The sequence below is a fragment of the Chiroxiphia lanceolata genome, chromosome 4 (genome assembly GCF_009829145.1).
Source record: "Chiroxiphia lanceolata isolate bChiLan1 chromosome 4, bChiLan1.pri, whole genome shotgun sequence".
NCBI lineage: Eukaryota > Metazoa > Chordata > Aves > Passeriformes > Pipridae > Chiroxiphia > Chiroxiphia lanceolata.
The window spans coordinates 26,211,670-26,283,758 of NC_045640.1; the positions used below are offsets into that span (position 1 = coordinate 26,211,670).

The 72,089-nt window shown below is 38.6% G+C and overlaps 2 protein-coding genes across 4 annotated transcripts; one reads left to right on the forward strand and one right to left on the reverse strand.

Moving 5' to 3' along the window:
• Nucleotides 1-6,483: 6,483 nt before the first annotated feature.
• GUF1 (GUF1 homolog, GTPase) lies at nt 6,484-26,909 on the forward strand. Of its 3 annotated transcripts, none has more exons than XM_032685141.1 (17): nt 6,484-6,519; nt 8,746-8,857; nt 10,447-10,595; nt 10,819-10,899; nt 12,451-12,528; nt 13,338-13,421; nt 13,904-13,968; nt 15,106-15,309; nt 16,662-16,801; nt 17,906-18,029; nt 18,403-18,535; nt 19,273-19,416; nt 20,431-20,564; nt 22,429-22,530; nt 24,571-24,690; nt 25,572-25,608; nt 26,564-26,909. In XM_032685141.1, exons 1-17 carry the CDS (start codon nt 6,499-6,501, stop codon nt 26,699-26,701), a joined length of 1,866 nt encoding a protein of 621 aa, XP_032541032.1. In that variant the 5' UTR covers nt 6,484-6,498; the 3' UTR covers nt 26,702-26,909. The 3 variants fall into 3 exon arrangements, with proteins under 3 accessions (XP_032541032.1, XP_032541031.1, XP_032541033.1); XM_032685140.1 differs by lacking the exon at nt 6,484-6,519 and adding an exon at nt 7,933-8,090; XM_032685142.1 differs by lacking the exons at nt 6,484-6,519; nt 8,746-8,857; nt 10,447-10,595; ... (3 more) ...; nt 13,904-13,968; nt 15,106-15,309 and adding an exon at nt 15,686-15,806.
• Nucleotides 26,910-27,962: 1,053 nt separating this feature from the next.
• On the reverse strand, nt 27,963-35,605 carry GNPDA2 (glucosamine-6-phosphate deaminase 2). The gene is made up of 7 exons (XM_032685143.1): nt 35,453-35,605; nt 33,904-34,067; nt 33,494-33,595; nt 32,854-33,036; nt 32,343-32,527; nt 32,080-32,254; nt 27,963-28,990 (listed from the first exon to the last, which is right to left on the reverse strand). The coding sequence occupies exons 2-7, from the start codon at nt 34,025-34,027 to the stop codon at nt 28,932-28,934; spliced, it is 828 nt and encodes a 275-aa protein (XP_032541034.1). The 5' UTR covers nt 34,028-34,067; nt 35,453-35,605; the 3' UTR covers nt 27,963-28,931.
• Nucleotides 35,606-72,089: the final 36,484 nt, after the last annotated feature.

Genomic DNA, 72,089 nt, shown 5'->3' on the forward strand with positions numbered 1-72,089 from the left:
TGCTGCCTTCGTCTGTTTACAGGAACAGAAGACAGAACTACAAAGTTAATCAAACTGTATCTTCTTCAGCATGACCCAATTACTAGTGGTCTACACGGTGAACTTGGGTTCATCCATTCTATCAATATCACTTACTTTTCCCTGGAGAAAAAAGAAAATTTTTTTTGGAAAACAAATAGTCTTTTATACCTTTATTAGAAAGGATGGGGAAGTGAATAAATACAGGGTAGCATCCTACAGCTGGGATTCTTCGGAAAGTGGCTAAAGCTGGGCTGCCTTGATACGGCAATTTCATAAACTTAATTTGGTTTTGAGAGAATAAGACTACTCTTTTATTTTTAAGAGGAGTTAGAGGCATAGTCCTTTACAAGTTGCTTTGTTTTAAAATTTAAAGGACAGAAGTACGGGCCTAGGATACAGAGCTCCAACTGCAATCTAGAACACTGGCAATAGTGCCCAAAGAGCCACCAGGGCAGTCAACAAAGAGAGAGGCCACACTAGTTCAACAAACCATTAGTCTTAGAAATGAAGAAAAAGGTATAAGAAAAAAAATCCGGAAATGAAAGAAGGAGTAAGGTAATAATAATTACTCTAAATAAGGAGATGGGAACTACAGATGCTGGGTGAGTTCTTCAGCAAATTTAAAGATGGGTCAGTGCTGACTCTTTAATGTTTTCAAGGAATGAAATCTGTTCCTCGGGAGAAAAAAACTCCAATCATATTTATTCATTTGGTGATTCACTTTTTAGATGAAACATAGTATTTATTATAAAGAGCAGTTAACTTCTGTCAAAATCCAATCCAGCAATCTTTATATATGTATGTCACAAAATAACGAGGGTTAAATTCTTTACATTATAAAAGCAAAACCTGAAAATGTTCCAAAGTTCACTTTTAAAATAACTGTATCCAGATAATTTGCATACAAAACTTTTTATAGTGCTGCCTGACAAGCTCTGTGCACCATTAACATGGTTTTCCAGCAACTCTTAAAACACTGTCAGTTCCAGAACAGTGACAGAGAGGAAACGTGTTTCAGCTTTTAAAGACGGCAATTATAGACCTGTCATCTGGATGTCAATCATACTCAAAATAGTGGAATGGATGCTACAGGACTATAATTAAGAATTAAAGGAGGATAACATAATTAATGCCAGTCAACCTAGATTTGTGAAAAATGCATCAAAGTAATTTGATTTCTTATTTAGAATAAGGTAACAAGGTAAGATGACAAAGGTGGTAGATAACACTCTCAAAATAAAATATGTAGATTTCTATATGGCATATGACTTAAATAACATGCTGGTTTTTATTATAAAATTGCAGCAAAACAACTTTTACATTGCACATCAAATGCACTGGTGTACTTGTTATGTCTCTAAGGTATAGTGAGAGGAAATGATCATCAAGAACTTATGTTTCTAGAGGAAGTCTAGCAGAATGCTTGTACACATTTTAAAAATTCTGTTTATCATCTCTGGGAAAGTAATTTCTAACAGAATTCAAAATAACACAAAGATTGAGGATTATTTAGATAATAAGAAGGACAAGTTACTGATGGGAAGCAATCTGAATTGTACTGTAAGCTGGGCATAATCAAACCTGGTATTTGTGATGGGGCCAAATGTAGTCACCCATCTAGGAATCAAGAAAGTGGTTTCTGCTTATATGGCAGCAGCATGAGCTTCAGAAATTTTGTGGCAACATAATTACCCTTGAACACATAAGCAGGTCAGTAATGAAAAAGGGAAGGCCATGCTACTGGCCTTTTCTCATGAAAAACTTATTAGCAGAGAGCGATGCAAATATGATAGGAAAATCAACTAACTGGGAAATAAAGGAAAACAATAAAAAACGTAATTCCTTCAATCAAAACCTTAGGGAACTTAATCTGACTTACAAAGAAGAGTTTAACAGGGAATTACTGATCAGGTAAGAACTTATGGAGGAGAGAAACTTTCCTGATGGTCTTTTCAGTCCTGGCAACAGGCAATTGATAATAGAGTAATGCAGAATAGATATAATTACACTTTTAAAAATATTTAAAACTAGGCAGCTGTTAGACTAAGCATCCCATGTGACAGAGGATTCTGCATCACTAACAGCCTTCTAAATCAAGACTCCTTGGTTTTCATTAATAACTGTTTTCTAGTGCAAAGAAGAATTAAATCCAGAAAATGTTAGAAATTTTAATATGTACAGGTGAAACATAAAGGATGGTTTTTTGTCTTCTATCCAGACGCATATGATACTTTTTGAGTATTTTGAAATGCCTAGACTGAACTTTAGATTAGTTCAATTTACGCCATTAAATTTATACTTTATCTATTCACAATGCTATAGTATATTTCTTTACAAAGTATCCTCTGAGATTAAGAAGATTCCCTATGTCATAGGGAACAAACAAACAAACAAACAAACAAACAAAACCAGCTGGGAATTTTTTCCCTGTACCAATGTGAAAGAAAGGTGTTGACCGAGGGAGGGGAAGGGAGTGGCTGGAGTGATTCACACACACAAAAGCGGTAGCCGACAGCCCCACATCCCAAGCTAATTGGCTCAGAAGACTTCGGGGGGAGGTGAGTTTTTCTCCTGGGGAAACCGCAACTTTTTAACTTCACTTTTACCGGGACTCAGGGAGCGTGCAGGGTGGAGAAGCAAGCTCCGGGTTCAGGGTCTTTTTCTCCTCGGCGGGGCCGCCACTTCTTCGGGCCCTGAGGGAGGTCCCAGTTTCGCCTCCGACCCCTCGCGTCCCGCTTTGCCCGAGGCCTGTGTGCCCCCCTCGGAGCTGCCAAGGACCGGGGAGCTCCGGTTCGCTCTCCAGTAAGAGAGTCCCTGCGGAGCCGCCCCCCACCTCTGCTGTCACGGAAAATACCCCCCACCTCTGCTGTCACGGAAAATGCCAGCATCTTGTGAGCTTTTTCCCTTTCTTCCTGGGTTGCCCCGCTCTTGGCTGGACAGACCGGCATCCCGGCCCCGCGGGTCTCGAACCCGCGGCACAGCCGAGATCCGCCGTCGGCCATGTGCGGCTCGTCTGCAGCGCCCCCTGCCGGCCACCGCAAGGCAACTGCAGACCCAGCAGCGCCCCCTGCCGGTTAGAAATGCACCAAAAGGCGAAAAGAACTGGTTTTGTGGGGGAATTAGGGTGCAAGATTGTTGTTTGGTTTTTGTTCTTTTGTTGTGCTATCTATACACATATATCCTTTATAAAGGGCTGGTTTGTTTTTTTCCTTCTTTCTCCACATTTCCTCGACTGGAGGCTCTTAATTTCGGATTCACAATTCCTTAGAGGGGGAAGCTTGGTCTTCCTCATAACTCGCCCTCCTTAGCAAACACTTCTGTCTCATTAAACTGAGACACCCTATAAAGCTAACTGGATAATACAAGGGTGAAGATACATTTTTAAATGCTGAATTTCTATGAAGAAGCAATTTCTTTGGATATAAAAAGCATCTTTCTCAAGACCCAGTTTATCAACATAATGGAATCGTAGAATAGTTTGAGTTGCAAGGGAACTTTTAAAAGTCATCTACTTCAAACCTCCTGCAATAAGCAGGGGCATGTTCAACTAGTTCGAGTTGCTCAGAGTCCTGTCCAAATTGACCTTGAACGTTCCTAAGGATGGGGCATCTACCACCTCTCTGGGCAACCTGTTCCAGTGTTTCACCATCCTCATTGTAAAAAAACTTCTTCTTTATGTCTAATCTAAATTGACCCTCCTTCATTTTAATACCATTACCCTGCTAAAAGTCCCTATCTTTGTTATAGATCACCTTCAAATACTGAAAGGCTGCAATGAGGTCTCCCTGGAGCCTTCTCTTCTCCAGGCTGAACAGTCCCAGCTTTCCCAGCCTTTCCTCATCAGACAAGCACTCCAACCCTGTGATCATCTTTGTGGTCTTTCTCTGGACCTGCTCCAACAGGTCCATGTCCTTCCTGTGCTGGGGACCCCAGAGCTGAATGCAGCACTGCAGGTGGACTCTCACCAGAGTGGAGTAGAGGGGCAGAATCACCTCCTTTGCCCTGCTGGCCACGCTGCTTTTGATGTAGCCCAGGACATGACTGGCTTCCTGGGCTGCAAGTGCACGTTGGCAGATCATGTCCAGCCTCTCATCTACCAGCACCCCCAAGTCCTTCTTGGCAGGGCTGATCTCAAACTGTTCATCTCCTATCTTGTAGAGACAACAGGGATGAACTTATTAAATATGTTCAAACTATTTTATAAACACAAATCAAGCTAATAGGAACCCATCTAATATTCATTAAGCCTTCTCAAGAAAATCTTAAAATAGGCAATTTTCCATTAGACTGGTAAATTCATGCAAAGCACCTCACTCTGTATATTAAGAACATAATATAGGGGATAGGAAGGGGAAGAAACATTTTTAATCACTGCTTATTAAAATATGTTGGAATTATGAGCACAAGGAAGTAAACAGAATATAGTTCTACAATATTGTCTTTCTGGTAAGTAAAATATAAAAGATGAATGTCTTAACTGAAAAAGGTTACGTATACTTTGTTTCCTCTATAGGCTATAGGCTATGGCCTGGAAACATGCAGTTTGGCATTATTTATAGAAAAAAGGAAAAATTCATTCTTTCTTTTTATTAAAAAGACTTCAGTAATATCAGATGTTTCCTTTCAGGGACACTGGATTATTATACTAATTCTTGGCTTGGACCAACTCAAATGTATGTGTGGGGGAAGGGACAGGTGAAATTTCACAACTCCATACTCCAGCCCCTTAGAGCCTCCTTGGGCCACTCTGGAGCAGTTGTCAGTGACTGGACACCGGGAGCACTACCCCACACCACAACAGAGTCCCTAACCCAGCCCCAGACAAGCCTGGGAGCAGGGAGATGTGGCCACAGATGGGGTTAAAGCAAATAAAAGCAGCAACATGTGGTCTCCATGTGTTTGGACTCTGCCAACTGGACATTTGGAAACTGGATTTTCACAGGACTCTGGGTGGTAGCTAGAATTCTCACTTTTTATCTTCCTTCTTTACTTTTTCTTCTTCTAATCTAATTTCTTAAAATTTTGGGTAACTTGCAGCCAGATAGTTTGGATTTTGCTAAGTTGTATGGGTTAGCATGTGCCAAGCTCCCTTATTTTCTAAAGTTTGCCAGTAAAACGGTGTTATATTTGAACTTCTGGGAAACGTGTGCAGTGTCTTCTCCCTTCTGCTCTCTCAAGGTATTAAAAGAACTGAAGGCCCTTTTAATAAATTTGGTGGGGGAATTTTTGGAGCCTTGTATATTTTTAAAGTAAAACACCTTCAAGGAGTTTGTAGCTCGAGGCCTGTGGTCTTACATCAGTGTCAAGGAAAGATTCCAAAATGGAAATTTGCCTCAAGAGGTAAAATATTAACTTCAGTCACTGCTGTCCCTTTGTCCATCATAACTTTTGTTAACAAAGGTCTAGAGCAGATACAATGACAAGTGTGGACATTGCACATGACATTTTTTGATGACGAAAGGAAGAGAGGAAGGAAAAGGATTTGCTAGTTTTTGTCCTCCCAAAACAACAAGGGCCTGTCAAACTGAAATAAATACCCTAAGGAAAACTAGGTGACTAACCTGGTTAAAAACTGGCTTACCAGATTAGTTAATTCAAGTGTCTGTCCAGGCACCTCACTCTGACACACAGACATGTATTTAGAAGACAAGTGTTAGTGACCTGTCTGGTAATTGTTTAGTTTAGTTCTTCCAAGGCTGAAATTCATTAGCCTTGGGCTTTTGTTTTTGTTTGTTTGTTGGTTTTGGTTTTGTTTGCTTGTTTGTTTTGTTTTGTTCAGTTCTTTTGTGTTGGTCTAGTGGTTCTTTTCAGGTAAACTTTGGCCTTTCAATTCAGTTAATTAGTGTGCAATATAAAGTCTCTGAATTTGGCTTAGGAGAACATATTTTACAGTCAACGTAAAGAAGAAATTTCTGCCAACGTTATCTTTAAAGAAGTAATTCCCTTTTAGCACCTGCTGGCAAGAAAGTGACAAGAAAGGCTTTTGTCACGGCTATTTCATTTGCACAGTAACTACTTGTGGAGAATAGAAATGTGTGATTTCATTTATCCAGCTTCTGCTACAGAAATCCTCACCATTGAAATAAAGTACTCTTTCTCTTATTGTTGTTACTGTTATTGTTGTTGTTGTTGTTTTACCCCCTTCACTACTGCCAGGGAATATTGTTCTATTTTTATTTCTACATTTCCATAGTCTCATGGTACTACCAAAGATTGCTTCCAAAGGAGGTGGACTGCTGAGTGAGTAGTAAGTGGTGCATTCTCTGCTGTGTTTCATAGATACCACTGATTACAGATCTGCTTGGCCTTCAGCATGCACATATATATATACATGTATATATATGGCACTAAGAAATCTTAGTTGCATTTTATCAGCTCATATTTTACTATCAAAGAATGCTTCTTTACCTTTTATATTATTCACTGCATTACAGCATTTCATCCTGTGTGATTGTCACACTTATGAAAGTTTAGTAGATGACTCCGATACCTGACCGGGTAAATGCTTAATTTTGCAATTTTGTCGCTTTAGGGGAAAACATACAACTGTTAAAACTCAGGCTATGATACTATGTCAGTTAGGGAATATATTTGTTTCTATTGAACACAATCCAGGAAATAACATGTAACGCTAGTTGATTTGCAATTATGACAATCACATTTTTTCTTCAACTTAAATAATTATTGGTAGGACATGTAACACTGCATTTGTGTGTAGCTGTAATAAGACACTTGGGAATCAGACAAGAAATTCATGCTTATATTTTGGTTTTGCCTCGTTAGCCATTAATCTGTTAATATTTGAATTTACCATTTATATGGCTGGCTTCAATGTTAGTCAATATAGGTAGAGACAGGTACATTTACTTTATCTTCATTAAAACTAATGGCTTTTGAAGTTCAGAAAAGGTGTACATCCATCCATCACATTTTGACATATAAATGGATCACTGAAAAATTCATCTTTCTTCTAATGGCTTGCTGTCCCATATATACTTTAATATTTATCATTCTGCTGAACTGTACATCTTTGCATAATAGTAGTATGTTCTACAGCTCTACAGAGCTCAGAGCAAATTGATCAAAAATCTTAATATTCGCTTCATGTATTATCCAAGCTGAAAAGTGAAGCTAAAGACAGATGAACGCAATTTTTGCGCTCTATCCTGGCTTAGAATGGACCATCAATCTGAACTTCAAGTTAACAGTACATGTAATAATTTTGTTCACATAACTAGGAGTCATTCTGGAAATGCAGTTCCATTCCTGCTTTTCTTCATTTACTTCAGAACTCTAAAATACGTGCACCTGCAAATAGCTTTGCATTAAGAACTGTTCTTTCTCTGGATAGACCAGCACTCACTCTGTAAATGTTCAATCCATGCCAACAGGACAAGAACAAGCTCTGGCATGAAGATGCAGCACATGAGCTCATTCAGTAACTACTCCAACATAGCTCCTTGAATCCTGGCTTTATTCAGCCAGCTTAGTGGGCATGTAGTGTAAATACAAGTCTTGATTCTCTAAGGAGTAGACATGGAGTGCAAATGCAACCTTTAGTCATGCTATTTGGTTCGAATTATGTTTCTTTGGGTATTTTTGTGACTATGCAATTTTGTGCGGACATTTTGTTACGCATCGTGAACAATGTGTGCTGCCAGTGTGAACGTGCAATCTAGCTACCCCTGCAGTTGCTCTGGAACAGCCACACGCTCCCAAAGCGGCAGACGCACAAGGCAATGAATCCCTCTGCAATGCCACTGAAGAAGTCCCGCCCCGCCCCGGGCGGTGCCGGAGCTCCGACCGCCCCCTCTCCCGCTCCCGCTGGGGGCGCTTCCGGCGCGTCAGCGCTGCGGCCGCCTCTGTTCTCGCCGCCCCGTCCGTGCCGCGGCGCGGTCCCGCCGTGGGGCTGTGAGGGGGCGAGCCCGGCCCCGAGCGCGATGGCCCTCGCCGGCAGGACAGCGGCGTGGTGGGCGCGGCTGCGGAGCCCCTGCCCTGCCGCCGTCCCGCTCTGCCCTGCGGCCTGGGTGCCCGCGGCGGGCCGGCGGCGGTACAGCTCCCGCGGCAAGGTGCGTCCGCAGGGACCGAGGGGAGGAGGGAGAGATGGGTCGGGGACGCGGTTTCGCCTGCCCGAAGTTGTCCTGCGGAGGGCCCGCGTGTGGCAGGCGGCCTTTCCAGGCACGCCGTGTTGATGTCCAGGTGTTGGAAAGATAAACTGCTTGTTAATAGAATTGCCTGGTTGAGCTTTAGGGCTTGACATGCTTCAGTGGTCTCAGACCTAGGGGCGAATTTACGGGCCGCATGGACATTCGGCAGAACTCCCAAGATAAGGAAGAAGCTAATAAAGCCAACTCAGCAAGTGTGCTGGGTGAAAGATAATTCTGGTAGGGGGAGATCACGACCACAGAGCCGTGACCACCCACCCATGAAATCCACCAACTCTGGAAAAAGACTGTGCCTGGGGACTAACTAGCGTAAGTGAGGGAATCAGATCCCTATGTACATGAGAACATGTACACATGTTCTTTCACACACTTTCTGATTATTCAGAGTGATAAATTCATTTGTATGACTAAAGTGAAGCATTTTAAACAATGGTGACAAGTTTTTGTATCTCTATTCAACCTGTGCCTACTCTAGAGAAAAGAAATTTTTTAAAGGCCAGGTCATATTGTACATAGAGACTGTAATCATGATTTATGAAAAGAAATTTCTGTTTTTCAGGAAAAATTAGATATGTCAATGTATCCAGCTGAAAGCATTAGAAACTTCAGTATTATAGCTCACGTAGATCATGGCAAAAGTACACTAGCAGACAGATTGTTGGAAATTACAGGTAGGTGTTCTCATTTTATACTACCTTTTCTTGATGTGGAAGGTGATGTCTAAGTTTCTATATCTTTGATTGTTACTAAAATTTCTAATATCTTTCTTCTAATGCCAGGTTACTTATGCTTTTAGGCTCTCGGTTTTGTAGTGTTACATATATGATGGACTTTGTGATTGAGATCTGCCTACATGCAGGGGTAAGGAAGTGTGTAATTCACTCAAGGAAGTACGTATTTTGGAGAGAGACTGAAAGGGAGTGTACTTCCGTGTTCAAGATTTTACTCCTGTCATCCATTAGATCAGTACACAGCAAGTTTGTGATGTTTCCTGCCAGTGGTAGGGGTGGACTGGGAAGGGGTGGACTGTCACAGCCTAAAGGTCCTGGACAGTAGTTTCCAAACATGTCATTGAAAGTGAGGGACTTCAGCTGGTTATACTTAGATGAAAGTAATGATGTGTCCTGTTGTGAGCAAACCATTCTTAACTGCCTTCCATGCTGCTGGAGTTCACTGATACTGCAGCTGATATGATGCTGCACTGTAAGTTTTAGAAATCATAGAATCAGCTGGGTTGGAAAGGACCTCTGAGATCATCAAGTCCAACACTTGATCCACTACTGCCATGTTTACTAGACCATATGGTGATGCAGCCCTATGTTGATTTAGATTCAGTGTGTACAATAGCTGCCAGTAATTGAATGTAAATTCCGGGGATTCTCAGCTCATACATAGACTTGCTTTTTTTGTTCACTCTAAGTGTTGGTGAATTTGTGTTACATTAATCTTCAGAGTCACTTACTTTGACTTCACCAGAGTGCTTCTTGGACTTCAGTGGTTTTATTTCTATGTTATTGTTGAGGATAAGGAAAATGCCCCGTTTAAAAGAAAAATGAGGAAAGAAGTGCTAAGGGATCTTCACAAGTGACTCTGAAACTAGACTTTCCTTGGAAGAGGTAGACAGAGGTTGCCTTAGAGTGTTCTCTAAAATAGGCTGTAAAGCAATTGCTCTATTTTGGAAGAGGATACTAATTTCAGAGCAGAGCTTAAATTAGCTGCTCAGAAATACTCTGGAAGAGTCTTGCTTTTCTCATTTAAGGGGTGAACAAAACGTGGGAGAGAAGCTTTTGTTCAAAGTTATTTTTTTGTTATTCTATCCTGTGATAGAATGGAATTTTGAATTCAGGTCTGTCAATCTCTATGATAAAGCTATTCTTGCACTTGAGATTGGTGCTGGTTGGAGCTGTGGGCCATGGAGCTGCTCTTCAATGATGGGAGGTCAAGTTTACTTATATATAAAAATTATTTAGCATTGAATGGAATTTTTGCTTCCTAATCTCTGATTTAGACTTGGATGATATTGTGTATCCTGCTTATTCAGCACAGTGTTTTATATAACTTAATACATAAAATTTATTTATCAAATGTAAAGAGTGAAGCATAGTTTTATTTTTGATTAAAAATCTTAATTTAGCTTAATCACATGGAAAAGCTTCATTTGCAGCTGCAAGTCTTGAGTTTTCTTGGTTAATGGCGTTTATTTTGAGAGCTAATGTAGTAAATAAGATAATAAAGCTTTTTTTTTCTTTCACTTTTGTAGGAACAATTTCCAAAACTGACCATAATAAACAAGTGCTAGATAAACTGCAAGTGGAACGTGAAAGAGGAATTACAGTTAAAGCACAATCTGCATCTCTCTTCTACAGTCATGAAGGCATAAACTACCTCTTAAATCTTATTGACACGCCAGTAAGTTAAATATAAAGAGTGTTGAAATCACACAAAGCTAAATGTCTTTAGATTTAAAAGCAGGAGATTTCTGGCTTTTTGTGTTTATTCAGTTCTTTTTTTTTTTTTTTTTCCAAAATGTGAACATATATATGAAAATATATACAAATGAAAACACAGTACAGAAGGCTTTGCAAAAGACTCTAGAAATACCTGAAATTGTAAACATTTGTTTCCTCCGCAGGGCCACGTAGATTTCAGCTATGAAGTATCACGGTCACTGTCTGCCTGTCAGGGTGTCATACTGGTAGTGGATGCAAATGAGGTAGAGTTCTTAATTCTTGTTTGTTATTTAGAATTTCAGTATTTCCTTAAATAAGCTAGAGAGAAGATTAGTCGTGTTTTGGTTTCTTTTTAATTTTTTCACCACTGTTTTTGCCCCTCATTTATCTCCATAGAAGTATTATGTTGCAGAAGAAGAGCGGTGGGAGTTTAGAAAAAAATCTAGAGACATACCACAGATCCATGACATAGCAGTAGCAGCACAGGATTAGTGAAGAATACAGATCCTGTTTTTTGGAGAGTATGAACTTAGCAAATGGCAGAACTTCTAGCTATTGTACTAACACCCATTTGAGTACCTTCAGTTAACAGACTAGAATATGAGGATTATGGAATCGTGATTTTAAATATGGGCACATTATCAATGAAATAATTTGTGAGAATTTTCTCTGTGGTGTATTTATGTTTGTATTGTACAAGGGTCAAATGAATGCTAGTGTTTCCCACGTTTTATGAAAAAAATCAAGCCCAACTAACTACCTACCTATCAATGATTATGAACACTCGCTCCTTCTTAGCTTGATGGGCAAGTGGACTCTTTAAGGAAGCTTCAGTAATAAATATGTTCCCTACATGTGTTGATGTTTTTATATTTAATTTTTTTAATGTCACATTTAAATATTATGTGATTATTTGGTGTTCTGTATTTGTCTTTCAGGCAGAATGCTTACAAACTCAACTTACTAATTACATTTTTTTAGTAAGCATTCTTTATTGCTTCTTTATATTGCCTGAAAAGTTAGGCCCATATATCCATAATGAATATCCCCATATAAGTAATCTTCCATTTCATCTGTTCTGAACAAAGGAAAGACAAGTAGATATTTTTTAACTCCTTCTCTTCCGCCCATCCCCACTTCTGCCCTCTCTGGTCCTGTTGTAATAATATTGCTTTATATTCTCATTCATTAGCATTTCTGTCTCTCTGTTTTCCCTGGTCTGGTACTTGGATCTGGAAGGGAATCTTCCTTTTCTTCTAATCAGAGCTATTTTGCTATCCTTTTGAAAGAAATGTGAGGTATAAGCTCTATCATTTGTTTTCTTTTATGAAAGGAACTGTAAGGTAAGTTGAAGATATGTTCCTGATGTGTGGAGTAATTAGAGTCTTATCACAATGATAAACATCCCTTTTTCTTTGTCAGAGTCCATTTGTAAATAGTTTGTTGAGAACAAAAAAATGTCTTCTTTGAGATACCTGTTATTTATTTCTGAATAGCCAAGATCATAACATACACAAAAATATGTGCATAATGTGTGTTATGTTATCTATAATAATTCTGTGAAAGTGGTCACACATACGGTATTATTGGTTTGTCTTCTTATATTCTGATTATGAAAAATTATAATTAAGAAAGTTGGTTTTATTTCTCAGCAGTTGTGTATAATCAATCACCTTTTACTTATTTTCCATCTCAGAAGTAAAAAAGTGGATAGAATAGTGAAGTAATCCTAAATTGTATAGTAGGCCAAACACAAACACTCACCAAAACTCAGGAAGTTTCTGTGTTAAACTTTTATAATACTTATTTTCTAGGGTATTCAGGCTCAGACGGTGGCAAACTTCTATCTTGCTTTTGAAGCACAGCTTTCAATAATTCCTGTCATAAATAAGGTAATAAAGGTTTTAGGCTTTCCTGTTAAATGGTTGGATTGTTTGAGTGTCTAGAAGACTGATAAGAAATGTGTCCTGAAATAGTATATAATGAAAAAAATGGTCATAATATTTATAATATATATAATACTACTACAGTGTAATAAGAATTTTCTGTATTTGTTGTCTGCTTAACATTTTACAGTAATTGCTTGGATGCTAAGTTTTAATTTCATAAAATACATGTAGGTATTTAAAAAATGTAGCACTTAAATACATGGCTTAGTGGTGGACTTTGCAGTGTCAGGTTTACTGTTGGAATTGATGGAGTTAAAAATCCATTGATACTGAGGAGGCTAAAAGAGCAGCAGCTCCATATTTAAAAAGTGAGTTGTAGTTTTAAATGAAATCCAGGGGTTATGTTTTATACAATTTTGAGGCCTGTGTTACTGGAATCACAAGAGTAGTTACTGCTCAGCTTATGTTAATTGCTTTTTGTAGATGTATATTGTACTTAATGTTTGGCCCTGTAAACAGTGTAGATAGCACTTAATGATTTCAAATTACTTTGGTAATTACCAAAGATTTTTACAAACTCTTGGACAACAGTGTTTTGCCTAATGAAACAAGCCAAAAATAGACTAGTTACAGAGAGGATCCTTCCTGAAGTCAAGGAAGGAAGACTTTCTAAAATTAATCTTGGTCATTTCTTGAAGACAGACAGTATTTACTCATAAATACATAAAAGTTTCTTGTGGAACTTCAGGAAAAAAGTACTGGATCATGTGAAAGAGTGATTGCTTATATATTTAGCAGTTTGGTTTTTTCAGATTGACTTGAAGAATGCAGACCCTGAAAGAGTTGAAAAGCAAATTGAGAAGCTGTTTGATATCCCTACAGATGAATGCATAAGGGTAAAATCTCTTAAGTTTTATAACATGGCTGATGGTCTAACAGTATATGCTTTGTAGCTAGTAAAAGACATGTACATGTAGTAAATCGAAAGGGTGCCGTCTGTCTGCATGTCTTTTTCTGACAGATGAATTTATTTAAAGTTTGTCTCCTGTAAAAGGGTGGAGAAAATACTTTTCAGTTAAAAATTCTAGTATGTTTTGATGAATAGCATCAGAGATTTAAAACTTTCTCATTGTCAGTCTATAAATTGTTTTCATTTCTATCATAACAATAATTGCTATTCACAAGAGAAAACATTTAAGAGTATAATCTCTGAGAAAAGAAATGTTTCTTAGTAACAGCATTCTAAAGTGTCCTTCTGACTGCTTTTATGGGTAGTATTATCTATGGCCACTGAGACTGTCTAAGTAAACGTGGCACTATTTAATAGATATTGAATGAGTGTATGTTGTGTCTTACAAAATTGTTGGATTTGTTTTAGATTTCTGCTAAAAAAGGAACAAATGTTGAAAAAGTTCTTCAAAAGGTCATTGAGAAGATCCCACCGTAAGTCTCTATTTAATTGTGTATCTAATTTACATTGTAAGGTTTATTAGAAAACCATGATTTGCATTTGTATGGTATTGGTAGTAGTTTTATACTTAATATGCATCTGATTTAAAGAAAATACTTTATAGAGAAATGTGAGAGTAATCTAATGCTTGAGCTGGTTAAGTCAGTTTCAAATTTCAAGTGAGAAAAAGTGACATTTCAGATTTGAGATGCCTTTAAAAAAATGAATGTGTGAATATCAGCAGAGAAGAATTCTTTATTCTTAAGAAGTGGGACAGGAAAATTAATTCAGCCTGAAGTGAAAGATGAGAGATGAGCCACTAAAGGTGATACTTTTGTGACTTTTTATAGCTTCCATGAAGTGTTTGCAGGTATGTACTGTTACCACTTTTGAACATTACATTGTTAAAATGATAAAGGTAATTTAAATCTGTTGTGTTTAGAGTTTCGTATGCTGAACCTGACCTTTAAAATAGACTTGTGAGAACTTGATGATAAAGCTGCTAAATTACAATTCAGTTTCAGTCAGCATATTGCTTTTCATTTGTTTTTTCCTGCTATTAAGTAATAATGGTAAGGGAGGGTCTACAGAAGGGCCACAAAGATGATCAAAGGACTGGGCAGCCAGCCCTGTGAGAAAAGGCTGAGAGAACTGGGCTTGTTCAGCCTTGAGAAAAGAAGGTTTAGGGGAGACCTTATTGCCATATTCTGGTATTTAAATGGTAGCTACAAAGAAGTTGGAGACTCTGTTTTTACTAGGAGTCACATGGAAAAGACGCAGGTTAATGGGTATAAGTCCTGAGGAGATTTCAGTTGAACAGAGGAGGAAAATGTTTCACAGTCAGCCATTAGAATAATCTCCCCAGAAAAGTGAGGAAGATTCCCCAGTACTGGACATTCTCAAGATTCGTCTGGACAGGGTGCTGGGCCATCTTGTCTAGACCATGCTTTTGCCAAGAAGGGTTGGACCAGGTGATCATTGAGATCCCTTACAACCTGGTATACTATGATTCTATGCCAGTTTTGGGGGTGGGTGTGCTTGCTCACTCCGTATTGAATGAAAACACAATGCATAATATATTGGGTTTTCTTAAATTGTTTTTGTTGTTGTTTGTTTGTTTTTTGTGACAGACCCCAGTGTAATACTGCTGATCCCTTGAAAGCCTTAGTGTTTGACTCCACCTTTGACCACTACCGAGGCGTCGTAGCTAATGTTGCACTCTTTGGTGGGGAGATTGCAAAAGGGAATAAAATTGTGTCTGCACACACAAAGAAAAGATACGAAGTCAGTGAAGTCGGAATTCTGACTCCAAATGAACAGCCAACGCATAAGCTGTAAGTAAAATCTTCTTACAGTGGAACAAATCACAAGTTGGTGTAAGCTACAAAATCCTTCATTTTCTGTTTGATTTTTGCGTTGAGTGATAAAAGCTGAGAGATGTTTAGGTGTTGGGTTTTTTTTGTTCTTTGGTGGTGGTTTTTTTATAATTATTATTTGTAATTTAATGCTCAGTGTCAATCTTTTTCATTTTGGGCATGCTGAGGCAGAAGGTTTTGGGGACTGCTTTTTGGGCACTACTTCGGGAGGAAGCCATTCTGTCATCTGTAGTACATGGAACATCTGGACAGCTACTTTTTTTAAGACTAGCATTTGATATTCTTATTCAGCTGTCCAATTTATTTCTAGGAACTGCCTTGCTTGAGAGTGGAAGGGAATGGGGCTTCATCTTAGTTATTGCTGCAGCATATGTTAAGGGTGGAAAACTTAAAATCCATGAATACAACAGCTTCCAGAAACTGGCTTCTCATGGCAGCAGTGGGAAGAAAACCAGGTACTTAGAATTAGTGGAGCAGTTTTACCAGTTTGCATCCAAATATGTGTTAATTGCTATTGGGGGATTCTCAGTGAGACTACATTACTGTGTCTGGCGCGTTGAGCCCAGCCAGCAACTACGCACCCAGTCACCCATTTGCTTCTTTTTTATTGTGAAGCATGAGGTTATATGTCATGGACTATCTCTTTGACCAGTTTGGGTCTGTTGCCCTGGCTCTGTCACCTCCTAGTCTCTTTCCCACCCCATTTGCTTGGGGAGAGGCAGAGTGAGGAACATAAGAGGGCCTTCATGCTGTGCAAGCAGTGTTCAGTAATAGCTAAAACATTGTTATGTTATCAAGACTGTTTAGTCACAAATCCCAAACACATCATCATACAGGGCTGCTCTGAAGATAGTTACCTCCATCCTAGCCAAAACCAGTACACTGTGTATTTTACTTGGTATCTACCATGGGTTCCCCTCTAGTTAGCATTATATGGTGATGGAAGGTGTTTGTCTCGTTTCTTCCTCTTGGTGTATGAAACTTGCTGTGTTGGCAGCTGGGAACTGTTCTGGCTTCTGTGTCTGAGAAGGAGCTTCTCAAGGGTCTGGCTCCATCTTTTAAACTGGGAATAATACAGAATTCAAAATCCAGGACCATAAATGTGCTGTTCAGCTGTAACAGAAATAGAACTGCTTGAGGCAGTTCACAACTTTGAGGTGAAACAACTTAAATCTGGCTTCTGGGCTATGGATGTGGGCTTTTAGTGGGATGACTTATTTGAATTTCTGTCTGGGCTAAATCAAGTAGGAAAATATTGGAAATACTACTAATGCCAAGAAGCATGTCTATATAACACCAATTTTATTTAGATATGCAGGACAGGTGGGCTACCTGATTGCTGGAATGAAAGAAGTAACAGAAGCCCAAATAGGAGACACACTCTTTTTGTATAAACAGCCAGTGGAGCCTTTGCCTGGCTTTAAGTCAGCGAAGCCAATGGTTTTTGCAGGTGAGGAGTAAACCAATATAAAGTGGAATTATTTTTTTTCCCCAATTACAAGAGTAAGAGAGCTGTTAGAGCTTTTAAAAGAATACATGTGTGTAAGAGTTGTGAGGATTAGAATTTCAGCAGAGAAGTGTGTCATTTATGTAGCTTTGTGTAATTTTCCCTGTAACTTATCAGACAGGATTAATAATAGTTGCTGACTGGTTTTATATGAGTACAAGACTAACATGTATTTTTTACCATGATGATTGTTTGTAATTCCAGTAAACTCTTAATAGCTGGAAAAGAAGGATTGAGACCTAGAAAAATAATAAAAAAAGTAATTTTGGGGGAATTCTTCGTATTGATAATCAGGTTTCCATAATTATTGTACTAATACAAATGCTACAGAAGGTGGCTTTAGAAGGAAATAAATTCTGTATATCATTTTCGAGACTTTTGAAGCAATGCGTAAAAATTCACTTGAACTGTCCCATTGAGATTAGGCAGTCAGGCAGTGAATGTAGAAAAGTGTAATCTTCTAAATAATGTTTTTGTGGGCACATGTGTTGCTTCTTGGTGTAGAGTAATCTACATTTTCTGAAGATACAGTGATGTGAAAAGTGATAAAGTAGAACCTATTTTATGCAGTAATTATACAAACAGCTGTTTTTATTTATTTCAAAAAATATAGAAACATTTGCAACTTTCAAATGACATGTTTTATTTTCCATTCAGTCTTACCTTTGAAGAAACATCTCAGTGAAATTTGTCCACTTTTTCATGCATGCTTAAGCTGTATGTTTACACTGCAGCCCTGTAAAACAGTGGTTATACTCAATTGCGCATCTTCCACAACTGTGAAGGACTAGATGAGTACAGTGATCCTACCATTATGCTTTAAGTGTTAATTCTGAGGTAATCTAAAACTTTATTATTATGTTTTGACCAATTTTTACGAGGAAAGAGAATCCTTTTATTTTTTTTCATGTTTAAAAACAACTGGAACACAAACTAAACTATTTCTGATTTTATTACTGTGTTCACTGTCAGAGGCATATTTGGAAGCTAAGTACCCTCTAGATAAAGCTCTCTCTCACATCGCTTCTAACTAATATATTTTGACAGGAATGTATCCTGTAGATCAAACAGAATATAATAATCTCAAAAGTGCTTTGGAAAGGCTGACATTGAATGACTCCAGTGTAACTGTTCATCGTGACAGTAGTCTTGCCTTAGGAGCTGGATGGAGGTGAGGCTTTTATACTGCTTTAGTTTTTGGAACTGTCCATAAATTGAGAATGCAGGTTTAAGTCAATTGAAGACAACTAAAATGAATTCAAAATTTGGAGCTTTGATTCAAAGTAATAATAGCTAAAGATCAAAAGCATTTAATTTTCTTACATTCTCTGTTTGCACAGAGTGAAATTTGTTGTGATTCATTTTTTTTTTTTTCTCCAAGACACACAGTATTCAACTTTAGGATTATTTTGGTCCTTTGGAGGTTGTTTGCGATGCTTGATATTGCCACACTATCAGTGTACATATGTTGGAGAGTGAAAAAAATCCACTGAAATTCTAGGAGATATACAGATACTTTTACCAACAGGTTATTTATTTTCCAGATTGGGTTTCCTTGGTCTTCTACACATGGAGGTTTTTAATCAACGTTTGGAACAAGAGTATAATATGTCTGTTATTTTGACTGCACCAACAGTTCCATATAAAGCTGTTCTTTCCTCAGCAAAGTTGATAAAGGTATGTTAAATTCATTACAAATTTATATAAATAGCAGATGAGAAGCCTCCTATAATAAACACCTACAGTCTGTGTTTAAATGTAAGCTAGCACTGTATTTCATAGGAAATATTAGAAACACCAGTATTTAACTTACAACTTTTTTTAATATTTTTTTTTTTTTAAGGATGTTAACTATTCTTCCTCCATCCACTTCAAGCACTATTTTTTTGTCTTACACTTGTCCCTGAAAATGGGAACATAGGACACATGTCTTGCTGTATTCTTTTAAGTACATACTGAGTGGACTGTATTAAAAGCAGGTGAAATAATCTTCCAGGCTTTATCAGGCAAAAAACATGAATGCTTTTAGGAACAGCTTGTAATGCTACTCTAGGCTGGCAGGGTCTTAGTAACTTAGAGGATAAGGATGAAGTAAGAAGGAAGATCCTCACTTTACAGGTGAGAGAGAGATGTGGAAAGATGGATAGAAAGACTTTTTGTATTTCTCTCATTTCCCAAGTAAAAAGTAAATCCTATAATATTTCTGTATAATGATATTTAAAGATATACTGATAAGGGATTTCTATATGTGATGTAGAAATCTCTTCTGAAATTGTTCTCGTTTTAAACTTGGGTTGCATAATGCACAAACGTTTTCAAGCAATTGAAACATTTTTTAGCATTTTTTCAATGCTGTATTTGTCTCCTTTGCTACTTGTAAAATTATGCTATCTGGTTTACTTGCTTCTTTTTAGGAGTATGGAAAAGATGAGATTACTATTATCAACCCTGCTCAGTTTCCTGATAAACTTTCAGTATCAGAGTATTTGGAGCCAACTATTCTTGGTACTATTGTAACACCTCATGAATATATTGGGAAAATTATTGCTTTGTGTCAGGTTGGTATAAAGTTTTAGTTTTGTCTTTTGCATTTTTAAGCTCTTTACCTCATACTTAAAGTGAAGATACTAGATAGTACGATAATAGATATTAGTACTTAAATAGTATCTTTGACAGTAGTTATTAATTACTTTTGAAAGAAAAAATTATTTTTAACCTATTACTTGTAACATTCTGAACTACAGAATGCATATATTGAAAGTTAATGATGAAGCTCAAACAATACAGTGCTTGGTCTGTACTAGACTAACTCATATCTTGTTCTGTTTCCTGAAAGAATGGAATCTGCAGCAGGGGAATAAGATGTACTGTTTTTTTAGAAGTATATGGAAGAAAATACAACTTCTGTCAACACTTTACTGTGCACTCATGTATTTTTTTCAGTACTTCACTGAAGTAAATTTGCAACAATGATGGCCAAACACATTTCTCCAAGTATATTTGGAATATTTCTAATTGAAAATGTTTTAACTACCATGCATATTGTCTTTATATTATTTTTTTCACAATATTTTTCTTAGCTTTTAACATTGCAGAATACGTAATACAGTACAGTACTTGTATGTCAATACAGTGAAGAATAAAATCTATTAAAAAGAATTCCTAAAATAACTTTTAAGAACACCCTCCTGGGAGGAAAAAAGATGAGCCTGCAAGCCCAACTGTGTAATACTCCAGTTTATGTGAAAATCTAATTTCAGTGAGACTTTATGGACAAATAATTATACATTTAAAAGGCAGCAGGAAGCAGAAGTTGTTAAGGATTTCAGCAGTTCAGCATTTAGAGGGGATAGGCTTGAATCATATGTCCAGATAAGTTACAACCACGTCATTTATTACAATGCTGCCATTTGTCCTGGGACTTCAGTGAACTACCAATAAGAAGGTTACTTTGGGGCTTACCATACAGGAAATCTCTTTTGTAGCTGGATAGCTGTTGATTTTAATTTGCTTTATATTTTTTTGTGGAAAACTTCTGTCAAGGGGAACTGACACAATTTTTATTTGTCTAGGATCGCAGGGCAGTCCAGAAGGATATGTTGTACATTGATGAAAACAGGGTTATGCTAAAATACCTCTTCCCACTGAATGAAATTGTGTTGGATTTTTATGATGCTCTTAAGTCTCTGTCTTCTGGCTATGCAAGGTAACTACCTCCCCTGTCCCCCTTTCCTCCCTCAAGGGGGGTGTGGTGAAAAAAGATCTGAGGAACAGATACGGAAGGGCATGAGTGAAGAATATTCCTTTACGATGGAAAATATATGATGCAAATCTACTCTCTCTTCACCTTTAGTGGATTAGGTTTACTGTGAAAATGGATGGAAATAAGTATGGAAAACATCAAAAGTGCATCACTACCTAATAATCATTGTCTTTGGTCATGTGTGTATTTTTCAAGCGCACCTCTGGAGTGGCACTGTCTCACCTGTATGAGTTAGGTGGTGCTTACTTGTGTGAAGTGACACAGGGCATCTTCTGTGAGAGCAATCACTGAAACTGTACTACTTATTATATTAACTGTCTCTTGGTGGAAAAGAGAAAATAACCAAATTGGGTATTTAAAGCTAGTAAAAACAACATGAGGTACTTAAACAATACTTACTTTTCATATGTGCTTTATTATGGGAAAAAAGTAAATAATCTGTATTTTGAGACAAAATTTTCTCTTGTGTGTGGCTTCTATGAATTCAGAGGCCAGTACAACACTCAGATGTTTGTGAAGAGCCTTTGTGAGTTTAATGGAAGGGAAAATGTTGCATGGCACACGGCCTTGTGCCCCAGGAAGTGCAATAGCTCTCACAAACCTGGTATGTCAAGATATTAGTAAGTATACTACACAGTAGGAACTGGTATGCCTAATTACATTCTTCATTTTCTAAACATAAAAATGAATTTTATTGAAGGACTGAATTTGCTTTGAGTGTGTATTTTCTTAAATATACCTTATAAATGTAAGTAAGACATGTTTTGCCCAGGTTTGTAGTATTTGCAGTAGAAGCATAAGCAGAAGTGGAGTGGCAAGGTAGAAGAAACAAGGGGTTGAAGATTTTGAATTTCTCTCCAGATGTAGCTCCCCAACTACATAAAACCCAACCTGTTTATCAGAAGCTCTCTCATTAGCAGATTTGTGCTGGTTTTCCTGTGATTCAGGTGTGATTGCAAACAATGTCACATTATCTTATTTATTTTTATTTCCTAATTGACTCCTTAATATAGCTTCTGTTATATAAATGTGTTCACATGACTATGATTTATTAAGCCAACTACGACAGAAGAACTTTGAACTAATCTCAAAAGATTTTCCCCTTTCTGTTCTGATATTTCAGATTTGACCAAATTATATTGGTATTGGTGATCCTCCACATTTATACTTAAACACAAGATCGATCTATCTGTCAGTCTGTCTGTATCTTGCATACATTACCTCTGTAACTCTTGCATTTTAAGAATTTTTGCAAACTGACACACAGACAGCAAGTCCCATACCTACCGAAGGAGAGTTTGGCAATTAAGTGGAAAACTTAGTTGTCAGAATGATAATAGGGGTCATATAAATGAGAGGATGAAAAGAAAGCAGTTCAGGATTAGTGTTTGATTCCTTTGTTATTCAGGACATTTACTGTTCAGAAGCTGTGTTGGAGGGTTCTGTTTCCTGGAGCTTGAAGGAGCCTCCAGCTGATAGAAAATAAGTGTTTGAATAAACCCTTTAAAAAACTGTATTAAGCATGTTGATTTCTGCTTGATTTATCTTGCTTAGTAGATTGGAAGGATATCCTGGAAGTCAGGATGACATCTTCTGCTGCATTGGAGGGGACATTATGTGCAGTATGTTTCTAGTCTGGTTTTGCACTGGGGAGATGTACTGAGAGACTATTAAAAACTGTACTCCAGTTTTACTAAAAAGTTCAAATGTTTCATTAAGAATTGTGTCTATAATTTAAAATTTATGGAACAAAGAACGCAGAATATAATTTTACAATATCATCACTAACTTCTGCACTTTTTTTTAGTTTTGATTATGAAGATGCAGGATACCAAGCAGCAGACCTAATCAAAATGGATATTCTTCTAAATGGAAATCCAGTTGAAGAACTGTCTACTATCATACACAAGTAGGTTGACTAGATTCTTTATGTCAAAGAAATAAGACTTCCTAATAACTTCAATGAAAACATTGTCTATTAATAGGACTTGATAATCTTAAGGGACTTTCCTGACCTAAACAAATGTATGATTCCAAGTGATTTTAGGTGTAGGTATTACTTTTATATATGACAAATATGTATGAGCATCGAGGATTCACCACATCACCACTTTCATCACCACTGAAAAAGAGAGGCTTTTTGTAATATGAAAATTAGGGAATACATACCATAATTAATAGCAATTTCTACTTCTCTTTCTCAGTTTAGGTGCTGGATACCATATTTTTTGTGGCAAATGTAGGGCACAGAGGTGAAGGAAAATGCATAATGCCAGTCTTCTAAGGGGCTGGAAAAATTTTAAGTGCAGACCAGTCAAGGAGATGTCAGATGAATCATTTATGGTACTTCATACTGAAAGAAAGTTGGTTTTATTCTCCCAATAATTCCTGTTCTATAGAAATTTGTTGTTATCTTGTCTCCAGCCTTAGTACCAGGAAAATGTAAATATTTACTAGATGCAATTACCTCAGAAATTTTTTTTGATAAAATGATTCAATGTCCATGACTGTCTCACGAATTACGGGTGAGGATAATGCCTTTCCCGTTTCCAGCCTCTTCTGACAGTTTTTACAAGGTTCCCTTCTGTAACTTCAGCATCCCTTTCCAGTAATCCTGAGGTCAACTTTTTGTGGGTTGTTCGTTTTTGCATTCTCAAAATACTAATTTATAGTTGCTAAATACTGGTATATTTTCATATTTTTTTACATAAGTGCAATATTGAAATCTTTGGAATTCCGTAACTCCAGAAGGGTGACATAGGAAAAGGAAACCCTTACCTTGTTCAGATGGGTTATGGGGCTGGAGTGATACAACTCTGTTGCATAAGATTGCTACTTAATGTGTTTTTCATAAATATGCGGCATTTAACAATCTACCTGCGTCTCTTACTCTGAAAAGATGCAAAGTGGAGTGGCTCACCTTGCAAAAGTTAGTTAGTTATTTAACATGTATTTCTTGATCAATGTAACTTGCACCTCTGAACTGTTTCACTCACTGAAACTGATAGTCTTTCTTTTAGCTTTAGATTACTAATGACTTTTTTTTAACTTGTAGTCAGCATTCATTCTGCTCCTGCTGCAGGTATTCTCAGTCTTCCCACTGTAAAAATTGCATCTGTCTGTATATAAAGCATTATGCTGAATTACATTTACAGAGATTACTGTAAACTAGTATTAAGCTAGCAATTATTTGTTCTAATTATAAAAATAAATATCTGTATCTTCTTAAACTGTAATGCTTAATGAACATTACTTAAGTACTTCATGCTTAAATCGTTTGCTCTGTACAGGTAGTAAGGAGTCACATTGTTGCTACCTGAAAATATGTAAAACTGATTTCAGCTGTATGTTGGTAAAAAATGTCTGCTAAATAAGGATATTTTTAGAGGGAACAGAGACCCATTTCTTTCCAATGGCTTATGAAAGCATGTTAGTAGCTTCTTTAGACCTTTTTGTTTTTTTCTCTTTCCAGAATCTGTAGCACATGCAGATGCTGAATATAGTTGGATAATTTTTATTAGCAGATGACAGGAGTACATGATTATTTTTCTTGTTATATAAAGCCAGATCTTTTAAAGTACTTCTGTAATACGTATATATTTTGACCTTTTGGGCCTACAATCAATGAAAATTCTCCTTGACCTAGTTTAAAATTTCATTTGAAGCTGTAACAGTATTCAAAATGGCTTCAGTGTGATGGATAATCAGGATGTTTATTATAAATATTTTAAGGCCTGCTGTTAATGCAGTCTTATCACCTGTTAGTATGAAACAGGTGACATACAGAGATCACTCATTAGATGCAACATTATGATCTGATTACCTTATCTTTTGAGCTAAAAAGAGGAAAACTTATACTAAAATCCTTTTATCAAACAGTTTGGTCTATGGACATATTTTTGATGTTGCATCATTCTTTCTGAAAACACTGGTTGACTTCCTTTTTCAGTGATAAGGCATATGCCACTGGTAAACTCCTGTGTGAACGTTTAAAAGAGGCTATACCTAGACAGTTGTTTGAAATAGCCATCCAGGCTGCTATTGGCAAGAAAATCATTGCAAGAGAAACGTAAGTGAAGACCATCTGTTCCCTTTTTTTCCCCTCCATAATTTAAGCTATGTAAAGTACAGATTTTTAATGTCTCACTAAGTTTTATACATTACAGTACTTTGATTTTATTGTAAAGTTGTATTTTTCTTGTATATGCTACCAGACATCTTGAAAAAAAGAAAAAAAAAACTAAACCAAATTTGAGCTGTGACTGTGACTAAAGACTTTGAATTACAATTATACAAAGAAAATGTATTTTTTATTTTAAATTGCTTGTGGTCAGCATTGCACTTAGTGGATAAAGCATAATGTCCAACTCCCGTGTGTCCATTTCCTCTTTGGCAGTGGAATAAGTTTCTTCCTACTGAAAAAAATTAGCTAGTTGTGGAATAGTTAAACCTCTGGGAGAGTCAGCAAAAAAAAGAACTGATTTGTACTGTTCCAAAGGAAATATGTTGCAAGCTGAACAACTTTTTCTTAAGCAGCATGCATTTCTTTAGAGCAAACAGTTTCCTTGATGCTGTGTTTCTCGTCACATTTTTCTGTTGCTGTTTAAATAGGATTTAAATTATGGTAAAATGAATTTGTGTTTATATCTATACACACATGGATGTAACACTTCCTATGAGCTGTAGCAGAAGTCCTAGATAAAAAGGCAAGATTTTAATTTTTTTATGTACACATTATACACCCTATGGGGTATTTCTAGAATTAAGAACTGTGAATTGCATCTTCTGCTTAAAACTTCATCTCTTGTATACAAAACATGACAATGTTATGATGCCGATGTATCTTACAAAACTAGTAGAAAAACAATTAGCATTTTGACAACTCAGTATTTAGCTTCATATATAGATGTTCTAATGCGTTAAAGGTATATATGTTATTTTATTTTACAGGCTGAAAGCTTACAGGAAAAACGTTGTGGCAAAATGTGTAGGTATTTTTTTTCTTCTTTTTTTTTTTTTAAATGTTTCTGACATTTGTAAACCTGCTAAGATGATAGGCCCATATTTTCCTAGAAACCCAGCAAAGACATGTTCTGCTTGCACTCCTAAGTATCAGTGGAATTTTAACAGATACTTTTAAGCTTTTATTTTAAAATTCAACTCTTACAACCTCTAGCTGCAACTTGCAGTAAGAAGGGATCAGAAAAAGTAATGGCTTTTTCAAAGTTACATGCTTGAGTGAACTCACCATGTTCTAATAGTTGAAGACAGAGTAACTGCATGTGTGTACACAAGCATATGTGTAACTTCACATTTCCTAAATTGTTTCTCAGATGATAAAGTATAAATGTGCTTCGTAACAAAGCTTTTAAATATTGAATAGTTGGCTATTGACAAGACTCAACAAAGCTGTAGGAAAAATGTGATACCTCTTACTCAGCTTATATTTAGTTCTCTGAAGCAAATGTTGGAAATTATTGGCCAAGTGTCCCTTTCTCACAAGTGTAACAGAATTCTTCTGCTATGCACATGTGTGGGATGGTGTTTGTTCAGTGTTGTACAAGGGTTTAGTTTATTTTTCTAGATAAAAGCACCTAGTGCTAGTCAAGATGCCTCAGTGTACCTCAGCTGGCATCCTGCTGCTGTTCCAAGGGGATATGGATCTGATGTATTGTCTAGTGTCAGCCAGGCTTATGTGAATGTGTATATTTAGGTAACAGAATTCAGCCTTCAGGTGAAGGTTCCAAATGAACATGCTTACTTGCTCCCTTGTTTTTAATGAGTGTTCTTTAGGCATAACTATTTGAAGTATAAAATAATCTTTTGTCTTAGTATAACCAACCTTCCTGGCTTTTTTTAAGCCCTTGAATTTTAGTGTTGCTGAAATGTACTGTAGCTACATTTGTCGTTTAAGCTTACTAAAATATTTTTCTTTTTCACAGTATGGTGGAGACATTACAAGAAGAATGAAGCTTTTAAAGAGGCAGGCAGAAGGCAAGAGGTTGATGAGAAAAATTGGCAATGTGGAAGTACCAAGAGATGCCTTTATACGTGTTCTAAAGAGAGAAACTGACAAGTAGAGATCAGTGACATGATCATTCTCTCAACTTTTTGCAGACAGGAACATAGTGAGCTAATTAATATATGATTTATCACTATGAGAGGGAACGTACTTGACTTATAATGGTGTAAATTAAGTATATCTGGGAAGATGAACTGAAAGGACTGTGTACTTAAAATGTACAGATACTTGTAGATTATTATGAAATTAAAGTTCACTTGACTGAATTTTCATTGTATAGTTTTCATTGTATTTCACTGTTTTCATATTTTTAATACTTAAAAAATGTTTTATTTTTGCATTGCAAGTCTACATATGAAAGAACAGGAACCACATGGCAAAAAGGTTATAAAAATAATTGAAAGGTGTATATAGACAAACAATGCTGTGTTGGTTTGTTTTTTTTCTTGTAAAGTTTTAGCTGTTGCCTTAACACTATCAAGCTGCTTCCTGTTTTACTTCTTCTAAAGTTGCTGTTGTCAGGAAATCATCATGATGCTGGGAAATCACATTAGGGGGGAGAAAAAAAATCAAAACTTTTTTAATGTACCACCCTCTGTATTTTAAACTTGTTGAAGTGTATAAGTTTACCATTAGTACAGCCTAGCTATACTCAGCTCCAGAGAAATCATAAGTTTTAATATATTAAACCACAGGATATGTAACTGCTCCACCAAAAGACCAATTCAAGCCTTAAAGAATTCCCTTGGCATGAAGGTTTGGTTAGAACATGTCTTTGTGTACTTGAAGTTTTATTTCTATTGTTAGTGAGTCCTCAGTTGAAAGCTACAGTGCAGTGTGCTTAACATACAGTGTACACAAGGCAATCATAAATGCAAGTTAATGACCTTGCTATATACCATGTTTACAACTGCTTGCCCACCTCCAAAAGCTTTTAAGACAGACTCTTCCTTGCTTTTGTAATTTCACAGAACCATAGAACAGTCCAGGTTTGAAGGGATGTTAAAAGACCATCTGGTCCAACCCTTTATGCGAAAGGTGAGCCTAGATGAGACTCTACCACATCCTGAGGAGAAAATGTGATTTGTAATTAAGATTACCTGCCTGTCATCTAGGTGAAGAGTTAAATTCTTCAAGTTCTGCTTTGTTGCACTTTCTCTCAGTGAGTATTTTACACAGGGACATGATCCCACTGCTCCCCCCCAAAAAGTCTAAATCAATGAACTCTCATCTTCCTCCTTTGGTGCCTAATCACTCCCTGAAGCCCTGAAGTATTAATGCATGACAATTTATATTAGAAATGAAACAATTTTGAAATTAGGGATTTATATTTAAGTTTTACTTATATTCAAAGTAGGAAATAACATTCCTTGTAACAGCTCAATGTTTATAATGATACAATGAGAAAGTGATTAACAGTTGGCTTTAAATGACCATTAAATTTGCAGACATTATGTTCCTGTAACTTAACATCTTTTCAGGCATTTAATAGTAACATCAATTATATAATTGAACAGGTACCTCCAGAAAGGAACATTTAGATTTTTCCGTATGTATAAAGCTTGATTACCAAAAATATAAAAATCCTAAAGTAACTTGAAATACATGAGAGGAAAAAGTGCGATGGCAGAAGTTTAATATTTTTATCTGTGGAGTAAGTTATAACTTGCAAGAATTTGGTGCATTTTTAGGCACTGTTCTTGTATTTTCATTTGTCTGAACTATACAGCAGGTCTTGAGATGCCCAAAAACTGTTTAAGATAAATTTAAGGCAACCAAGTGCAAAAGCTCAGTGTATATTAGATACATGTAAACAGAATGTTTCATAGTAGAAATTGTACAACTATTACAAGTCCATAGTATTGACAAAAGCCAAAACCATTCTGCCTAGAGACACAAATGCAAAATGTAGTTACACTAATCAAGCCAAAAATTACAAATTCCAGGAAATAAAGTATCATCTTTAACACAAGGCAGATGCATTACACTGCTGTGCTAGAGTAAGTGCTCTGCTTTTCCCCTCTCTACATAACATGCAGTCTCTCACAGGTTTATTCTGTTCCATTTAGTGATGTACCACCCAACAGCAGAGCTCCAAATGTTAAAGCAAAATGCACAACACAGCAAACAGATGGAATGTGAATGTACAGATATTGGACCTTTTAAAAAATACAGTACCTAGGATTCCCCATTTTAAACGGTTTTCAGCATATTGCATAGCAGTGAACTCATCTGCTACCTAAAACGGTTGCTGTTGACCCACATGGAGTTCCTCTTCAATTCTTCTTTCAGTTTTCTTTCATACTGTACAGTGGGTCCACAAGCTTATTGTGCACATGCATTAAACCTTGGGGGGAAAGCAACAATGCCAGCTTTACGTTACTTATAATTTTTCAACGTCCTTCTATCCACATTTTTATTTGGAGTTTGCTTCAAAGCATACATTTTAAGTAGTTCACTGAAGAGAACAATAATAATGTCTATTTAAAGCAATTTAAAATCAGAGACAGCATATATATATATATTCCTGTATCACTTGCACACTAATGACATCTGCAGTATAAACTGAGCAGGGATCAGACATTTCTCTGATAACAGACCCAAAAAAGCAGATCTGGAATGCTTCCAAATTCATTGAATACATCTTTTGTTCTGTATTAAAAACTGCATAACAGCAACATAATTCCCTCACACCATAATTTGTCATAAAAATCAGATATACACATAGTGATACTTTTACAGCTTGAATTCTTCAATTGCAATGTTCTAGCATTGTGGTATCACTGTCTGGTCCTAGACAGGCAAAAGCAAACTAAAACTATCCAGACTGTTAATGCAGATTCAGAATTTCAGTAGTTCAACTGAAATTCAAACTGTTCTAACTGGGCTTTTTTTTTTTCCTCATACAAGTCATCCATAGCTATGACTGGGGGTGTTATTTTTTTCCTACTCTACTTCAATTCTGGAAAATGCTGAACAGCATTTAACAAAAAAAGATGCTTCCGTCTTTACTTTGTTATTACTTAGTAAAAATGTTACCTATATCTACCTAGGTATGACACTAGGTCACTGGCAGGTTTTTAAACTTCATTTCACCTTAAGGACTAATAACAGTAATTGATTAACATTCACAGTCTGCAAAGTAAAAGTCCATTTTAGCACCAAACTAAAGACTAACTTCTAAAATTAAAATATGCAACATTACATGGTATTTATTTTCTTAAATACCATTAAATAAATATGCAAGTAGTACATAAATACCTTTGCTAGATGATGCACCTGGTGGCAACCTTAGTGTCACTGCAGCAACATGCAATAACTATACAATTTTAAGGTCGTTACTGTAGTGACCACAACAAAAGGCATTTCATGCAGCATCTATTACTAATCATTGTGTCATCATTTAATATAAAATGCAGATATTAGATCAAGAATAATATTTTTCAGTTTAACAGTGAGAAAAATTAAGTATACATTTGATATAAAGTCATTTGTACTGAAAGAGTAACAGCTGCACACACTGCTCAAACTAGAAACATGTTTTGAGCTTCCTACCAGTGTTTTTCTCTTCTAAAAAGGGGAAATGAAAAGGAGATAATTACTCACTTCCTAGACGCATGAAAAATGCTTACTAAGTATTGCCTCTGCCATACTTAATGAAGAACATTTAAATCCTGTTAGTGAAATTGTTACGGGAAAATCAGTAAGAAACAAAAGTGTTTTTTTAAGGTATGCATCCCACTGTATATTCAAGTATGTTTTGGATAAACAGATTTCTGCATACAGTTTTAAAAGGAGCATGCACAAGTACGCAAAAAACTATCCTAAACTAACTTATCTGCAGAAAAATTAGTAAATTCAAAATTCATTTTGTTTCATTCTTCAAGAAAGTTATTTTCCCTTTCACCATAAGAACATTTAAGTACACTTCATACTTTTAGCCTATAATAGGTTTCAGAAAGTTAGAAAAAAGTGGAGTAAGTTATTCTATTTACCAGCCAGCATGGTACTTGATTATAAAAAAAAAATAAAATTGCAGTTTCATATAGTACCTTGAGAATTTTTAAGTAGTGAAAAATCCCAGTAAATCACCACCGTAAATAGCAGTATTAAGAACTACCTAGCTTCCTTAAGAAATCTAACCTAAAGATCAAGATTCAGAAATAATTCCAAATTTGACCCGCACTGATCTCTCCTTCATCTTTAAAAGGGAAAATCTCACTGATTTGAGAGTAGGTAAAATTAAGCAAGTTTACAGTAAACAGTCTTTTTAAGCATTCTATTGCTGTATATTGCAGGGTTATTCAATACAGTGTGACACAACAGCACACATTCGTAAATTGTAGCCCTTGATGTTTTTAAAGCAATGTTAAGTGTCATTCATACCTAGTAATTCTACATTATGTTTATCTTTCCCAAGCATAGCCTCTGTTTATATGAAATACAGGATAATGTTTAAAATTTATCCAAGCAGTTAAAGAAGCTTATCTTTGAAAACAACAGTATCTAGCAGTGTGACACAGCTAAAGACTAACCCTCCCCCTACCCTGCAAATACATAGCAGAGGACAGCATACTGAAAAAATCAAAAATTAACAAATTGGCCACAAGTGATATGAGGATAAAAATCACAGTAATGTCCGAATTGCAGTCTAATACATATATGAGCACTGCTGATATAATGCTTTAAAAAAGAATTTAATAAATTACAGTCTTGATCTCTGATACCTCAGCTACTACCCATGCTAGTGAGAAAGACAACCATTTCATACAATTCCATGTGCTGTGCTAATACAGTCAGGAGAAAACTACTTTTCTTAGCTTCTACAGTCTCAATGAAACAATTCAAATTAGGAAGTCTCAATGACTATCAAATATCCTGACTTCAATTTTGCCCCAATATACCTACTACAAATATGAAAAGCACAGTACAAGTGTGCAATGTGTTCAAAGTCAGTATAGATTGTTATGCTAATTGCACTGAATGAAAAATGTCCTCGTGTGGCTTCAAAGTCTGTATCATACATTTCCAGTTTACTAGACAGCATGTTACAGCACATAGCAAAGGCAGCATGAAAATATATCAGGATTAATAAATGTATTGAGTTTTTTTAAGTGAAACTTTCCATTATAGTTATGACCTGTATTCTGGAACACTGCTGCTGTTTGAAGTGGAAGATTACTAAATTATTGTTTCAAACTAGAAGCAAAGGAAATGTTTCTCCCAAGTAGATTTGTCAGGAATATAAGCAGCACAAGTTATGCCTCCTAGCAATTTTCCATACACAAGAAATAAGTTAACAGTTAGTATTTTGAATATATAACATTATACATTAGGTACTGTAAAGTGTTGAAGGCTCAGACTTAAATCAATGTAATTTTAAATCTGCTGGGTTTGCATTTTTTGAACACATGTAACCTTCGATTCAGTGCTCACCTTTAAAGTACTTCACAGTTTTAACTCTTAGTTCTAAAGTAGCATCTTCATCACACACAAAGATAGTGCGAGGGTGTTGCTGGAAAGCAGAAACTGTCCACATATGATTGACTCCTTCTTCGATTGCTTTGTACAATGCAAAAGCCTTATGTGCACCTGTTATAAGAATCATCACCTGCAAAACAAAGGTCTCTTTCAATCCCAGTATCAATACCAACTAGTCTTGAAAACACACATGCAACTAGAACTAAACGAGTTCTTACTTCTCTAGCATCCATCACTGTACCCACACCAACTGTTAGCGCCATAGTTGGTACTTTAGATAAGTCTCCATCAAAGTATTTAGCATTTGCCAAAATGGTGTCCATTGCTAAAGTCTTTAATCTTGTTCTTGAAGACAAACTTGATCCGGGTTCATTGAATGCAATGTGGCCATCTGGACCAATGCCTTTTCAAAGTTAAAAAAAGTAAATCATTCCAGACCTGAGAGTCAACAAATATCCTCAAACATCTTAAACGAATAAACAATTTTTAGGACTCATTCTTTCCTTTCCCCATTTTCAATAAAAAACATTCTAAACTTAATTTAATTAAGTCATTAGAAACTTGGACACCAACCATTCTGTTTTGGTATTCATACTGATTCTTTGTTAGTCACAGAACTTTCCTGCACCATAACTGAAAAGTCTAGGTTTAGCCAAGTCATGAAAATAATGATTAAAGAATCAGTGTACGTGCTTGAATAGAAACTAACCATAAAGCATTTCCTCATACCTCCAACAAACAGATCAATCCCTCCCGCTTCTTCAATTTTCTTTTCAAATGCATCACATTCTGCCTGTAAGTCTGGAGCGTTCCCATCAAGGATATGAGCATTATTTGGATCTATGTCAATATGCTTAAAGAAGTTATTCCACATATAGGAATGATAACTCTCTGGATGATTTCTGGGGAGCCCTGAAATCATTTAGAGTGAAATTAACATAAGACAAGATTTAACCAAACAGCCTTAATTCTAGTTTATTTGTAACTGATGTAGGGCATGCAAGGCAAACCTAACTGAGTCAAATAAAGAAAGTTTTGAAATAACATTGAGAAGAAAGTTTTCCTGTTGGCATGCACAAGGTAATTGGTTTGCATTCACTTCACGTATGTCTTATCACAAAGAGTATTAAGTCTTCAACAGACATGCAGTCACAATATTACATTACAATGTCCTTTCTGCACTGTTTATTTTTGCATTTCTGTAGATAAATAATAGAGAAAAATGCTTAAGATGACCCCATGGACAGAAATTTAACATAAGAGTACAAACATACTAGACTGATCTCGTTCTTTGACAAAGTATTTAATAGTTTTTATAAGGGGGAAAAAATAACAGTATAGTGTGTTCTCAAATAATAGCGCATCTTACCTACATACTCATCCATGTTGAAAGTCTTTACATATTTGAAAGAGAGATCTCCATTTTTGTGATATTCTATCAGCTTTTTGTAGCATCCCAAAGGCGTACTACCTGTTAAATAAAATTTTTCTACTATTCTATGTATCTGCACAACATTTTCAGTGTATTTACATCTCTTCATAGTCAAATTTTGCTACAATACTTTTAAACATAAAAGCAATCTGCTATTTCTCATTTACTGTTTCTCAGCTTCTCAAACATTATAACTTTTCACACAAAGCAAATCCATATTTTAAAAAAATTATGCTGGAGTATTACCAAAAAAAATACTTATGTTCTTTTAAATACTGTATCTACTAGCAATGATACAAACATTGTTCTAGGTTTACTTATTTACACAGACTTTGAATAAAACTTGCCTGTTGGTAGACCAAGCGTGAAATATCTTCCTTGACTTGGCTTGAACTGGATAATACGATTACAGATGTATTTTGCTGCCCATTCACTAGCCTGATCATAATCTTCAAGAATTACTAGCCTCATTGTGGCAGTGAGGAACTTGTATTATAAAACAAACTTAAACCTGGAGAAAATGTCAAAGTTTTAAAAATAAGCACCCTATGAATAGTTGTAAAACTCTTAGATAACAGTGGAGATAAAAAATAACCTTTCATGCCGATCACTTGCATAAGCATAACACATTCTTGCAGTCCTAGTTCAAGCTGGACAATCAAAAGCAAAGCTACAGAATCCAAATGAAAGATTCCAGTCAAAATATTTATTAAAATTCAGAGTCTAATTTAAAGTAACTTATAGGAAAAAGCTAAACCAAAATATGAATAAGCCATTTTGAACTTCAACATTTTAGTCAAGTATTACTGTTAGAAAAGAGGAAATATTCAAACGCTGAGATTAACTCCTGTTTCTTATGACCAACTGAAGGCCTAAAATTTCAAAAACAAGGCCCAAAATAACCCCATGTTTCTCTATTTAAAATACCTAATTGGAAGTAAATAATTAAAATTCCTTTCACTGCCATTCTAGCTCCATAAAATGCTTCAGTACGTTTATTAATCTGCAAAAAAAAGTTAAAGCATTAGATATTTGAAATGTGACCTCATATTATCTTTCCCTGTGAACTGTAAACCTTTTTTCAACATAACTTTAAACAGAAGTTTAGAAAGCTTTACTTTGTGCGCAATGGTATCAACTTCTAAGATGAATATCCAGAAAAGAAGCATGCTCACTAGATGTATACAAGCATCTCTTGCATTTAAGTGAAACTCATTTTACCATGAGAGTTTAACAGAGTCAGGTAATTACCAGAAAGACTGGGGCTCTTGAGCCAGTTTGTGATGTATTCTTCTTCTCTTCCCAGGCCTGAATGTGCTTGGCATTAGCCAAAAAACAACACAGCTGCCAGAAGCCCAAGGCCAACTAAGTGCCAAACCACCTGTAGTGCACACTACTCTTAGCTGACCCAAAACGAGAGTCTGGTTTTAGAGCACAAATATGAATTAAAATAACATTTGTGTTTCACAGGGTGACATCTGTTTGTCCCACTAAAAGCAGAAAGAAACGCCGTGTGCTGCTTCCTCTCCACGGGCAGTGGAATCAAACTCACCTTTGCAGAGGAAACGCTATTACACAGACACCAAAAGGAGCTCACATACATCCCCGAGGAGGACAGAAAAGCAGGCCAGCAGGAAGAGACCCCGCGGCTTTAAAGGCAGCCTCATAAACCTCCAGCGATTTTTCGCTGGAAACATGGGGATGCTCTTCGACAGCAGCGACCCGCGGACCGCACCAGAACGACCGCGGATTTTCGGCTGAGGGCACTTTCTCAGGGGGTGTTGGTAAACCCACGCTGTTGGAGAAAGAAACCCACTGCCGGACCGCCGCCGGCGCAGCCCCGGGGCCCACGGCCTCCCCTCCCCACGGCCCGCGGGCCCCGCCCGCCCCGCTCACCCCCGGGGAGCCCGCGGCGGCCACGAGCGGCACCAGCACGGGGAGGACGAGGAGGAGCAGGATGGTGAGCAGGAGGAGGACGGAGAGCACCGCCCGCCCCGCAGCTCCCGCCCCGCCGCCTCCAGCGGAGCCCAGCGCGACCCGGAAGCGCCTGGCGAAGACGGGAAAAGGGTTTGTTTTCCCATTTCCATTTCCGGGCGCTGTGGCTGGTGCGGGGTGGGGGTGAGAGAGTGCCGGTCCGCCAGCACCCGTGGGGTCGGGAGCTGCTGGGGGCTTTGCCAAAACACTGGCGTGCTTCCCACTCCAGTTGTTGTAAAATGTGGAATATGTAAAATTTTCTTAAGAAAGGATGTTCTTTGATTTTTATATACTTTCAAGCCTAAACAACAAGAAAGGAGATTTAATCCGTGAAACAGAGAGCAGCCAACAAGCTCTAAGTGATGTCCACGTGTTAGAAAGACAAATTACTTGTTGGTAGAATTGCCTTGTTAAGGTTTAGGGCTTGACATGTTTCAATGATCTCAAACCTAGGGGGAGGTTAACAAAGCTTGGGAAGAAGGATGAACTACTGAGAGTGGACACAAAGATGCAAAATTTACAGGCCACAAGAACATTTGGCAAAACTCCCAAGATAAGGAAGAAACTCATAAAGCCAACTCAGCAACTGTGCTGAATCAGCTCCCACTGGGTAAAAGATAATTCTGGGACGGGGAAATCGTGACCACTAACTCATGGACCACTTACCCAAGAGACCCACCGACTCAAGAGAACGACCGAGCATGCAGACTAATCAGGATGAGAAGCGAGAGAGTCATTAACCAACAGAAGATAGAATACTAATAAGAGAACTATGTAACTTGTAGCCATTGGACACTAATTCCTGTGTTTGCTAAAATGTATAAATAGTGAAAAGTTTTGATAGTTGTGTGCTAGCTTTGTGGATTTGCCACCCAGCGCCCCTTTCTAAGCAGATTTGTAAATTAACACCTTGACTCTGTGTGGGGATTTGCCTCTTGCACAGGTGACAGAACATATTTTGGCAACACAAGCTGGAGCAGTGCATAAGCCCTTCTCTTGCCACCTCTTAGTAGGTGGCACTAAGATTCTAATGGAAAAAGTTCTCCCTTCCTCTAACTTAAATGTTTACATGAAGCAGTAACAAAAAGGCTGTTTGTAGTTACTGAAAAAAATAGGTAAAGCATCAGCTTTTTGGTGGATGACAAATTGACCATGAGCTGGCAGTGTGCCCTTGTGGCCAGGAGGGCCAATGGTATCCTGGGGTGCACTGGGAAGAGTGTAGCCAGCAGGTTGAGGGAGGTGATCCTGCCCCTCGACCCTAGTGAGGCCACACCTGTGGCCAGTTCTGGGCTCAGTACAAGAGAGAGAAAGAACTATTGGAGAGGGTCCAGCAAAGGGCCACAAAGATGACTAGGGGTTAGGAGCATCTCTCTTATGACGAAAAGCTGTGGGAGCTGGGCCTTTTTAGTCTAGAGAAAAGAAGACTGAAAGGGGATCTCATTAATGCATGTAAATATCTCAAAGGTGGATGCCAAGAGGATGATGCCAGACTTTTTTTGGCAGTGCCAAGTAGCCGGATGAGGCGTGATGGCCCTAAACTAACAAAAGTTCCACCTCAACATGAGGAAGAACTTTACACTGAGGGTGTCAGAGCACTGGAACAGGCTGCCCATGGAGGTCATGGACTCTCCCTGTCTGGAGACATTCAAAACCCACCTGGACTCATTCCTGTGTCACTTGCTCTAGCTGACCCTGCCTTGATGGGTGAAGGTGAGATCTGGATGATCTCCAGAGGTCCCTTCCAACCCTAACGATTGTGTGGTTCTCTGATTCTGTGATTCTATCTCTTTTTGCTTTAAAAGCAGTCAAGTAATTTCATAGTCATAGCAAGCTGTGGTTTGATAGGTCTTGGTGGCGGGGAAAGGGCTAGCAGTCTAAAAGGGTGGTGCTTCAGAAAGTAGTGGGAAAACTGTAGCGGGGGGGTGAGCAAGTAACATAATTCTGAATATATGTGTATGCACATACTGTAGGCTTCACTGAGGCCTTACCACATTAGAAGAGCAGGATAAATCTGTTTACTGGGCAGGAGCATAACTGATTGTGGAAAAACATCATGATTGATGGGTAAAGGAAGAGAAGCTAATAAAGGGGAGTGTATGTTTCCAAAAAAAAAAAGAAATCTGGGGTCATACATGAGTACAACGATATATTTTCTGATAACCTGTCCAGCAAGATTTCAAAATATTGAGAAATACTTTGCTAAGGGCATGAAATATGTGTTTGCAAGCTTGTGAGGAAAAATATATCTTGCTGAAGTCTTGGGCTTAGCATGCAACAATTAAAAATACCGTTTGTTTCAAAATCTGCCTTTCATTTGAATTTAACTTTCTAATATAAGCAATTTGATTTTAGCTCATGCATGTTCTTCTGATAAATTCTTTATCTCAGAAATTTTGCCAGGTCCTAAAGAATATTTTCTCTTACACCATTTCCTGAGTCAGGCTCTGAGCCTCTGATGCTCTCATTGTTTCAGAGTACATTTGCAATGGAAGTTATTTTCAGATCCTGTGTAATTAATTAAGACTAGTTAACACATTTCTTTGTTATTGCTACACACCTAGGTACCGATAGGCCTGATATCACACCCCTCCCCTGAATAGTAGGGGAGATTTTTTCCTTCCCTTAGTGAACTCTTATTCTCTGATATGTAAGCTTCATCTAAGAGATTACATAATTATTTTGCATGGTCAGGTATCCAGTTGCCCTTCTCTCTCCAACAGCTCCCTATTATCCTGCTAGGACTGTCTGTTCACTTTCTTTGCATCCTTAGTGTTGCCAGCTTCTAAGAGACACTGCTTTACAGTGCTCCTGAAGGTAGCAACAATGGGCTCTACCTTGCTAAAATCTTTACTAGCTACCTTGATCTCGAGATGGTCAGTTGTTTCTGAGGATTTTTACTCTAGTGTACATTTGCTACCTGCTACCTTGACATGGTTGGAATGGAGCATGCCCAAATGGATGGTACAGCAAGAATTGCCAGTTTGTGTTATCCCTGTTTTTCTTGGCAGAAAGGCATCATTCAGCTTTCAGGCTTCCCATATCTGACTCCATTTTTAGATATACTCTGTAGATATGACTCTACCATATATTTCTTATCCTGCCATAGTCCATTGGCTTTGCTCATCACTCTGCTTGTGAAGTTGTTGTGGGAAACTTGAGATCTTTCACACAAGTTCTGTTGGTTTCCACAACTTGAAAACACTTTTTTTTTTTCATCACTACAGAAAAACTCTTAAAATTCGCTTAATAGGATCCTCTATATTGCATATTCTCCAGGAGGTCACAGAATATGTGATGTACTGCTCTGCACTCAGTAGAACTTGCCCTTTGTCCTGCTGCCTCTAAATTCTGAACAGCTTGTCTGTTGCCTTTTTAGAAAACTTGTCAATGTTATCAAGTACTTCTATTAGACAGGCAAATTGCCTGTCTTTTGTGAGCATATTCAATTCTGACTCCCCTTGTTAGTATGCTAATGCCTAGGGTATGATTTTTCCAAGTCATTCTTCAGATTTTCCTTTCTAATTAGAAGCAGATGGAAAATGCTCTATATGCACTGAATGTTGTTGCTAACAATTACTAATTAAGATTTTGCTAATTAAAAAAAAAATCTTAATTACTTACTAGTTTTCATTGAGTAGCATGACTGGAGATTTCCTAAAATCTGACAGTTATAGTATTTAAAATCCCAATATCTTTCTCTTGCTTCTGGAAACAGTCTTTCTGTGATAATTTTTTCCTTTTACTTTCTTAATGGCCCTTTCTGTTAAGTATTAATTCATTTACTCTCTAGATGGTGATCTAATTTTTATATATCTGCTATGATCAGGTGGCTTTTGTGCTTTTTTTTTTAAACCTGTGTTGAAGTGACTCTGAATTTAAACTAGGTGTACTGCAATAGTAACCAAGCTACACTGAATTTTACCTGAGGAGGGCCACCTCAACTTCAGCTGAATCCAGTCTTTTAACAAGGTAGATGTTCCTTCAGATTCACTCCTTTTTAGTTGGAAGAACAAAGGGTCCTGCCCAAAGCTGGGACCTATGAAGGAAAATTACTAAAATGGATGTTGACATGCAGGAAAGACTCTGAGAAGGAAACAAAAAGGTTGCAGTAAAGATATTTGCCAAGGCATTAAATGTAGAGGTTGAGAGACAAGTGAAAAGACTTTAAATTCACCTTGGTGAATTAAATTCCTATATTGAGTCTGGCCGAGGTGGAGTTAATCTTCCCCAGAGCAGCCCTCACAGTGCTGTGCTTTGCATCGGTAGCTAGAAAGGTGTGGTTAACACCTCACTGTTCTGGCTACTGCTGAGCAGCACTCCCCAGCATCAGTGTACAATAGCCATGGCCAGGAAGCTGAGGGTGGGCAAGATCTGGGGAGGGGACACAGCCAGGACAGCTGACCCAAACTGACCAAAGGGATATTCCATAATATATGACATCTGCTCAGATATAAAAGTTAAGAGAAAGGGGGAGGGAGGGGCATGCATTTTTACGATGTTTGTCTTCCATAGCAACTGCTATCTGTACTGAAGCCCCACTTCCCAGGAAGTGGCTGAACATTGCCTGCTGATGGGAAGTAGAGAATAGATCTTGTGGTTTACTTTGCTTCCATGTGCAGCCTTTTCTTTATCAAACTGCCTTTATCTTGATCTGTGAGGGATTTGTGTCCATCTTATTTTCTCTCGTGCTGTCCTGCTGCGGAGGGGAGTGATAGAGCAGCTTGGTCAGCACCTGGTGTCCAGCTGGGGTCAACCCACCACAACTCTACTGTGTAACAGGTGTGCAATCAAGAATAAGGATGCAAAATAACATAGCAGCTGAGACCTATAAGAAAGTAATAACTGTATGGGGAGAAGGAAGAAACATGCAGGAAAGATTTTTTTTTTTTTTTTTCAGAACTCTGAAATGTGAAGATAGTGGTTGTTACCCCTAGTATTCCACTTAATGTCATGGGGTCAATAGCCTTCTGTTTTCCTGTGATGAAAGCATACTGAATTTCTGGTAGCTTAATTTGTCTTCGGGACATAAGCCTGAGGGGACCAAATCCACTTGGCAGCTTTGCTTACTTCTCACAATGACTGAAGATAGTTTCACATGTGCATTGCATTCCTGTATTTGTCACAGCTTTCTCCAAAACTTCCTTGCTTGGATCTCACCATGTTTCTATCAGGTGGAAAGTAATGGCATGTGACATTCCTGTGGGTTTATGTTTTATTCAACAATCTTGTTGCATAAAACCATTTTCCAGTGCAATAGAAAACATCAGATTCTATGATGCCAGGAGTATGTCAACAGAGACACAAATGAATATCTAGCTAATATTTAGAATCATCTACATTTTCATAGGCAAGGTTTTGAGTCAGTTTGTGAAGCTTTATGCAGTAACAGGTAAGCACCCTATGCTTTTGCTTTCCATTTCTGTTCTTGCTGTGTTGGTGCTTCCTACATGGGTCCTGGTAGTCTGTACACCAAAACAGTTACTCAGTACCAGCTAGCTCTGAATGTAAGAGCCATTCGCTACAGAGTAAGCAATAAAGGTGATGAATGGAGAGGTGTGTGACTTAAGTATTTATTGCACCAGCACCCTGTTACCTTTTTGCTGATGAACTCTTTAGTTCTTCAGAGTAGGGATTCACTGTGGGTTCAGTGCAATCGTTACTACTTCATTTTGCCACGTAGAGGGAGCTGATGCTGATCATTTTCCTGTGTGTGCCTGAAGTGCCAGGATATTTCTCTGCAAGTACCTCTGCCAGAATAAGCAGGTGGAGGTGCCTGCTACATTCCCTTTAGATCAGATCTTTCCCTTGTTACTGATGTGAGTGTCAGCTGCCTTGTAGGTGTGGTGCATGAATCGCTGCTTGGCTGTGCCCCTGCAGTGTGGGACATTCTTGATGTATGTAGGGATATTGAGAGATTTTTCTGACGATGCTCTCATCTGCTGTTAAAGCCTGTTCCTTTCAGAGTGCACAGTTTTGATGTTTACCATTTCTGTCCTTTCTTATCTCTCTCCCCTTTCCTAATCCACTCCTCCCCTGAGCTGAATGAGTGAGCCTTTCCAGCCCTTCCAGGAATATGACTGGGCTGAAATGTGTATAACAGGTAGTCCACTTGACTCATCTGTGTCTTTGGTGACGTGAAGATGCTTCTAAAGGTAGAAATAAAGGGTACAAAGCATGAGGTCCTTTGCAGGCTTAAGACAAAAGTTGTCCCTCTACGCAAGTGCTGTGTGATGAGGAGCCTTTTTTTTCCCCTCTGCAGGGAACCCCTCTCTGGTCCAGTGCTTCATGGAAGTGTTATCAGTGAAGAATTGTTTTTGAGGTCTTTTTGCACAGGGTACTGTGGTAGCTGTTAAGGACCAAGAGGGTATGACAAGGGATTTGGATATTCGCTCGTTATGCTGACTCTTGTCTGCCCTGTTAGGCAGTCTGATTAAAATATGGGAGGACTGATTCACATCATCTGCAGGACCATCACCAGTGCTGAATGATGGGGGGAATAAGACATCTGTTCTGAGTGGTTGAATTCTAGCTAATCTTAAGCATCTCCTACAGAAAGAAGTGGATAGCCTGAATATGAAGGTTTATACAGAATGAGTGAGTATGGAGTGAATACATGAATATGGAGTCAGATGAATTTCAGACCAAGTGGCAATATTTCAAAATTTAGCATAGGTCTTTTCATTTCAGATTTATACACGGATAGACTTTCAGTTTTAACCGCACATGTGATGGGAAGATAAATATTATTTTTTTCTCAGGATGTCACAATGCAGGTACACAGTATATCTGTAGCCCTGTGTCACAATATACTGTCAGTCAAATGACTGCTTGCATTTCTCTGCCTCCTCTACCATCGTATTTTGAGAGGACAGGGAGAGCACGGCAAAACACAGAGGAAGGGGAGGGACTGACCCTGATGTTGACTGCTGCATCTAGAATGGTATGTTGCCATGTGCTGCTCAAAGGCAGTGAGAAAGACGTGGAGGTATTAGGTGTTTTTGTAGAGATATTATTGAGATTGGGTGCAGAAATATACTGGATGTGTTTAGTACTCCATCCTGTTCCAGCCACACAAATGGGAAATAGGTTCTGAGGTTTTGCAGCCAGCAAACCTTTTACTACCTTATCCATAGGCCATCCTTTGGCAGCCAGCTGAGTGCTTGTGCATGTTTCTGGGTATACGTTATTTATGAGTATCAAGAAACCAAGTCCCTAGTACTCATGAGAATATTCTCCTTTCACAGTGTTTGTGGAAAACTAAACCAGGATTTGGAGTTTCACGCTAGGTATTCGAAGGTGACGGAAGATAACCGGAAGAGTAGTGCTCAGTGTTTTTATTAGCACTCGAAAAGAAAATAACGCTGCATCTCGTTTAATATTGCTGCTTTTTAGGAAACGGGCAGCGCGGTGGTTTGGGCAGTGTGGCGGTGCGTGGGACCTGCCCGGCGGGGCCGCCAGGTGGCAGCAGGGGCCGGGCTGAGGTGCGGCTTGGGAGGGTCGGAAGCGTTTTTACAGCCTCGTCTGCGGGATGTGCAGCAAACTGCTGGTGCGTGCTTGTCTGGACTCACTTGGTATTTTGTGTGCTGTCATTTTAATTAGAGGCTTTCCCAATCTACTCACACTTGGCTGCAGCAGCCCACTATCAATAGAGCTTAGAAAATGGTTATCGTGCAGCGCAGCTGCTGAAGTGTGGGTCCTACCTGGGTCACTGTTTCCTGAAAGGGAAGATAATGGTTCTTGCCTGATGTGAGGATGTTACAAAAGAACTGAGAAAACAGAAGTCTTAAATTCTTCTTCCAGGAGAATTCCGTTTCTGTAATCCTTACAAACAAGAGCAGCCTGTCACCAGAGGGTCGTCTGACTGTACCATATATGGTTGTATATGTACCTGTTCCAGAGACAAAACAGCTGATCTGTATGTGAGCTCCCTTTACAAACCCTTTTTCTCTCTTAATGCATAATTGACTTTTTTTTGGTAGGATTTTTGTTCTCATATGAGGACCCATGGATCTCCTATGGGAGTGCAGGTGTGCGGCTGTTCCCACCCATTCTACTCCTGTCCTGGGACCAGTCAAAACTTCACATAGACTGTGGCACTGGAAAGTACTGATCATGCTCATCAACTTGTTAGTATAATTTTGAACTTTGAGAGATATAAATTATAACAAAGTTAAATATTGCCTTTAGAAATCTATTTATATGTCTTAAAGCTATCTTAGGTTTATCGTGGTCATGTGAGAAAACATGAAATGAGAGAATATTTGGACATGACAAAGCTTCCAGAAAGTATATTTAATTGTACCAAACTGATGGTTTGGTGTATATATACATATATAGATATATATAGAGTCTGATGATGTGTATATATGTATTTATATATAATAGTTCATTATTTTATTCAACTTGTTGGATTTCTGTTGCCAGCTCTCAAGCTAAGGGGGTGGTGATCAGCAGGCAGAGGAGTTGAAAGACCTGAGGCCAGGATTGTCCCTTGCTCTCTAACGCTGCATCCTTTATTTCTTTAACAAAGTCCTTGTAGAGCCAGACTTTCCAAATACATACTCTTTTTTTAAGATCTAAAAATATACAGAATGCAACCCATTTACTTCAAAACCTATAAAATCTATTCATACTCTAGAGGTGGGATAATACTGGTACGGAATTTGAAAAAATGTTCATGTCTTAATTCACCTCGAGGTTAGCACAGTTTGTGAAGGAAAATACATTTGTGGTTGACATTACCTTGGGCTTTAAGTGCTTTTAGCAGGCACTAGGGGAAGCTTGAAACTATACCAGGATCTGGCTTAGGTAGACTGAGCAGGCAGAAAGAATCTGCCGTTCCAGAATCTCCTACATCTTCTAGGAGCACAGGGAGACAAATCACAGTCATAAAGTAAGAAAAGCAGGAAAGCATGGGCAAATGTTTAGGATGGCTACTGTTTGCTAAACTCTTGGAGTTGCACCTGGAGACAATTTGTCAAAAAGTTTAGTCTCTCTCCCTGTGGGCATGGATGTAAGGGTGGCATAGGCCAAATGACTTACTTGAGCAGGGAGTTATGGTATGTCACTGGTCTTTGGTTAAGAGTTTGCACATAAGACTGAGTGTGCCTTGCCATGGTCAGTGTGCTTTCCTTAAAGATCACACTCATTCTTTTTCCACCTTCCTCTCATAGTCTTTCCCTGCCATGCTAGATATCCTTCGCTGGCAGGAAGGATAGGGCCTCTCCTAGGCTTACTTTGAACACTGTAGACAATGGGTAAAGACAGTTTTCAGTGAATAATTTGTCTAGCTACATATAAAAATAGTTGCAGGCTTCTAGAGTTGTCACACTGCTTGTTGGCATCAGGTTATTTTCATTCTCTTAGGCAATGCTTATGACAATGCCCCATTTAACTTAATTTGCATGTTATCAAGGATAGGAATTTTTGTCTGTTAGTCAAAAACATGTAGTTTGTGCTGAACTCCTTTCAAAAGTTTCAGGTTGATTGCTGTCCACATGTAGTGGGACAACAGCTAGTACATGGGGGGATGTTTCTTCAGGCTGCTCTAGCAGTCCCCCAGGATGTTTAGATAATACAGAAAACAGGCTTCATGTTACCTTCTGTGGCTTTTGCTGAGGTACAAGGCATACTCTGAGAGATTTCAGGATGTACTCTGGGAGCTGCGATGACCTTTGTGTTTGTGAAATGTCTGAAGAATTTGTAGATCCTGGCCCTGACTTGTGCTGCAATCTCTTCTGTGTTGATCCTGCTCCCACCTTAGGGTTTTTATCCTGCAAGGACAGGGGCCTCTGCTTGTGGCAGTAAGATTGTGAATAGAAAACTAGGTGGGGCAGGCTCAGGCCAGATCTTAATAGGAGATGTACTGGCCCATATTAATTATTTGGATTAGCATATACAGCATTTTTAAAATTATTTCCTCTTTTCACCTATGCAGAGCAGAGATATGAATTAGAATGGGGGCAGATTTGTGAGTGATGATAGCATAAGTTTGCAGAAACAATTCTTAAATAGATTTTAAAATAAGTTTGCCAGTATAATTACTCTCTAAATTTTATTAGCCTTATCCCTAGAATGACTGTCCTGTAATAGCAATGAGCCTGTGTTTCTAATTGCTTGTTGTCACATCTCCACCTCTCTATTTTTCATACCTCTGGTAAGGTTATAAAGCCTTACTAGGAAATAAAAAAGCATTTCTGCAGTATGTATGTGATTCCATGAGGCAGATGAAAGTAAAAGATGCTCTGAATGTGAACGATGGTTGCAAATTGTGATTTTTAGCTGTTGGTCTGATTTGTGGCTGGAATTGCTGGAACATTTTCATGGCATGTCAGGCTGCTTGCACTCTGAAATTCAGTCTCATGCCTGTGTTGCTACAACTGACATCTGTTTCGGTAACCTGCAGCCAATGTTCCCCATGAGTTTCTGTAATTGCTGTTGGCAAGTGACACAGCCAGATTATGTCTAGGAGTAGATGATCCTGCTGATTTCAATTTAGGCAAGGCATGAATCCACAAACAAGAAACCACGAACAGTTGGAACAAGTCAGCTCTTAACTGATTCATTGATGTATAGTAGAGGTGTACTGAGAACAAATCACATGGACTGTTTTTAGCATACAGATGGCCTCATGCTTAAAGAAGATCTTCTCTGTTCATTTTGGGGATATGTCAAATGTTCTTTGACTAAGAATAAGGGACAGTTGCCTCCATCCTTTCAGCTGCTTCCAGTTCAAAACCAAGAAGCACCCACAAGGCTAAATTCCTTTCTCCATCATAGAATCTGCAGGGCTAAATGGACCTTTGGTTTGATCCATTACAGCTGTTAATACTATAAATTAATAAAAATAAATTAAAATTTGTTCACTTGCATATTTATCTCAGATGGGGAACTTTCCTCACACAGCAGAAGCCAGCTGAGAAGAACATGCTGTTGGTCAATGCTGTAGAAAACCAGTGTAAGCTGGAAATACAAAGAAAAGCTGAGAGAACCCAAGAGAAAAGTGAAGATGGGCTTGTGGGAGAGAACCACTAGAAAGAGGAGGTGATACAGAGAAGTATGATTGTACTACCTCCCATCCTGCATGGGTTGGGGGTCATTTCTGTGCACAGTGGTCCAAAAAAAATTTTGTGTCAGGGTTTAGGCTACGTGTTTTCAGTTATGCACATGAATTTAATTTGCAAAGCCCTTTACCTGTACGAGTTCAATTGTCCTTCTTGTACTACACCATCTCATCTAATGAACTTCCCCAAAAGACCTCTTCTTTTTCCAGCTCACTTTCTGTTTCCTCATCAAGGCCCAAATGCAGTGGTTTCCTTTCCTTCTCCAATTCTCAGCTTAAATGTCTCCTACCTCCACCTCTCTCCCAGTTCATAGGGCAGCTGGTCTGCATGACCATATTGGTTTGTAGTGTGATGGGTGTACACAACAAGCTGTGTATGTCCCATGGGCTGGGCAAGAGACCCTCCGAATCTGAAACTCCTCACTTGAGTTCCAGCTGCTGACACTCTGGTAAAGCAATGTACTGAGAGCAAGCAGCAGTTACATATTTCACTGCAGAGTCCCCATAATCCTAGAGGTTTTTCTGAAAGGCATGGCAATTCGTTGAAGTGTTTGTCTTTCCTGCATGTCTCCTAAATAGGAGACACCAAACTTTTGGCTTGGAAATTCCTCTGATGGTCCTCCAGTGCGTGGGATCACAAAGAAATGTTATACTTTCCTATTTAAGCCTGAAAGTTTAATTTGGACAGTAATTGTGAAGTACAGTTCTGATTCAGGGAAAGGATTGGCCAATCATTTGTAATATACCTTTCCTAGTCTACATTTTGAATTTATCCATGTTGTTTATATGGAAATAAGCAGAAAAAACAAAGATATTGTTCTTGCTGGTTTTTACCCCCTTTTTTTTTTATTTTTCCCTTCGGTCTAAATTTTGTTATCTAGGAAAAATATGCATTTTTCTTTCTAGTGAAAAGGAAAATTGCTTGTGCATCTCATTTTTCTGATTTCCTAATTCTGGCACTTGATATCTTGAAATATATTCCAGGAAAGACCATTTTGTCTCATAGAATCATAGAATTGTTTAGGTTGGAAAAGACCATTAAGATCATCAAGTCTAACCATTAACCTGACACTCTCAAGTCCACCACTAAACCGTGTCTTTAAGCACCACATCTACATGCTTTTTGAATACTTCCAAGGATAGTGATTCTACCACATCCCTGAGCAGCCTGTTCCAATGCTTAGCTTCATTTTCGGTAAAGAAAATTTTCCTAATATCCAATCTGAAACTCCCCTGACACAACTTGAGCGTGTTTTCTCTTGTCTATCACGTTTTACCTGGGAGTAACCCTCCTTTCAGGTAGTTGTGGAAAGTGGGAAGATCCCCTCTGAGCTACTTTTCTCCAGGCTAAACACCCCCAGCTCCCTCAGCAGCTCCTTGTAAGACTTGTGCTCCAGACCCCTCACCAACTTTGTTGCCCTTCTCTGGACATGCTCCAGCACCTCAATGTCTTTCTTGTCACGAGGGGCCCAAAACTGAGCACTGGCTTCGAGGTGGAGCCTCGCCAGTGCCAAGTACAGGGAGATGATCTCTACTGGAATGGTCCTGCTGGCCACACTATTTCTGATACAAACCAGGATGCCACTGGCCTTTGTGGCCACCTGGGCACACTGCAGGCTCGTGTTCAGCTGCTGTTGACCAGCAGCCCCACGTCCTTTTCCACTGGGCAGCTTTCCAGCCATTCTTCTGCAACCCTGTAGCACTGCAGGCAATTATTGTGACCCCAGTGTAGGACCCAGCACTTCACCTGGATGAACCTCATAACACTGGCCTCAGCCTGCTCAATCCGTCCTGTCCAGATCCCTCTGCAAAGCCTTCCTACCCTCCAGCAGATCAACACTTCCACCCAACTTGGTGTCGTCTGTGAACTGGCAGAGAGTGCACTCAATCCCCTGATCCAGATCATAAATAAAGATATTGAATGGGATTGGCCCTAATATTGAACCCTGGGGAACACCACTCATGACCAGCTGCCAGCTCCATTCACCATCACTCTCTGGGCCTGGCCATCCAGACAGTTATTTACCTAGTGAACAGTGCTCCCATCCAAGCCATGAGCAGACAGTTTCCCTTGGAGAATGCTGTGGGAAATGGTGCAAAAGCTTTACTGAAGTCCAGGTAGACAGCATCCACAACCTTTCTACTAAGTGTGTCATTTTGTAATAGAAGGAGATCAGGTTGGTCAAACAGAACCTTCCTTTCACAAACCTGTGCTGGTTGGGTCTGATCCCCTGATTGTCCTGTATGTACCTTGTTGTCTCCTGTAGCCTCTTACAGCAGTCAGCTGCTGTGCCTTGAAAGTTGCATGGAAGGAACTTTTTGACAACTTCTCCTCAAAATCTGTTATTTTCTTTCTCTTTCTTTCCCTCTTCCCGTCTAGCTCTTCACATAGTAAGGTGCTATTTTGTGTAATATATATCGTGCCAAAAATGTTTTATTGACCATCTGAGGGTGCATGGTATCTTTTACAGCTGAAACACCTACATCATAGCTTTAGGAGTTCGAAAGCTTCAGGGAGCACATAGCTTTGCATACATGAGGAAAACATTCTTCGACATCGGATATCCTACACTGTCAAGAAGTAGGATTAAAGGGTTTGCCCTGCAATCTGTCAGGCTGTCATTTTCAATAAACGCTGTGTCACTGTGATATTATTATGGCAGAGACACTGACCAAAAATGGAATACACACATTATCCTGGGAGGATATTTCTGAAGCAAAAAAAAAAGGTCAAAAAAGTGTGGCATTAAAAAAAAAGAGTGTTTTTGGTTGGTTTGTTTTGTTTTTTCACAGTTGTGGGAGAGAAAAATGGCCAGAACCTGAGAACTTCTGTGGAAACCAAATACTGAACAATGAGGAAAAAGACTCTCTTCTTGTCCCAGTTACATATCATACACAGTATGTCACAGTCATTTGAGACCATCAGCATATTGACACAAGCTTTGGTCTTTGTCTGTGTTTACCTGTGATCCAAGCTGTGAAGGCCACAGTCCAGTGAAAACAGTTACGCAATCACACACCTCTGTTCCTGCTGCTTTGCAGGTGGGAAGACAAAAGCATACCAGATATTCTGTTGCTGAAGGGTTATTTCTTATGGGAGCTTAGTCAGACTCCTTGAAGTTACAGGCAAGTTCATATTGGTGTTTTTGACTGTGTGTTGAAGATGCAGCAGAAATTCTAAGATAAGAGCTTTAATTGATAAAGTCACCTTTTTTCCTTGGAATTTGTCAAAAAGGAAATTACAGAGGCTGCTGTGGGCAGTTCCTCTCAAACTGGTAAGTGATTCGAGCAAGGCAGTTTAGGGTTTTCACCAAGAGTTGACCTGCTGTGCCCAAATTTCTCTGTCTCCCAGTAACACACAGGGATAATCTGTGAGTAATATCCTATGCTCCTTTCTACAGCTGGGTAAAATTATAGAACCTTTGTCACAGATAATCACTTTGTCCTGAGTCTCAAAAGTAGTCAGATGGGCTTTTTCTGTGTGTTTTAATGCTGCTCAAGAGTCCCTAAGAAATGCAAGGTGCACCTGTGTGCCCAGCAGATTGGGCACTTAGGAGATACAGCTTCTCAATGCTGACGTTCTGGCTTGCAAACAGCTCCAGTCATAAAATGAACACCAAGTCATTGGAAAGCTGTTCTTAGCAGTTCCCGAGAACCAAGGCAAGAATTCCAGAGACTTGCGTGTTGTTCTTGTGAATGTAGGGGGTTTTGTTCTCCCAAAATGCTTTTTCTGCCTGCAAATTTTGATGTGACGTTTATGTGTAACTCAGTTTATGAAAGCTGTGCATCTCTCTTTCAGAGTGCTTTTTTAGTCCACTGTTTTCTGCTGCCAGTGGTGGCTTATGTAACTTGCAGTATGATAAGGATCCCTTCAGAGACAACAGCAACCCAACCATGAAATCAATATCTTTTGATCGTTTTTCAAGGAAGAGCTTGTTTTTCTTCTTTTGCCATTGTGTTTTGCTGTCCTTTCTCTTCTGGCATCATTGAAGTTAGGCTGTCACAAGTAGAGTTGCATAATATATGAGATAAAACTTTCATATAGTTATTAATAAAATGGCTAAATTGTTGTCCATTGTCAACAACTGTCTCTGCCAATTACCTCATGTTCTGTACTAGGAACAAATTTGGACCACTTTGGGCTACATGCGACCTTCTGGAAAATGTGGTGTTAACTCTTTGTGCCAAAAAAATGCAGCAGACTGTAGCACGCTGCACGTGCTACAAATGAGCAACCGGGGGAAGGGTGTTTGCTGTAAGACCCCAGGCTCCAACCTACAAGCTCATCGAATGGGTTTTACTTTAAAAATATACAAGACTCCAAAAATTCACCTACTGAATTTATTAAAAGGACCTTCAGTTCTTTTAATACCTTGAGATAGCACAAGGGAGAAGACACTGCACATGTTTTCTCAGGAGGTACTTTTACTGGTAAACTTTAAAAAATAAGGGAACTTGGCAAAAATTTAAAGGGCATCATTTAACCAAAATAAAACATTCCACAGAACATTGACTTAGAATCTTAGAATCATAGAATCAACCAGGTTGGAAAAGACCTCCGAGATCATCAAGTCCAACCCTTGATCCAACACTGCTGTGGTTACTAGACCATGGCACATCCAGTCGCATCTTAAAAACCTCCAGGGATGGTGAATCCTAACCCATACAATTTAGCAAAATCCAATCCATCTGGTTTTAAGTTACCCAAAACATTAAAAAAAGAGATTAGAAGAAGAAGAAATAGTAAAGAAAGAAAAGAGAGAATTATAGCTACCACCCCTAGATCCAGCATAGATCCAGCTACCAAGAGCCCAGAAGATGACAGGGTCTGAGCACATGGAGAGCACGTCTTTGTTTTTGTCTGCTCTGGCCCCCTGTGACCCCTTTTCCCCCCTCCCCCAGGTGGGCTGCTGTGAAGCCAGCCATTCTGGGATTGGGTTAGGGGATCCAGGGGCTGTGGTGTGGAATAGGACATCACCTCACCTTAGTGGAATTCTCCCTGTCCCTTCTCTCCCCACCTCCCTTCACACACTTGAGTTGGTCCAAGCCAATAATTAATGTAATAATCCAGTGTCTCACACTTGCTGGTACCTCCAGGTGCAAAACACATGGATCGAGGTTTCCCACTCATGTTTTTGATCAGGAGCAAAAATTGCAGTATGTGTTGTTTTATTATAAAATTTAGATTAATTAATTCTGGGTGTTTAGTTTTACTTCCAGGGAATAATCCAGGGCTTGAGTAGACCATAAGTCTACATGGAATTTCGAAGTCATTAAAAAGGATTGAACTCGAGAGAGACCTTAAGAGACCATTGAGTCCATTACTTGGCTTCAAATGTAGCCATCTTTCCAGACTCTTTCTTGTCTAGCCTATTTTTTAAAACCTTCTCTGGTGGTTGTTTCATAGTCTCCTCCAGTGCTCAATTAACCTTGCTATTGTAATGTCTGCTCTGATGTCTAACCCAAATTTCCAGTTTGTGTAATTTGGTACAATTACGTTTGCTTCTTACGCAAGGGTCATGGCATCAATGATTCCTTTTGCCATTGCAGAAACCTTTCTTCTCTTTGAAGATCACTGTGATGTTTCCTCTCGGTTCTCCCATCCCTAGACAAAACAGCCTGAAGTCTTTCAGTCTTGATAAGATTTTTTTTCTCCTTGCTTCTGCGTAAGAGAAGAAAACAGCTTGCTTTTCCTGTTTCTCTGGCTAACTGCATGTTCAGAATATTAAGCATGTTTCACCTTTTCTGTTCAATGATCATTTGGTACAGTTTTCTGAGTGGGTCTGAAACCCATCTAACTGCTCCGAAATCATAGTAGGACATACAAAGTAAGTAGGACATACCAGCTTGTGTGTAGGGTTTAGTTTAATGTCTAAGGAGTTATGTGTGAAGTGAAAAAAAGTGCATGGGATGTCTCAGAGGGAGGTAACTTCAGCCTCAGTACTAAAATGGTTCTCTTTCCCGTCCCCATCCTGTCTTCTGTGGGAACATTGTGGGTTTTGCAACATTTTTGCAAGAGAGTTATGAGTAAACTACAGAAAGTTACAGTCACAAAAAGTTACTTGTAAATCTCTTATCAAGAATAACAGAAAAATAGTGCTTTTGACCTTGTGGTGAAAAAACACAATGTTTTTTCTTCCTCTCAAACTGTCGAAGACTTAATAAGTGTATACCAGAAAGACAACAAAACTGGAGCAGGAGGGAAGGAAGGGAAAGAAACCTTAGTGCCACTTCCTGACACAAAGAATTTTCTGGGAGTGCCAAATAGATAGGAGAGTTGTTTTTCTAAACTTTGTAACAGTAAGCATCAATGCAAGTGTGTTTAAGTTTGATTCTTCAAAGCGTTTCAATTTCTCTAATTTTGGTGAAAGCACAGAGTAGGAGGAAATTATTCAGGATAGCTACAAAACTAGGGAAAGTAATGGGTGATGCTCAGATAAGATGAAATCACTCATTTGCACCATCAGAAAGGAGGCAGAACCCATTTCCAGGTCTTTCCACTTCAGCAGCATTGAAGATGAAGATGATCATGATTAAGTACTGAAAAGACGGGACGAATGTTTTATTTCTACAGGGATATATCAACTGTGTTGCTCTGAAGAGGAGGCAGCTGAGGTTTCTGATGGAAGCCTTTGCTATTTAGTTAAATCCTTTACTAACAGAAACTGCATTGAACTGAGTTTGATATCTATTTGGAAATAAGAAAATAATGTTATTTCTAGTATGTCAATAGAAATGAATCATCATTGAAAACTTAAAATATGAATTACCCTCATGTATTGGAGAACTGATCAGGGATTTGTTCTAAAATACAAAATTAGTAGACCACTGACAACTGCAAAAAAAAAAAAAAAGGAATATGTAAAAGTTCTTTGTTCTACAGGAAATCTACCAATCCTTTACACTCAACTTGCGTATGTAAATAAAGAAGTTGAAGAATGAACTCTTCTGTGTCCTAGAAATGATGAATGCATGCAAGCTGCACTGGATGAAACTTGTGTTCCTTCTGATGTATGTACTTCAGCTTGTACATGTAGTGGAGTCCTTTCTGTTTAAAAACAATCCAAAAATCCAATGTTTAAATAAAGAGTAGTGTACCGAACTGTACATCTGACTGTGTATCACAGAGGGTGCCAATACATTAGGCAATGGAGTGACCTGTGCTCAATTATATCAGAACTGTTTTAAACTGAGGACTTGATGTTCTGCTTACACAGTTTTCATCGGTGAAATGTATGCCAGCAGCTGCCGTGGTGCACACCATGTGTTTCCACATACCAAGCAATGCAAAGCAGTCATCTGTGTGCCTCGCTTAGAGGCAGTCAGCCTCTGACTCACATCTCTCTAGCCAAAGCTTTCATTCCTTTTGGTCTGTTCTGCAGTCTGTTCAGTCACTTGAGAATTAGGAAAGCTCACCTTTGCTGTCTTCCCTACTTTGATCTTACTATGCAGATATTTAATTGCTCCCGTGTGCTCAGGACAGTCCTGTGGTTTCAGAGTTCAATGATCTGATTGATCCTAATCCTTGAGACTCACAACTCTGTTTTAGGAAAACTGGCAAAAGTTTTCAATCAAATATTTTGAATAATATGATGGCTTTATGCAAGCTTATGTCTTGGAGCAAGGACTGCATATGGTTTGAATATGTGGCCATACAGCTTGCTTAATTTCATGTGAAAAGCAAAATCTGGGCCAGACCTGCCAGTCTGTGCAGTGCTTAGGGCAGGAGGTGGGGAGCACCAGCTCCAGAATTCAGAATGAGAGGGCAATACATGTTGTCATCATGATAGTCTGCTTCATGGCAAAAGCTGCATGTCCTCTTCCATGGTGGATAATGAGGTTTTATCTGGAAAGTGGCAGATTATTGACAACAATTTGACAGTGTCTTTTCATCATGATGATGCAAGGAGGAGCATTAACTTCTCAAGCTATCAGCAGCAGGGAGTTACCCAAAGATCATTGAGATGTGAACACTGAAAATGTATTTTGAAGACTTGTGTTCTATACAAAGAAACCAGTAAAAGGTTTCATCTAGGCTGGGGAACTGCCATCTTCTTCAGGGTTTGTAGCTAACTGCTACAGTTTGGTCATGGTTCCCATGAGGGTCTACCAGTACGTGCCATGATACACATGGCATCCCCCTTCTCAGAAGGGAAAGAAAGGCTTCACTCTTGTGCCACCTTTCCAGTGCAACAGGGTTATTCTAAAGCTAAAACCAGATTCACTAACATGTTGAGGTCTTCTTTAAATTAATCACATCTCTGTGATTTCTCTACAAGAAAGACGGAGAGGGACTTTTTACAAGGGTATGTAGTGATAGAAGAAGGGGTAATGGTTTTAAACTGAAAGAGAGTAGGTTTAGATTGGATATCAGGAAAAAACTCTACTGTGAGGTTGGTGAGACACTGTAACAGGTTGGCCAGAGTAGTTGTGGGTACTCCATTCTTGGAAATGTTCAAGGCAAGGTTGGAAGGAGCTCTGAGCAACCTAAGTCCTCTAGTGCAAGGTGTCCCTGCCATGGAAGGGGGGTTGGAACAACATGATCTTGAAGGTCCCTTCCAACCCAAGCTACTCTCTGAGTCTGTTTTGGTTTATGAGGTCAATGAGCTGCTACCTGATCATTACCAAGGATGAGACATTTTATCGGTCTCTTTGTTGCAAGTCAAAACCATTAAATAAATAGCTGAACAACATTAAGGCCTGAAATAGAAACCAGAAATCTTTATTAGGGCACTATTTTTATTACATTTTTATGAGGCAAAAAAAGTACGCTGAAAGAAGCAATCAAAACAAAGTAAATGGAAAGCTCCTGAGGTCAGTGGAAGATTCAGCGCTAGTGTATAATCACCTACTGGTGTATAATCACCTCTAGATATGGGGGTCATACTGATGTGTTGAACAGAGATTTCTTAAGGAATGACCACCCCATGGTAATGATTCAGTGCCAACTCTGGGTCTGGCTGGAGAAAATCCATTCTGAGTACACCATTGCTGTGCAAAAGCACACACTACTTGGCTACTGATGTCAACAAAGTTGTGTGTGAGAAGAATCCCACTGTATGGTGTATCGCTAATGGAGATAGCAAGGTAATCCAGGGTAAACCAGCAGAGTTGAGGGACTTGATCTACCTTGAGTCCCACTCAGTGAATATCTCTGGTGCTTAGGGACTTAGTAATTTACACTTCTCAGCATTTTAAATGCTAATTTTTATTTTCAAAAGCTTAAATAAGAATCAGACAGTGACGGTGTACACCAGCAGCTTTACTCTTAGTCTCTACTGAAATCCAGTTGTGACCTTATAATAGGAGCTGGGAGCACTGTACTGAATCAGCTTCTAGTTCAATATGCATCAATCCTACCTTTATGGTAATGAAGTTCCAGGGATGGAGCAAGAATGAAAAATATATTACAAAGGGCTACATGTATAGAAGTATTACGTTTTAGAAACATGTAGGATGAAGATATCCCACTAGGGAGAGAGCAAAACTGAAGAATGGAATAATATATAATGTGGACAGTGGTTTGAATAAAGCAGGAAAGAGAGCAAAGAACAAATGGGACTAAGAATGTAAGAAACAACTTTGAAAGTCTGGCCCCAGTGCAGCACCTACATAGCAACAGCATTTTAAAAGGATTGAAAGGGTAGCAAGATAAGACCTCTGAAATTTTTAGAGAAAGAGAATGAAATGATCAAGAAAGGAGATAAATCTGATGACTTGTTTTACTTATGGAAACTGCATACAATTGAGAAGCTAACAAAAATGTTGTATAGCTGCTGTTATGCCTTCTGATCCTGCTTGTCATCTATACCTATTGCTAAATTATAGTTCAATTAGCATTGAGAAGCGCTATATACACTCATGCTCCTGTCCCCACAGTCATTCAAATTAAATCTTGACTTCAGGCCTGAATAACTATCTCTCACCTTCTGGAGAGATCATACTGTAGACACCACTGCATATTACTTAGTTTGAGGCTTCAGTACAGAAAGATTTATGCAGTTACTGGGGTTCTTCCTCTGTAGACTTCACGGACTTTTTGACACTTGTACGAAGTGTATTTCTGAGCCAGACACCTGAGTTCAACTCACATGCATTTCTACACTGTTTCATCACATGCTGATAAAGAGAACTGTTTAGAAATATTTTGTATTATGAAACACCTTTTGAGAGCATCTCACTATGTCATATGGTCTTTTAGGGTTATTGCTGTGTAAAACTCATGCTTTTCCAGCACAGGGTAAACGGTCGTGTGCCACATCCAGAACTAGGCTTTCTGAGCTCTTTTGGTAGCTAAATTGTGACCAGGCCTCACCTAAAAATAATGGCCTGTAAACAGTAACGTCAGGAATGAAAATGGCTGGGCACTGTTAATCAGAGATTAGACACAAAACTTGCATGTTGTGTGGGTGAAGAAGAGTATTGTGAAATATGGTCAGAAAGAACTTACACTTCTAGGTACAGGTCCTAAGAGGGCAGCAGTAATGTGAGGGAAAGGACATTCGAACCAGCTCTAGCTGCCAGTGTTAGGCAGCTGTATCCTCGCCACTTGGGGGGTGCAGAGGGGCAAATCCACACCAGTATGTATTGCTAACTCTGACCTTTAGCAGGAAATAAGAGCATTTTAGCGTTTTTATGGGATTGTTCAAGTTAATCCTGTGGTATACACAGCACAATAAATAGAAGATATTCTCAGACTTTGGAAAAAGATGTCATTCTGCTACATGAATATGTGCAGTTAAATCTCAAAATAGCAACTTTCAGTTTGTTTTTTGCAGCTCTCAGCAACAGCAAACTAACACATTATCTTTGCATGTAGGGGTGGGTAATATTACAGTTAAAAAGTAATGATTTCTTTAGTAATAGCTTCCTTACTTGCTTCACCTAATGCCATCTGTAAGCTGTGCTACTAGTTCCCCTTAGAGAGCCTGTTTGCACGCCCAACTGCTTTTTGAAATGTAATTTCTAGGGATCAGTGAGTGACTGACACACATCTATAGAGACATAATGAAACCCTATGAACATAAATTACTGTTTTATCCATGATTTTTGTCTGAGGCACTGTTTCTTTCTATATATTAAGAAGCATGAAAGAAACTGGAGATCTATGTTATGACTCTTTTGGTGACCAACCTAGTTTAAGAAGTTCCAACGCCTTTTCATCATCAATTTTGAGATGTTATTGGTTCCCTCAGCTGGGCTGATTCAACCATTTGACAGTAGCCAGGTTGCTAAATGATCAATTTAGAAAGGAAAAAAACAGAATTCCTTCCTGACTCACCCAGCTTGTTTTATTTGACTCTTTTAACAGATTTCATTAACAGTATTGCCACAGAATCATTCCCATAAGAATGCTAAATTTGCTGCTAAACTCAGGATTGAATGATGGGGATGAAAGGCTTTACTGCGGGTCTACTGCTGAGAAAATAGTAACATGGAGCTTGAGTTTCAGTGTGAAAACTTACTTTAGAAGGCAAGACTTTAGGTATATATTTTTTAGGTCTTTGCTTCAGAAAACAGCTCTAGTACTTTGCATATATGTGTTACATCAGTACAGACGGCAGACCTTCAACATTTAGAAAACAGGTAATCCCAAGAGGGTCACTGGAAAGAATTTCCTGTCAAGGAAAGACAAGTTGATCACTATACACTTGGAGTCTTTTAAAAGTGGGAGAAATATAGATTTGTGTGCAGGCAGTGGGAGATCTTTTTTAGCTATAATTCGGATAACCTTAGCAAGTACATACCACTGCACTAAAAACACACTGTAATTGCACTATGGTTTTAACTTCTTAAAAATGTAAGCATTGAGATAAATCAGATCTAGAGAGAAATGGTTGATACAGAAAGCTCTTATGCCTTTTTGTATTATCTCTGGATCTAAGAAAGATGCATTTTCTTTTCAACATTTTTACACTAATCCAGCTGTAGAAACACTGGAACATCCTCTTCCTAAATGAATTGGACATCGGGAAATTCACCGTTGGGTTTTCATATGTCAAGAGCCTTGAGTTGGAAGTCCTCCACAGATTGAAGACAGACAGGATTGCATCACATCGCTTGTCTGCCACATGCTTCCTCCAGTTCTCTGCTCCATGTTCTCTGGCTTAATTTCATCACCCACTTTCCAAGTTTATCCAGGAGAAGATTTACACTCACCTTTCCCACTTCCCAGCAATTTATCTTGTGTTAGTACACCTGGAAGCCCCAGTAATGGAATAAGGTCCATAAAGTGGTGCACATCAGGGTCCCTTCATCTATTGCCTTTCCTCCCTTGTTACTGGATCCTTGTTCTTCCCTTGGACTCTGGAGAGGTGTCAGAGATCCATATCCCAGCTCACTCTGAAAACAAGGTAAAATGACCGTTGACTGTGGTATTGCTTGGTCACCAAAATGGGACACAAAGAATGTAAACCAGACAAAGGTGTGGATAGTTATTTTTAAGTCAGTTTGTAGAAAGGTGAACTGAGTGTCATTAAGCTGTCTGACCTGATATTTACAGAAGTATCTTTGAAAAACAATAGGAAAGAACTTTGGCATATAAGGAGGGGAAGTCTGTTCTTTCTTAGAGTCTGAATTATTGAAAGAAAATAAAAAGAAAGCAGGTGTTGGTGTATCCATTACCCTCTAAGGAAATACTGTGTTGTGCTCACCCTTATCTGCTTCTTTTTCTAAGATCCTGAATTACTAAACTCTGCTTTGACCTACAGTTACAGTTTTCATGTTAAACAGTCATCCTGACTCTTAGTATCTACTGTTAAAGAAAAGCCTGTCTTTCAAGTTTTAAGGCATGCCAACAAAGTACTTAAAAGCAAACTAATCTGTAGTAAACTCGACATTGCTCTTAAAATTTAAGAAGTGATTTGAGTTAGTGTAGCGGTCTTTCATTGCAGACCAAACTAATTCAAAGCACCTGTCCCTTGAAATTTCCTAAGTGAGGGGAGAAGCTGTATGCGTATATGGACATTCAGCTCCTCAGGTGATTGAGAAAAACTGCAGGAGGGAGATACATGGCATGTGTTGGAAGTAAGAAAAACATCTATATCTTTTTTTTACATCTTTTGAAATATTAATGTTTTTGTGGGCATTGATTTCAGAGTGCAGTCAAAGGGTATGAGACATCAAATACTTAAGATTATACTACCTGAGATAAATGGCTTAATTTTGTATTCATTTTTAGTACTGAGTATTGAATTTTCATTTTCTCTGCCTAGACTAAATTTTAAAGTGATTCTTGAGGTTAATAACTGAACATACAGGAATATACTTTTAAAAGTGCTATAGCTCAATGCAGGCACTAGAACAGCATATTAAAACCTGGACCGTTAAAAAGGGATTCTTCACCTATGCAGCAAAAGTTATTTTAAAGCATTCTGAGCTTACTACAGTTAAATATGTAAGTAAAAATAAAGTAATTGTGTCCTGGGGAAGAGGTTCTTAAGGGTTTCTTGATTCCTTGAGTCAGTATAGAAGAATGTCAGATATTCCTCCCAAATAATAATATTGGCAGACTGATAGGAAGAGACTAAGAATCAATCCTACAGAAAACAAACAAACTGACCACAAAATCCAAACAAAATGTATCTTGATTATATAGAAGGGAGAGATTAAGATGCTAAAGGCAATGAAATAGTAGATTATTCTACCACTACAGCTATTGGGGATGAAAAGAGAATCTGCTTTGAAGATATACTAAGGGAAAGTTTTAAATCTTTATAAACTAACTGAATTGATGGGAAAGAGCCCCAAGGAAAGGTAGGTGTGAAGTAGCTGGATCATCATGGCTGGGCTTCACAAATGAAGATTTGGGGAGGGCTCTACCCACGTTTGTTACAAGTGCACTGGTGGCTAAAAAGGCCAATACGAGATAGGCACGTCCAGTTGCAAAAGGCACAGCAGAAAGACTCCTTAGGTGGTATATTCTGCAAGGCACGATTCTTTCTGCGTTGTCTTTTCTCCTCGAGAGTGATCCTGTGTGCTTTCTCAAAAGCATCTGCAGCGTTATAGGTGGTGTGTCTCCAGACCTCCCGATTGGAGGCCAGAGTAGACCACTTATGATGATCAATATGGCCAAGGCTGAGATGTTGTTTCAGGGAGTCCTTGTATCTTCTCTTTGGGGCTCCTCTCCTGTGGCAGCCGGTGGCAAGTTCACCATAAAGCAAGATCTTAGGGAGGCGGTGGTCCTTCATCCTGGAGACGTGCCCTGCCCAGTGCAGCTGTGTTCTCAGTAACATGGCCTCAGTACTTGTGACTGCTGCTTGTTCTAGAACAGATGTATTGGTCACGTATTAGTAGCTGGATATGCTTGTAGCATTCTGTATTGTTTTGAAATTAGAGCTCTGAATAATGTTGTCTAGGGCTAGGTTAAAAAAGGTGGGACTAGAACAGTTTGAAATTATTCTAGAGAGGTAGTGTATCCCAGCAATTGAGTCAAGGCAGATACCCAAAGCCAGAAGCAGTGCTCTGACTTAACAAATGTCATACAGTTTGCTTTATAATCTTACTCCTCTCGCAAGAGGTAGAAATATTTTCCAATGGTGGGAAGACAGATTCTGCTTTTGTTCTGGTGCATAAGGAAATTTAGGAGCAGCTATATGCTAATGCAAACCCGAGGCACCTGTGTACTGTATAACACTGAAGATGGATCTTTGCTTCTGTGCATGTCTTGGTGCAATATATGGTGCAATTTGCCTCACTGAACAAAGTGGAAGAAAGAAGGTATCTTTTTGCAAAAAACCCCCCCAAACCCAACCAACCAAAATCAAACAAATAAACAAAAAAAACCCAACAACCGAACTACCAAAAATTAACAAAAAACCCCACAAAACAAACAAACAAACAAACCAAAACAAACACCAACACCACCACCCCCAAATAAAAAAAACAACCAAAACAAAAGCTTCAACCCCTGGAGGTTGTTGAGGTCTCTGTGCAAGGCTGTCCTCCCTTTGAATGAGTCAACAGCTCCTCCAACTTTTGTGTCAGGCTATTATTGATCACCACAGAGAAATGCTTCAGAAATTGATACTCTTTAATAATCTATTGTTTTCAATGCAAAACTGGTTTCTTTTTTTCTTAAGTTCATACAAGATATACACTTCTGCATAGATTCGTTGTATATAACCAATCCAGAATATCTATTCGGTTATTTAGAGAAGTTCAGACACTGTCTAAAAGAAGGCAGCATGTCTTTCCTCAGTCTTTCAGTGCCAATATTTTTATTGTCATTCATAGTCCAGCAATGTGTGCTTTTAATTAAACTAATAAATCTGTGACAGCCTGTGAAATAAGAAATTACTCAGCCCATTACAGGCTCTGAAAAATGAAGCATTTCATTTGGGAACCATTAACTTTCAATGCCACTGATTCACTTCCTGGATTTCCAACTTAACAGATTTGATTTATCAAGGCAGAACAATGAATATTTTTTTAATGTGATGGCCTGAATAAATGATGTGGCATGACATGATTCACCTACTAACGGCAACAGTTAAGCAAAGCTGATGCTGTCTCATATGCAGTGCTTGGAACAGATGCACATGGTGTCTGTTTCTGACTGTTGGCTAGACAAAATGAGACAGTAGTTGGTTGGCAGCACTTAGAATTTGTTTGATAGAGAATGAATAGTAAGAATTTGGTCTCTGTAGAGTGAGAGGGCTTGGAGGTTATCCCTGCTATCAAATTACTGCAGGCTTTAAAAAAGCTTGCTACAGCAAATCATTTAGCCTTTCCACACGACAAAAAAGTGATGGGTGAAGAAGTGGAAGGAGATTTACTTGCACTAAATGTGATCCCATTAAGATGTATTCAGATTGCTAAATTTTCAAGATCTTTGCAAAGGACAAACCATTGCAAAAGATCTCACACTCTTCCTATGTTTGGGAGCATTACATTTTAAATTATGTAGGTTCTAATGCTTTTTCCTAAAGATGAAAATAATGGACAGCTCAGTTCTATTTGAGTACCTAAACTGAAATTTGCTTGAATGACCTTGCTAATTTTTCAAAAAACAAACGAAAAACAGCCCCCAAAGCTCATGAATAATTACACTGTTTGCGTTAAATTAAAAGTTACAGCTTTCTTGGACTGTAAAGGGACAGTTTGCCATAGACTATGAGTCTTAGAAGACCCATATAGAAATGGTCATGGGATTACATACAGATGTACTAGTATTTGCCTGTCTTTATTTCAGCTGTTGCTGGGCACACTTGTGAGCCTGGCAGTCCTGGACTTTTTATCTAGTCTACCAATATAGGAGAACCAACAATCTGGAAAAGGGGGGGATGAACAGGATGTAACACCAGGATATTGCAAAGGCAGACTGTAGCCCCTGCTGGGATTCCAGTCCTGACCAGCACTCTTGAGGTCAGGTGGGAATGTTTCCCTTCTCAGTCTTGTTAGAATATTTTGTACACTGAAAAACCAACAGAAAACATCCTTTAAGGTTGTTTTGGTGGTGCGCAACTATTTTTAAACTAGTATTGCAGCTGAGCTTGTGAGTCCGAATGCCTCAGCCTTGAATGACGGCTGCTGGAGAACTGAAAAACGTCAGCTCAGGGTCATCCAAACTTGATTTTACTGTACCTGGGTGTGCCCTTAATTGTGCTGTCAAAGGCAGAGCATTCACAAGTCTCTCTCACAGCCACATCCAACAGGGAAACTGTTGTTACCTCTCGAGTATTTGACTGAATTGAGGTAATGTGGGTAATGCAGCTCTGCCCTTGAAAAACCAGGCTGCAGTCTGCTCTCAAAAGATGGTTTGGACATTCAGAACCTTGCTACTGATTAGCTGGGACCAACTTTCTGCATCATAAATGTCTTCTTGCAAACAGGTAAAAAAACCCAAAAAACAACTGCACACAGTGATGGTACTGCTAATTCATGTCTACAGGAAAGGTTAAAGAAAAACTAAGCAATCATCACTCAACCAACTCAGAGAGTAGCACATAAAACTGTACACAGGGGCACAGTTCAGATTATGAAAGAGACAGGTCAGTGTCTGGAAGAGAGAACGACCTTGTTTATTTAAGAATTTCTAACATACCTCAAATGCTTGAGACCTCTTCTGCAACACAGGACAGCTCACAATGCTGACATATTTCTTCTAGGACTAGAGAATTAACTGCACGATCATACTTGTTCTCAGGAATGAAAAATGTTCTGGAGGAGCCAAATGGACACTTCATAAAAATTGGCTTTTTTTCTGGAAAGGAATGCTAGCTTCAGTCTGAAGAGCACCTTTGGTCTTAGTGTTGCCAGCACTAACCAGAAGAAACAAAACTTCTGAACATGCCCATCTGAGGATGCTGATGCTTCTGAGAAGATCATCTAGACACACATTCTGTTCTTCCCTGTATGACAAGAGATTGCAGCATATGGAAATGCATCATCAGACAACTAGCTCAAATGCCAACCTCCTTCTTTCCTCCTTCATAAGGCATGAGTTCCAAAAAACTAACAAAAACCTGAGAATTATCCAGGAAACTGTTAAGTGTGAAACTATCTGGATGTACCCCCTCTTTGATCTCTGACACATGATCAGTCTGATTACAATGAAGGAAAAAAGATTTATGCCATTTATGCATAACTTGGAGGATTCATGGGGCTCGTTGTTAGACTGATCACTGCCTTTTGAAATATAACCTATATGTCATCTTATCTCCACATACCCAGACAACCATCTGTCAGGGAGGCTGATGTCAGCAAATTCAAGAAAGATGGTGTTATATATAGCATAGCTTTTACTGTGGCATTAGTGAGAAACTGGACAAAAGGTTTTGCTCCATCTGATTCTGCAGTTGTGCCCTAAACACTGAAACTGATCCATTACCAATAAAGAAGAGGTCAAATATATCTTTTACACACTTATCCTTAATATTGTAGTCAATATTGTATTTTTCACTGCTCCATTAAAAACCCATGAGGAGAATTTTACAAGACTTTGTGTACTGTGATTTCATAAGGCTTCAGAAAGAGGATATGACTAAAGAGAATCAAATGCATCCAAGAAAAATCCTCATATTTTCCTATATTTCTAACTGCATGTCCTTAAAAATCCCTTTGCTGTGCTTGTAGTGACACTTCTGTTATTCTGTCCTCAGTGCAGAATTACTCAAGCATTCCTCATGCACTCAGAAGATGTTATCATTAATGCAGCTGAGCAGAAACCCTTCTCAGCCACGGTGGTCCCTGTGCAGCTAAAGAAACTGTAAAAGAAAGTCTATCTGTAAAGGAGAAGTGATGTTTCCAGTGCTTTTATTTTTTTTCATTGTTTACCCAAACTTTTGGTAAATTACAAGGTTCTCCACGTTCTGATGTTTCTACTGCACCCATGTATAAGATAAAAGTCACATTTCACATGATAACCATTATGCATCTTGTTTATCTGCACGTAGAAACAGGAAGGCTAAGATGAGACTATGTTATGCTGTCTAAACATTTATTTTGCAGACAGGGGAGTTCTGATAGCTATAAGAGCTCCCAACCTCCTCTTAAAACAGGCCAACCCTCTACCAGTAACTAGAAGAAGGCTTTAGATAGAGATATTAGCAGGTAAATTTATTAGAGAGCACTGTACACTTTAGGAGGCAAGCAGGGAGAAAAGGTAACTCAATGAAGCTCAGTAAACCTCATGTAACCATTAGAAATTTTTGTACTTAGATAAGTAAGATGTAAAGCTAACACTGAACTTACTCCGATGTGCCATCTTTTCCACCACAGATATGCCTGCACACAATAAATAGAGCCCTTATTCTCATGTTGGGACTGAGGAAAACCTCTCGCCCCAGACCCAGGGAGTGGCAGCACTCAGCAGATTTGGGAACCTATGAAACTATTACCACCACCACTGGTCACTGCTGCAGCTGGTTGAGCACCAAAGCCATGTTGGGTTGTGGTGTTCAGGGCAGTGTCAGGCTGTTTCTGTCCTTACTGTAAGGCAACCTTCTATCTGAGCTCTGGAGTAAACAATGAAGAATGGGGGAGGGAGTGGATGGGGAGGATAGTCCTTCTGATCTGTTGGCAAAAGCAACGGCCCAGTTAGCAGCAAGTCCTGCTCTTTTTTTGAGGGCAGTCTGTTCTCACGTGCTGGAGTGCACAGCCAGCAGAAGTCATTATCAATATTCATCAGAAGAAATGACCTTTCAATGAGATGAGAACCATATTTGAATAAGGAGTATCTGGATTATTTCCTCCAAACTATAATGCTTTATAATCAGATGGAGAGAGAAATCAAAAAAAAAAGTCAGATGTTGAAGTCAAATATATTATAGTCAGTTGGTATCTGTTTCAACAGGGGCATGTTCTCAAGTTGCTCTTCTAATAAACTTTTAAATGTCAAGAACAGTTGGTGAATAATTAGAATTTTAAGGAGAAAATGCTATTCCCTATACTAGAGGCAATTCAGTTAAAGTCAAGTTTAATTAAAGGCACGTGAGTGAGAAGATCTTAAAATGATGCAACAACCCAGGTTGGAAGAGACCTCGAAAAATCATCTGTTCCAACCTTTCATGGGAAAGGGAGCCTAGATGAGATTATTTAGCACCCTGTTCAATTGCTTCTTGAGACTCCCCATTGATGGAGATTCCACCACATCCCTGAGGAGGTTGTTATAATGAATAATTGTTCTCACTGTAAAAAAATCTCTTTATTATATCAAGATGGAAATTCACCTGAGTTTGAGTGTAGATTTATGAAAAATGACAAGGAAGGCTGTATATAGCTGCTGTGTGTAGCAGCAGGATATGTTCAGTATTCTTTAGTTTGGGGTCTGCATTTTTTTAAGTTTAACTACGGGGCTACTGAGCTCTTCAAAGTGACACTGACAGCAAGGTCAGACCACTTGTGCCTGAAAAACTGTCTGTGGAGGTGAAATTGCTTCTTTCTCTGCATACCTCTGTGAATTTTTACATGCTGGTAATCTGCTGGTATATTTTCAATTTGCCTATCTTTGTTATGTCTTTCTGAAATTTATTCCTTTTCTCTGCTGACTGTTTTTTATCACCTCTCTGCTTTGTCCCTCTTTCCAGAGTGTGAACAAAAAAGTTGTTCAGGATTATGAGGTACAATCTGCTCTTTGCAGACCCATGCTGTTGCTGTTTATTTAGCAGTTGTCTGCCTTGTGTTTCCACATTAATTCACTTATCATTTGGTCTGGTTTTTTAATTGGTTTCACCAGTACTGATGTCAAACTAAGTGATAATGTTCTAGACTTTGCCCATCTTTATTACAGATTGATACCATATTTGCACTTTTGGTTGCTTAGTTTCTAATTAATTTGAGATAAGTATGTGCTAAAGGTATCTTTGTCTCTCTGACAGTTGTAAAAAAACTAAGAGAGGTGTGACCTTGCTGCCTTGGGCTTTATGAGAATATAAACCTTGGGTAGAGGAAGGGCATACAAGTCTGAAGAGTAAGCATTCTCTTCCAGGGGATGCTGGCTACTCAGCACACAATAGCTAACATCCTTGGATTCAGTCTTTGCTCCATTTATTTTAGAAACATAGACATAAACTCCTGTCACCTCAGGACATAGTAGCCGTATCCAAACTTAAATCTGAATGCTGGCAGGGAGCTTAAGTCCTTTGCCATATGCCATGCTCCTGAAATTCTGCAAATTTTCTATATTTTGTTTTTCTTAAAATGGAGTCTTCCAAATAGGCTAATTACCTGTATATTACTTAGATGAGTTTAGTATATATGCCCCAACTCTCCAAACTGACCCTGCCGAAAAAGATAAATTTTATACCAACCTGTGCTGCCTTACCCAAAAGGTTCCCGCAGCTGATAAGATCATTATCCTTGGTGATTTCAATGTCAGAGTAGGAAAGAACTTTGAAGCCTGGAAAGGAATATTAGGCAAGCATGGTGTTGGAAACTGCAACGATAATGGTTGCCTTCTGCTAGAGTTTTGTGCAGAGGAGTAGCTCACTATCACCAACACTATCTTTCAGCAGAAAAATAGTTTGAAGACGACCTGGATGAATCCTAGATCCAAGTATTGGCACCTCGTCGATTATGTCTTGGTGCAACAGAGAGATGTTCGCGATGTTCATCATACCCACGTGATGCCCAGCGCAGAATGCCAAACATACCATCGGCTTGTGCACTGTAAACTTAACTTCAACCTTAAGTTCAAACCTAAAAGGGGTTGTATTCCAAGGAGGAGACTCCAAGTTAATGATCTTCAAACAGCCACAGTGAGAGACAGATTCCAGGCAAAACTTCAAACTAGGCTCGAAGATCATTCCATAGATCCCTCTCCTGAAACACTTTGGCAACATATTAAAAATAGCATCCTGCAGTCCTCAGAAGAATCCTTAGGGTTCTCCTTCAAGAAGAACAAGGACTGATTTGATGAAAACAATCAAGAGATCCAGGAATTGTTGAGGTAGAAGAGAACCGCCCACCAAGAACACCTTGATCAGCCATCTTGTCATGTAAGAAAAGCGGCCTTTTGTCTTGCATGTAGCAAGCTCCAACAGAAACTTCGTGACATCCAGAACAAGTGGTGGATCAGCCTAGCAAGAAAAATTGAATTATGCGCAGATACGGATGATCACAGAGGATTCTATGAGGCCCTGAAAACAGCATACGGGCCTACGTACCAGGTCCAAAGGCTTCTACTCAGCGCAGATGGTCAAACGCTTCTGACAGATAAAACCTCCATTCTGAATTGGTAGTCTGAACACTTTCAGACTCTTTTCAGTACCAGCTGTGTAGTGCAAGACACAGCAATTCAGTGCATCACACAGCAACTGATGACATATGAATTGGATATTGCCCTCACTTTGGGAGAAGCCCTTAAGGCCATATGGCAGGTGAAAATTGGCAAGGCAGCTGGAGTTGATGGAATTCCACCTGAAGTCTGGAAACATGGAGGCCAAGCACTCCATGCTAAATTTCACGAGTTTGTGGGGTGCTGTTGAGAACAAGATGTACTACCATCAGACCTTCGTGACGCACTCATCATCACCTTGTATAAGAAGAAAGGAGATAAATCAGACTGTTCAAATTACCACTCTCCATTGCTGGCAAAATCCTGGCAAGAGTACTTTTGAACAGACTAATACCCGCTATAGCAGAAGAAATTCTACCTGAAAGCCAGTGTGGTTTCAGAGCCAACAGGAGCACCAGAGACATGGTACTCCTAAGATCGTGGTCTGTGGTGAACTTGCCACTGGCTGCCGCAAGAGAGGATCCCCGAACAGGAGTTACAGGTACTCCCTGAAACAACATCTCAGCCTTGGCCACATTGATCTTCATCACTGGTCTACTCTGGCTTCCAATCAGGAGGTCTGGAGATACACTATCCATAACACTGTTGCTTCTTTTGAGAACGCACACAAGATTACTCTCGAAGAGAAAAGATAACGCAGAAAGAATCATGTCTTGCCAATACCATCCAAGGAGTCTTTCTGCTGTGCCTTTTGCAACCGGACTTGTCTCTCTCGCAGTGGCCTTTTTAGCCACCAATGCACTTGTAGTAAACATGGGTAGAGCCCTTCCCAAATCTTCATTTGCGAAGCCCAACCATGATGATGATGACTTATATGAGTTGCATTCTGCAATCCGGAGGGTATACCTGGGGGCTCATTCTGGATTTTCTGTTGTGTATGCTCCAGCTTGCAGTTATATTGCCAGTGGTCAGTAACTTGTATTCATAATGGGAAAGATATGGAAGAAACTAATGAACATTTTACAGTAAGCAAATTCACTACCAGCTGGCAAAATTCTGGAAGGAAAATCCATCTTAAAGTGCAGCCTTTTGTATTTGCTTTTGTGTATTAGCAATCTTCTGAAAGTGTATCCTCAAACACACCAAACGCAACATAAAATGAAAATCAGTTGTCAGTGATAAATAAAACAGATGAATTATTTTGAAAACTTCCAGCTTCTCAACTGATCGTTAAGAAAAATCCTCAGAAACTATTTAGCATTTGTATTTCCATCCTTAAGAATTTGTGCATTGAACCAATACTGTGCTTTACAGTGGTGATTGTCTTTTACCTGAGCATTGAGCTGTCAGACTAAACCTCCTCTTAATTCCAAACTGTCAGCATTTTCCTTCCTTCTAATTCCCACCATGAAAAATTAAGTCTTTTCTTTGCCTCACCTTAATTTTATATTTATAGATTCATCACCTTCCTCCCCCTACAATTTTCTTTCTCATTCATCTTCTGCATTTATTTATGCCTCAGCATTATTCCTCTTCTCTGTCACAATGCTCCTTCATTCCACTACTTTTTGTCAAAACATAGCGATGTCTCCCCATGGAAAACTGCAATAGGCTGAAGAGTTTGTGCTGCTTTGTGATAACTCAGATAAATATCTAAAAAAATTAATATATGTATCCAACCCAGAGCACTCTTTATCTGTCTTCTGCAGGCACAGTAAAACTGTGTCAGATAAAGATTGTGCCTATAGATTAGAATTAGGGCTGTATTTTGTAAATATTAATTGAATTTCATCTTTTGATACCTGGGGAAAAATTGTTTGATCAGTTGCATTTCATTTTATAGGACATTCATGTATTTGTGAAATAAATGTATTTCCTCACAGATGTGACTGATGGTAACAAGAACCAATTTATTGGATTTGAGTCTTTATCACCTCCGTAATAAATGCACGACTGCTGTTAACCCTAGAATCCTTCTGGTCCGGAGGAAGAAGGCAAGTGGGCATTTGAACTAATACTGTTCTTTAAGAGCCAGAAAACGCTGTTTAGAGGAGAGCCACAGATTCACTGACCTAGAAATGAAGAAGTAGCCATCCAATTTTCTCAGTGGTACTAGCTTAGCAAAGCAGAAGAATATTAATAAAGTATTGAAAAACCTGCTGTAGAATTTTTTGTGCAGAGATTACTGACTTTATATATAGACTATTTAAGTCATACCGTACCAGTGACAGATTTGTACAACTCACCCACACATACCTTCTGACCTTTTTACCCAGTCAACAAATAAGCTACAGTGAACTTCAGCAGTATCAAAGAGATGTCTTCATAGATGTACAGCGAACTGACTCTCTTTGAAATAAGAACCTATTAGAAAAGGGTATTTTGTTTGGATTGTGTGTCTTTTAAACTCACTAGACCTCAAAACAGAATATGAAATGCAAAAGAAAGAAAGAAAGAAAAATGAAGCACAGTGAGCTGGAATTGTGAGTCATCTTATTAGTTGATTTAAATTGTAAATACCTCAGGTGATTATCCATTGTTTCTGTTTTGAAGACTATGTGTACAGCACAACTACCAATATTTAACACCTTCACAAGAATATGGTATTCCAGAAGTTGTGTCTTCTGCACTAAGTCAAGTTGTTTCACCAGGATGTGAAAGTCAGTGGGTTGGAGACTGCAGTCAGGAAGAAAATGTCAGCTGCAAAGCGCATGTCCCCTGTTCCTATCACAAGATTATACCTGGTTTGATCTGTTGCTTACAGTGTTCCAGGTCTTGAAATTAAGGCTAAGGCAGGCTGTCAGCTAGACATTATAAAATGATTGCTATATGCACTGCATTTCAACTCTGTAGTATAAAAGTTACAATTTTTACTTTGGCTATTGCCCAAGACTTTCCAATATGCCTTCCATTTCCTTCACCTCCTACCAGTTAGAAAAGCCTTCTGTCTTCCCAGTGAAAGTTTAAGAGCCAATATATGTAAAGCAACAGCTCCTTTTAAAATAACTTTCCCACTGTTTTGTATTCATGTAATTTTATAATGATCAAACTCTGTTTCTTGTTGCTCTTCCTTAGTGCAAGTGAGTTTTCTTAGCTATTGAGGGTGTTGCTGTTACGCAAATGTTGTTTGGGGTTTTTCCTTCAAGCGCAGCTCTCTGAGGAGACATCAGTTGGAACAATCTGGTGTTCTTTCATGAAGATTTTCTCTCTGGTTTGAAAGTGACATATGTGTAGGATTAAAATTACATATCTCTTCAGGAGGATGTGCTATTTTTGGCTATTGTGATCTGTACATTCTGTTCATGTTCCTTAAAAGATGAATATAAAAGGCTTTTCTTTCTTTTTTGAAGTTCTTGCAGAAAATCTGCACTATTCTTTCTGATCTTACAGAAAGAAATTATGTCTTAGAAATGTATTAAAAAGTAACATGGAACAGATTCTGTTGTGCAAGAGAAATAATAGATATATCCCAGCTGGGTTCTCAGACTCTCTTAATTTTCATTTACTTTCATCGGATCAATTCTCTGCAGTTCTGTCTGGTAGCTGATATAGTACATGAGGGAAATTACAGCTGATTTTTAAAACCTATTTCATGGAAAATGTTGAATGAAACTAAAGACTCAGCACAGAAGTGACAGAAAGAGGTAGCTTTCCTACTCCCTCATCTGTAAGGGCTGTACTGCAAATCACTGTAACTATTTCCTTCCTTAATTACTGAAATGTTAGCAATAATACTTAAATAATCACACTGAAAGATGGGATTAGGAAAGAATTTTTTTCAAGTTTTTGATATAACTGGCAAAAGCTTAAAAATTCCCAAA

What these genes read in the sequence shown, in the direction of transcription:
- GUF1 (XM_032685140.1), top strand. Translation starts at nt 7,962, where the DNA reads ATGGCCCTCGCCGGCAGGACAGCGGCGTGGTGGGCGCGGCTGCGGAGC. An exon ending in TAAATCTTATTGACACGCCA is followed by an intron (nt 10,596 to 10,818) that starts GTAAGTTAAATA and finishes TTTCCTCCGCAG; the next exon opens with GGCCACGTAGATTTCAGCTA. An exon ending in CCTCAGCAAAGTTGATAAAG is followed by an intron (nt 18,536 to 19,272) that starts GTATGTTAAATT and finishes GCTTCTTTTTAG; the next exon opens with GAGTATGGAAAAGATGAGAT.
- GNPDA2 (XM_032685143.1), bottom strand. Translation starts at nt 34,027, where the DNA reads ATGAGGCTAGTAATTCTTGAAGATTATGATCAGGCTAGTGAATGGGCA. An exon ending in CACGCTTGGTCTACCAACAG is followed by an intron (nt 33,596 to 33,903) that starts GCAAGTTTTATT and finishes TTTATTTAACAG; the next exon opens with GTAGTACGCCTTTGGGATGC. An exon ending in AACTGTGAAGTACTTTAAAG is followed by an intron (nt 28,991 to 32,079) that starts GTGAGCACTGAA and finishes TTTCCCCCCAAG; the next exon opens with GTTTAATGCATGTGCACAAT.